General features: G+C 40.8%; 1 protein-coding gene and 1 pseudogene across 2 annotated transcripts; both read right to left on the bottom strand.

Annotated features, from left to right (window-relative positions):
- Positions 1-13,303: 13,303 nt before the first annotated feature.
- Positions 13,304-32,513, bottom strand: LOC102914486 (sterile alpha motif domain-containing protein 9-like). 2 transcript variants are annotated; one of them, XM_006991205.4, is made up of 3 exons: positions 32,357-32,513; positions 29,270-29,418; positions 13,304-18,378 (listed from the first exon to the last, which is right to left on the bottom strand). In XM_006991205.4, the coding sequence occupies exon 3, from the start codon at positions 18,358-18,360 to the stop codon at positions 13,606-13,608; it is 4,755 nt and encodes a 1,584-aa protein (XP_006991267.3). In that variant the 5' UTR covers positions 18,361-18,378; positions 29,270-29,418; positions 32,357-32,513; the 3' UTR covers positions 13,304-13,605. The 2 variants fall into 2 exon arrangements, with proteins under 2 accessions (XP_006991267.3, XP_076422350.1); XM_076566235.1 differs by lacking the exon at positions 29,270-29,418 and having other exon boundaries at positions 32,357-32,505.
- A 6,424-nt stretch (positions 32,514-38,937) lies between these two features.
- LOC102919831 (hsc70-interacting protein pseudogene) lies at positions 38,938-68,664 on the bottom strand (annotated as a pseudogene).
- Positions 68,665-72,089: the final 3,425 nt, after the last annotated feature.

Genomic DNA, 72,089 nt, shown 5'->3' with positions numbered 1-72,089 from the left:
CAGGTCTTCTATGGTATTGAGATTAAAGGCATGTGTCTCCATGCTGGCTGTATCCTTGAACACACAGAGATCTGCCTACCTCTGCCTCTCAAGTGCTGGGATTAAAGGAGTGCACCACCACCACCCAGCTTCTGCTATGGCTTGCTATTAGCTCTGACCCCCAGGCAACTTTATTTATTAACATGCAAATAAAATCACATTTCAGTACAAATAAAATATCACCATATTTTCCCTTTTCTATTTTAATAAAAAGAAAAAAGGAAAAAGGTTATAAGTAACATAAGAAAAACTATATACAAAAGTACAATAACTATATACCATATATACAAGCAATAAATACCTAAAAAATGACTAGACCATTTGTATTTGACAAATTCAGAGAAAATAATTAATTATCTATCCTATTTTGGTAAGTCCAAAATGTACCTAATTCACTTTCTATCCTAACTAATCTTCAACTATAACTAACTAATCTTCAACTCCCTCAGAGACCCAAGAAGAAAATAATATTACCTAATAAAAAATAAAAACAGAAAGTGCATGCAAACAGCCTCCAAAAAAAAATGTGAGTTGACAGAAACAGCCAGCTGCCTGGACAGTCACCCAAGGTTTCTCCACAGCGTTGGGGCATTATTTTCAGCCTATAGGCTTAGAGTATCTGACAGACTCATTTGTGAAGTAGGATGTATGCAAGGTCAATAGCCGACCTCACACTGGGTGAGAGCAGTCCATGTACCAGAAACACATGAATTCCACTAGTATCATGTCATCGTTCAGGATTTTAAATTCTGGAAATTGTTGATGTTTTTTTTAATTCAGCTGTCCATTCTTCTTGGCTGTGTGTGTGTGGCTTCATCTTGGCATCCCATTCTTCTCCACATCCCTCTAGTAATGACAGTCTACTACTGAGAGGTGTGAGCTTAGTTACTCTTCAAGAATAACTGTTTCAGCTGCTGTTCCACTGCATATCAGAAGCCATCAGCCCACTGCCAATTCAGCTGCCTTCGAAGAAAAGGGCACTGTACCTTTTCCGGATAGCAAAGGCCACTTCAGGGATGGTGTCATATTGTCCTGGCCTCAGAAGATACCTTTTGATAAAGCCATAACCACACTTGTTTTGGCAAGAATCAGTGGTCCTTTGTTTCATGTCCTGTCTGTCCATTTTGTCCTGTTGTCAGCAGCTGATTTGAGGATAATTTGTTGTCCAGTGGCTAACTTTTGCCACAATGAAAGTTAACTCCATATGCAGTTTCTTCAATGCCCACTTTCTCTCAGAAGTAGATTGGCACTGCCAGGAGCTGACATATCTCATAGTCATAACAAAAAGAAAAATTTTCTAAGTTATTAAAACATTTTAAATGCCATATTCTGTAGGTCTCTGAAAGGTTTGAAGATGACCTGTCTATCTAAAATATATCTGCTCAATCTTGAAAACATACCTAATGTGACTACAAGTTCTATTATAATGTCTAACTACTAACTTTCATTTCTTTATATCCTAATAGTTGGTAATAATAACATTCAAGGATCAGCAAATTGCATTACATTGCTAAATGAACGGTATAAGTACAATTAGAAATATACATATAACATTTTCTAACAATATCAGTTTCAATATATATAATTTTTATATAATATAAAACAATCCAATCCAATGTAAAGTATTTAAAACAAGTAATTGTCTTTTTCTTTTCTTTTCTTTGCTTTTTAAAAACAAGAACCTTAAATCTAATCTCCTTTGTTTAGCCCCTTTCCTAACCCTTAACAACAACTTGTAACCAACCCTCCTAAACAATGAAAATTATCCCAGACCCAAAACCCATTAAAAGACAAAAAAAAAAAAAAAACCCACCCACCCCACCCTACCTCTTTGGGAATGTGGGGGTGTCATATTCTTAAAATTGCTTCCTGCTGGGTATGGGCAAAGGTATCTTTATTCTGAAAAGAAAAATTTTAGGTTAATTGTCAAATTCTAGGAAAGGTAACTATATCCTTCATTATCCAGTTTGAGCATAATGCCAAAGTTCAGAGTTTATCTCAAGTCCTTATTCAAGTAGCCTCTGAGACTGGATCATCTCAGCTAGCCCTCTCAAAATTGCTCTGAGCAGTTTCTAGTCCAAAGCTGATCTGGAGATGATGTTTGTCAACTTAGTGATATTATTATTGTCCATGTGGAATTGTTGTTGTTGTTGGGCCCCATGTTCTTCCTGGAGACTTCAGTTGATGTTAGGCCTGGCCGAGATTTCCTGTAGAAAACTGATAATAGACTCGAACACAAAGACATATATATATGCAGCTAATTGAATCCTTTTTTTTTCTAGAATTAGTTAGTACTCTATATGACCATTAATATCTTAACAAAGTTTAAAATATATATATGTATATATATATACATATATATCTGTATATACATATATTAATCTTATAAATTTGGTTATAAAATTCATACTTCAAGAAAAGTTTAAAGAATCAGAATAGAATCAAAGAATTGAGATTACTAATAGAATAGTCCCTTAATTAATTTGGTTTTTCTCCTGTCCCATAGCAGAAGATGGCTCTTTTCTTCTGGCATGATACAGGGAGTTTGCATTTTCCTTTTAACAACATGCTTGAGTTTAAAGAAGGAGAGAGCCATTCTCCAACTCCAAAGTCAGTTTTAAATTTTAATTGAACTGGGACTACAAGAAGACCAATAGTGTTAAATTTCTTTAGAGAAAAGCAGATACAAACATTTAGGAAGACTTATAAATTTTTTTAGATGATATACCAATAGGCCATTTTACTCTGTTTCCTGGGATAGATGATTTATCCCCTTTTTCAGTTGTCTCATTTGTCCAGTGTTCTTCAGATTCCTTAGCCTTCAATCTCCTAAAAGACAGCAACAACAACACAACAACAAATCTTTCCCCAAGACTAATTTTGGGGATGTTCCCTTTTGGCAAGTTATCATCTGATTAAATGAAAAGGCATGCGTTAATGGTATAAGTTAGTTTAAATTGGATGTTCATGCTGGTTGATAAACTATCACCTCCTCTAACTAAGAGGTCTTTCTTGTTCAAATCGAACCTTTATCAATTTTGATGGTATCCACAGCTTATCTTCCTCTGTAGAAGCAAAAGCAAAACCTCGTCCCCAGTGTAACACATATCCTGGTTTCCATTCTGAGGTCAGCACATCCTTAAAGTATATAGGCTGATTTAATTCTGTAGTTTTTTCTATTATCCAATGTCTCTCTGCAGCTGTTGTTCCTTTCTTATTAGCTCTGAGAAAATTCAAAGTTAATAGAGCATTATGCAGTCTATTTTTGGTTTTTTTTGTTACCCCTTTCTGTTTATTTAGTATATCCTTTAAAGTTTTGTTTCCTCCATCTTCAGAAAACTCTCAGAGGGGCTTCAGGCAGGCACCCACAGTAAATCCAGTCAAACCTTTTCTGCAGTTGTAGAGGAAGCGCCTACTCAGAGCAATTAAATAACCAAAATGCCTATGGGAATAAATCATGTTGCTCAGGATGATGAAACAGAGAGAATAGAAAATTCAGGAGAAAACATAAAGAAAATTTTTGCAAACTTCTATAAATGAACAAAGACCAAAATTAACAATAAGAATAAATGGTGTTAGCCGGGCAGTGGTGTCGCACGCCCTTAATCCCAGCACTCGGGAGGCAGAAGCAGGAGGATCTCTGTGAGTTAGAGGCCAGCCTGGACTACCAAGTGAGTCCCAGGAGAGGCGCAAAGCTACACAGAGAAACCCTGTCTCGAAAAACCAAAAAAAAAAAAAAAAAAAAAAAAAAAAAAAAAAAAAAAAAAGATTGAATGGTGTTTTGTTGTCTGGTCTGGTAGACACAGGTGCGGACGTTACCATAATTGCACCAGAATTTTGGCATTCAGCTTGGTCTTTTCAGGAGATAAACATTCAACTGTTAGGAAATGGGACATTATCTCAAGTGAAACAGAGTGCAAGATGGCTCAAATGTATAGGTCCAGAAGAACAGAGAGGAAAATTAAAACCATATGTGGTTAACGTAACTATGAACCTATGGGGTCGAGACCTGTTGCAACAATGGAATACTCAGATTAACATCCCCCCAATCTCAGAAACAAATCATAAACTACTACATGTTTCTGAGAGAAATATTAGAAGATATTATTCTAATGAGTGGTCACCAACCATCTATATTATACAAGAACAGGGCACAACAACTGATGATCTCCCAAAGACACCAACAGCTCTACCTTTAAAATGGTTAATAGACAAGCCTGTATGGGTCCAGCAATGGCCTTTAACAACAGAGAAACTCCAGGCTTTAGAAGAGCTGGTACAAGAGCAGTTAAATGCTCAGCATATTGAAGAACCAACCAGCCTTTGGAATTCGCCTGCATTTGTTATTAAAAAGAACTCTGGTAAATGGTGAATGGTAACAGACCTTAGAGCAATTAACAAAGTAATTCAGCCAATGGGCTCTCTACAATATGGAATTCCTTTGCCTACTCTATTACCAAAAGGATGGTCTCACATAGTTATTGATTTAAAAGACTGTTTCTTTTCAATACCCTTACAAGAAAAAGACAGAGAAAGATTTGCTTTCACAGTGCCTACTAATTATAATTCTCAACTGGTTAAAAGATTTCAATGGAGGGTCCTCCCACAGGGAATGTTGAATAGCCCAACACTGTGCCAATATTTTGTACAACAGCCATTGGAAGTGATATGTAAAAAATTTCCTAAATCTATAATTTATCATTATATGGATGATATTTTACTAGCTGACTCAAATGCATGTACTTTAGAAAGACTGTTTGAAGAACTAAAGAAAATTTTGCCTTTCAGGGGATTACAAATTGCTCCTGAAAAGATACAAAGAAGAGATTATATTAATTATTTAGGATATAAAATAGAACTACAAAAAATTAGACCCTAAAAGGTGCAAATTTGGAGAGATCAACTACAGACACTGAATGACTTTCAAAGATTATTTGGAGACATTTCTCATCATTGCATTTTGGTTGTTTTACCCTATAGGCATTCTTATACAGGAATATCAATGCAGAGGGAAGATATTATATTGGAATGGATATTTTTACCAAATAAACCAAATAAAAAATTAAAAACTTATGTGGAAAAAATCTGTGACATGAATTTGAAAGGAAAATTGAGACTTTGTCAATTAGCAGGAATAGACCCAGCAGAAATTGTAGTACCTTTAACTAAAGAGGACATTGAAAAATTATGAACCGAGAGTAAACCTTGGCAAAGAGCTTGCAGTAATTTCTTGACATAAATTAACAGCAAATATTCCAAAAGCGATAGAATTGATCTTATAAAGAGAGCTGATTGGATCTTGTCTCAAATTGTTTGGGAAATCTCAGATCTGGAGTTCATACATTTTATACAGATGCCAACAAACAAGGAAAGGCAGGTTACAAATCAGAAAATTTAAGTAAAGTGGTTCAAATTATATGCTATTCTGTTGGTGTTAATGGATTTTTCAGAACCTCTCAACAAAGTAACTGACTCTCAGTATGCTGAAAGAGTAGTATTACATATTGAGACTGTAGAATTTATCCCTGAAACTTCAGAATTAACTTCACTATTTATTCAATTATAAGATACAATCAGGAAAAGAAGTCATCCTTTATATATAACTCACATCCTATCCCATACTGGCCTGCCGGTCCCTCTAGCACAAAGCAATGATGAGATTGATAAATTATTGATAGGAAATGTGCTGGAGGCCTCAGAATTTCATAAAAACCTCATGTCAATAGTAAAGGTTTAAAAAATGATTTTTCTATAACCTGGCAACAAGCCAAGGAAATAGTAAAGATGTCCTACTTGTTCCTTCTACAGTCAAGCGCCATTACTAGCAGGATGTAACCCAAAGGGTACTCAGAGAAATGAAATCTGGCAGATGGATGTGTTTCACTTTACAGAATTTGGGAAACTGAAGTATGTATACCATAACATCAGTACTTATTCAGGATTTCAATAGGCAACTGCTTTGCATTCTGAAAAAGCTGATTCTGTAATCACTTATTTGCTAGAAGTTATGGCCATCATGGGTATACCTGCACAAATCAAAACTGACAATGCACCATCATATGTCTCTGTTAAAATGAAACAGTTTTTTTGCTTATTATAATATAAAGCATATTACAGCTATACCACATAATCCTATAGGCCAAGCAGTTATAGAAAGATCAAACAGAACTCTAAAGGATATGCTAAATAAACAGAAAAGGGTAACAAAAACCCCCAGAAATAGACTGCATAATGCTCTACTAACTTTGAATTTTCTCAATGCGAATGAGAAAGGAACAATGGCTGCAGAGAGACCATTGGATAATAGAAAAAAATCACAGAATTAAATCAGCCTATATACTTTAAGGATGTGCTGACCTCAGAATGGAAACCAGGATATGTGTTACATTGGGGACGAGGTTTTGCTTTTGCTTCTACAGAGGAAGATAAGCTGTGGATACCATCAAAATTGATAAAGGTTCGATTTGAACAAGAGAGACCTCTTAATTAGAGGAGGTGATAGTTTATCAACCAGCATGAACATCCAATTTAAACTAACTTATACCATTAACGCATGCCTTTTCATTTAATCAGATGATAACTTGCCAAAAGGGAACATCCCCAAAATTAGTCTTGGGGAAAGATTTGTTGTTGTTGTTGCTGTCTTTTAGGAGAATGAAGGCTAAGGAATCTGAAGAACACTGGACAAATGAGACAACTGAAAAAGGGGATAAATCATCTATCCCAGGAAACAGAGTAAAATGGCCTATTGGTATATCATCTAAAAAAATTTATAAGTCTTCCTAAATGTTTGTATCTGCTTTTCTCTAAAGAAATTTAACACTATTGGTCTTCTTGTAGTCCCAGTTCAATTAAAATTTAAAGCTGACTTTGGAGTTGGAGAATGGCTCTCTCCTTCTTTAAACTCAAGCATGTTGTTAAAAGGAAAATGCAAACTCCCTGTATCATGCCAGAAGAAAAGAGCCATCTTCTGCTATGGGTCAGGAGAAAAACCAAATTAATTAAGGGACACTGGACAACAAATTATCCTCAAATCAGCTGCTGACAACAGGACAAAATGGACAGACAGGACATGAAACAAAGGACCACTGATTCTTGCCAAAACAAGTGTGGTTATGGCTTTATCAAAAGGCATCTTCTGAGGCCAGGACAATATGACACCATCCCTGAAGTGGCCTTTGCAATCTGAAAAAGTTACAGTGCCCTTTTCTACGAAGGCATCTGAATAGGCAGTGGGCTGATGGCTTCTGATATGCAGTGGAACAGCAGCTGAAACAGTTATTCTTGAAGAGTAACTAAGCTCACACCTCTCAGTAGTATATGAGATGCTGAGATGAAGCCACATACACACTTAGCTAAGAAGAATGGACAGCTGAATTTAAAAAACATCAACAATTTCCAGAATTTAACATCCTGAATCATGACATGACACTAATGGAATTAAGGTGTTTCTGGTACATGGAATGCTCTCACCCAGGGTGAGGTCAAACTATTGACCTTGTGTACATCCTACTTCACAAATGAGTCTGTCAGATACTCTAAGCCTATAGGCTGAAGATGATGGCCCAACACTGTGGAGAAACCTCAGGTGATTGTCCAGGCAGCTGGCTGTTTCTGTCAACTCACATTTTTTTTTTGGAAGCTGCTTGCATGCACTTTCTGTTTTTATTTTTTATTAGGTAATATTATTTCCATCTTGGGTCTCTGAGGGAGTTGAAGATTAGTTAGTTATAGTTGAAGATTAGTTAGTTATAGTTGAAGATTAGTTAGTTATAGTTGAAGATTAGTTAGGATAGAAAGTGAATTAGGTACATTTTGGACTTACCAAAATAGGATAGATAATGGATTTATTTTCTCTGAATTTGTCAAATACAAATGGTCTAGTCATTTTTTAGGTATTTATTGCTTGTATATATGGTATATAGTTATTGTACTTTTGTATATAGTTTTTCTTATGTTAGTTATAACCTTTTTCCTTTTTTCTTTTTATTAAAATAGAAAAGGGGAAATATGGTGATATTTTATTTGTACTAAAATGTGATTTGTATGTTAATAAATAAAGTCCCCGGGGGTCAGAGCTATTAGAGCCATAGCAAATGCTGGGCGCTGGTGGTATACTCCTTTAATCCCAGCACTTGGGAGGCAGAACTAGATAGATCTCTGTGTGTTCAAGGATACAGCCAGCATTGGAGACACATGCCTTTAATCTCAATACCAACCATAGAAGCCCTGGAGGTATGTACAGACATGCAGTGACGAGGTGGTCATGTGGTTGGGTTTATAATCAATGAGAAGGCAGAACAGAAAGTCTGGATAAAGACAAACACACAGGAAATAGGTCTCTTTCTTGAAGTGATGGGTAAAACTCTTAGCTCTGACCTCTTGGGCTTTCATCTTTGCATTGGCTCTGTGTTTCTTATTTAATAAGACGGTTACTTCTACATTGTCTAATAATTTTTTCTTTCATTTTTCCTTGATAACATAGTGTGAAACAGAATAAGCTGGAATTTAACCCCACTATCATTTTGTAGTTGGAAGCTGAACTTTCCTTTGAAGGAGGACTGCATTTGTTTTTACATCGAACATTTTAATGAGCTCTTAGTTGTTATAGTCCAAAGCAAAAAGTACTCTAAAAGGAGATGCTGAACTTCCCCACACAGTATCCTAAGACCTTGTTAATTGGGGTGGAGTGATATTTCTGTTTATTTCTTTTAAGGGATACCCAGTGAGGCCAGCCCCTAGAACCCATCCCTGGGCCCCAGCTGTTCCCCAGGAACACCTTCCCAACTTGGCCCCAGTTGCTGGCCAGCAGGCAGAGCTCCTGCCGGAGGGCTCCCCCTTCACCAAGACCCCTCAGCGGACCCTGCAATCTACATGCCCTGCCCCCATAACCATCTGCCCGAGACCCCAGCCACTTCCAGAGGCTTGGAAACCAACCCCATTTCTCATCCACAGATAGAGCTCTCATCGGGCCTAGAGAGAGACCTCTCATTGGACAAAGAGCTGTCATTCGACCAAGAGTAACCTCATCAGACAGGGAATCTGCCAGCCTTCATTAGACCAAGAGTGGCTTTCTGAGAAGTAGAATCTGCCACTTCTCATTGGACCAAGAGAGGCTTCCTGAAACACAGAATCTGTCAGCTCTGACTGGACCAAGGGTCCTGATAAGAACAAGAATGGATCTGTGACTCACAAAATCAACTAGCTTGGGTTGACCCAAGAGCAGCAGCCTGAGACACAGAATCTGCCTGCTCTAGTTAGACCAAGAGCTAAGATTAGACCCAGAAGGACCCTCTGAGACACAGACATAAGCACAGAGTGGACCAACTGCAACTCGCTCAGACACAGGCACCTCTTATACCTATTAGACAAGGAGATGGGCAGACCTCAAGGCAGAATTACATACAACAACATAAAGATCAATATAGCATCACCAGAACCTAGCTCTCCTCCAACAGCAAGACCTGAACATCACAAGGTAGAAGAAGCACAAGAAAATGACCTTAAGAATAGCATCATGAAGATGCTAGAGGCCTTTCAAGAAAAAATGAAAAAAGAAATTGAGGAAAAGACAAAAAATAATGTGGAAGAAATCAATAAAGAAATTGAGAAAAAGACAAACAAAAAATTGGAAGAAATCTATAAAGAAATAGAGGAAAAGACAAATAAAAAATTGGAAGAAAGCAGTGAGTCCCTTAAAGAAAACCATGAAAAAGCAATTAAACAGGTGAGGGAAATAGTTCAAGACCTGAAAATGGAAATCAAAACAATAAAGAAGACACAAACAGAGGGAAATAGAAAATCTGAGTAAACGAACAGGAAACACAGATGCAGGCATAACCAACAGAATACAAGAGATGGAAGAGAGAATCTCTGGCATGGAGAATACAATAGAGGAAATGGATTCCTCAGTCAAAGAAAATACCAAAGCCAAAAAAGTCATAACACAAAATGTCCAAGAAATCTGGGACACCATGAAAAGACCAAACCTAAGAATAATAGGGATAGAGGAAGAAAAAGAATACCAACAAAAAGGCACAGAAAATATTTCTTTTAAGGAAAAATATAATAATAATTATAATTATTTCTTGTCATATTTATTGACAAAGTATAAAATTGCTCTCCTTCCAGGGTGGTATGGGCTTTATCACACTTGGAAGATATAAGCAAAGATTAGCCTATCACATAGTTGTTGAAATGGCAGCTGAGGAGAGGCTAGTCCTCTGTGAAACCTCCTGGAGGAGCCATATGACCTCTGAGTGATGGGGAGGTTGGCAGGAAGAGAAGGACAAACAGAACCAGCTACAGCCATCTTCTTCCCAGGCACCATGTGTGACACATGGATTTCAGTAAGTTAGCTTCCTCTGAGACACATGGTGTCGTCAGTGATCGATGAATTCCTGCTAGGTAGAGTTTCCTTTCCTGTTGCTTTGATAATATACTCTGAAAAAAAGCCACTTAAGGCAGACGAGTTGATTAGGCTCCAATTCCAGGTTACAGTTCGCCATGGCTGAGAAGTCACAGTCACAGAGATCTCAGAGAACTGGTCACATGCCATGCACTCTGAGAACAGAGAGCAATGACTGAATGCATGTATGATAATGCTCAGCTTGCTGTGTCTCTTACACCGTCTGCCATCCCTACTCCCTGCCCAGGAAATCAAGACAATCCCTCCAACTATCCCAGAAGCTAACATTATTAAAGCTGTCTTTAATCTAGACAGCCCTTCACAGGTGTGCCCCGAGGCTTGCCTCCTAAGCCTTGAGCTGACTTGAGTAATCATCATAGTTAGGCAGTAAAATTTTTTTAAGGAAGTAGATTTCAAGTACCATAATATAATGTCTCCAAACTGCTTTTATTCCAAGCCTAGCTTTTATTGTGGCCGGATTAAAAAGAAACCAGGGATGGCTTTCTAAGTGATAAAGATCCACTAGCTGCTTTCCACTGATCACATGTTAAAGATCAACCAATGGCAGACTCAATGTCAAAAGTTTAGACTAACTCCAAGGCAACAAACTGGAGGTTAAAGCGACAAACAGCTGCTTTTCTTTCTTAGGTTAGGCACATCTGGCCTTGTAGGCTGCCTGGAGCAACGACTGCAAGGCTGACATAAATAATATGGAGGGTAAATGTTTCCTCATGGTTGTCCTGAAAGGGTGGAGCGCTGCTTTTGTGCCCAAAGCCAGGGTCACTCTGCAAGGAGGGCAGTTTTACCTCCTTCAATAAAAGTTACAAGGAGCAAAGGCCTGGGCAGTGAGCTCTTTGACTTCCCTGGAGGGTCCCCCTCATCTTCCAGGGCTATCCATTTCTTGGACTCTATTTAAGGTGTTAACTTTCTCTCACTTCCCTCCTGCTGTGTCCCTCCTCCTGGCAGTTGCCAAGACTTCTAGCTTCCCTGGCCTGTTCTCTCTGGTTCCCAGTAAACTGTCCAAGAGTGTCCTGAGTCACTCTTGAATTTTTTTTCTTTTTTCTTTTCTTTCTTTTCTTTTTTTTTTAAACAAGACCAAGAACCTGCAGAGAGGTCTTTGTGCCCTAGTGACATAAGGACTGTTGTGGCTCACAGGAACATCTAAAGTTCTTCATCCTTTCTTTTTAAGTCCCCTCTGTAACATGTCTTAGGACGTCTTACTTTAAATGCTACAGCCTAGTCTTAGCAGCCTTGTGAGGAATAAACTACATCTACAGGACATTCAGAGAGCACTGCTGCTTGGAGGATTCTGTTAACAGATGGAGAGGTGGAGTGTAGAGGAAGAAAGCAGTTAGGAACAGAGGCAGAAGTACATGTGGCACCTAGAAACAGGATGTGTTTGTGGACTATGTAAGCACTTTCAGATTCAGTGGAAATACAAACCCTGACAGAGGACAGCCTTCTTGATGACAAGAAGCATGGCATCAGGAGTAGCTAGGTTACATTTAAGAAGATATAGAGACGGAGCATATTTATATGTGTGTATACTGTATATCATTTTCCACTTACCATACATATGCCTTTTTACCATGTCTTTCATTTTATTGGCAACAGGTGGCTTTCAAATTCCAAGGTCTGGAATGCTGTTTGAAGTTACTCTGGCTAACGGATACTTGTGAATGAACTTCTGAGATGCCATTCCTTGTACTAGAAATATGCTATACTGCTATGAGGGAACCACCACAGGCAGGGACTGTGGGTGGCCAGAGAAGAGTTCCAGGTGGAGGTTACTCTGGAGTAGGATTGTGAGGGACAAATCAGAATAGCCATTTGGAGGAGGTTGGGTGAAAATAAGTCTTGGAGGGAGCACAGTAAGTACCCAGAACAGGTTGAGAAGTAGAGTAAAAATGGGGTTAGGAGCAGGGCGGTGGTGGTGCACGCCTTTAATCACAGCACTCGGGAGGCAGAGCCAGGCGGATCTCTGTGAGTTCGAGGCCAGCCTGGGCTACCAAGTGAGTTCCAGGAAAGGCGCAAAGCTACACAGAGAAACCCTATCTCGAAAAAAACCCCCCCCAAAAAATGGGGTTAGGGATTTAGCTCAGTAGTAGAGTGCTTGCCTAACAAGCACAAGGCCCTGGGTTTGATCCTCAGCTCCAAAACGGAAAAAGAAAAAAGAAGGCAATAGAAATGGGATCTAAATCTAGGTGGGGAACAGTGTACCTTCAAGGAAGGCAAGAAGAGACTTTGGAGCATGCTCATTCAGGGCTTAGAATAGGGTGAATTCAAACAAGGACAGTTTGAAGTTTGTTCCTTTCTCCTTTGCATTCCTAAAGTAAAGAGGTGGAGAGAAATTTTGTGTGTGCATCTCTGCAAGCATTGGCTTCAATGGAGAGTGAGGAGCAATGCATTTACTTTCCACAGAAGCTTTTACTAACATCAAGGTGAGATGAGTGTACCTCTGTGGTAGCTTTTAAAGCAGAGAAATCTGCCGCGGCGATGCCTTCACACACACACACACACACACACACACACACACACACACACACACACACACTCTCCCAGAGCACAGATCTTTGAATCTGTTTGATTAAGTTTAATATTTAATTGTGTGTGTAAGAGGAGACAGAGAGAGACAGAGTGTGCATGTGAGCACAGGTGTCGGTGGTGGCCAGAAGATCCCCTCATTCTCAGCTTAGGTGGTTGTGAGCTGACTGATGTGGGTGGTGGGAACTCATCCAGGACCTCGGTAAGAACAGTCAGTGCTCTCCACTGCTGAGCTCTCTCTCCAGCACCACTTTTATGTTCTTCTTCGTTGTATCTCAGGTGTCACGGTGAAGAAATAATTCAGAAAGGTGATTTAGTTTATACAGACTTTATTGACCATCTGGAGTGTGACTCATAGAAACCAACTGAAACATCTCAACGAAATATGTCAATCAGGGAATGCATATTTAGGATATGGAATGAGTGAAGCAGCTTTGGGCCAAGTTCTGTGGTATGGATAATTTCCTGTCCTACAAAGTCTTACATAATGGATTAGCAAAAAAGAAGCAAACTGTGATTATAGTTAAGCCAATAATGTCATGGAAATGCTATGGACTAGAAAGAGTGAGTACAATAATAGTTGTAAATTTACACCTTTGGACTAATGTACCTTATCAGATCACATTTATACCGTATGCCAGAGGGCCCTCAATGGAAAATCCTAGGTAGAAGGACACTCTCTCGATGTTCCTTCCACTTCTGAGTGGACCCGAGTACACAGAAGTCACTGGTATTTTTATTTTTGCCTCTGTTCCATATTCTACAGAGATTAGCTTGCCTTCAGCCTGACCATACTGTAGGCGAAGGAGATCTTTGACTTCCCTCTTTTCCCACACTACTCCACTCTGCCAGAAGGAATTTGAATCTTGTACTTCACCGAAGTACCGCTCGATTTTGGCCTTGTGAACAAGACTGTTCAGCCCCTTCTTCTGCCCCAGGTAGAACAGTGTGCTTGGCTGCTTGGACCTGCACATGCGCTTGTACTGTCTCCTGAAGGATCGATTCAGGGAGGAGACATACTTTTCTATGAGTGTGGAATCTTGATCTAGCTCTTTGTTTTCTGGCCAGAATAGGAGGCAGGCCAGGAAATAAGGATCAGGATATGGATGACTCAGTCCCACGAGTTGCAGGACTTCTCGGAGCTTTGTTTTCAGTGTGTTAAATGGCAGGATAGACTTGGAAGTGGGCTTTAGACAACTGAGAATAATGTTGGCCAAAATGAAATTCTGTGTCTCCTTTGTCAGACCCTTGGTCACACTCTTGGTTAGGCATTCCTGTAATATTAAGGTGTAGTTGTTCACTATGTTTTCCATGTTGTTAGCCTCTTTATGGTTTGGATTAAGATATTCAAGGAGTCCTGAAAATGTGTCTGCTCTCCATGCTTCTATGCGTTTCCTACAGTTCTCCTCTAGGAGTAACAGGTTCTCTTTGCCCTGTAACAAATTGGTGTTCAATTGGCAGAAAAGTTCTACATATTTCTTGAAACACCTGCTGACTTTCTTAATTAGTGAGAGTTCTGTCATTTCTTTTGGGGTGTTCCTTGGCTTTAGAAGACCCATATAATCCAAAAAAAAATCAAAGCATCGTCTCAAATCTGACTGTAAATTCTGTAGGTGGGATGTAAATTTGCTGAGAACAGCATAATATTCATCTTTTGGGTCTGGAGGTATGATCCCCTTTCCAGATAAAAACTGTACCATAGCATCTTTCAACATTTCATTTTCTTTGTGAAAAAGGGGTGTGAGCTGAAGAATCTGGATAGTGTCAAGACCTACTTCTATTTCACCAAAGAACCCTGCTGTGTTGTATGTGTCATATCTTCTTTGGGACTTCTGTGGTGACCAGGCCTCTGTTTCATAGTCTTTACTATCGGTTTGCTGCTGAGACTCTTTGAATGCTTTGGAGGCCTTTTCAGCGATTTCTAGCAAATGTGTTAGATCATCCACACTAATACTTCCACAGGTCTTATTTTCACCCAACCACTGTTTGATCTCACTTTTGTAAACTTGACCAAGTGTATCTGAAATGTAGGAATTCTTAGGTGCTTTCCTTTTGGCCAAATTTGCCCAGACCAGAGCAGTACTAAAGTTCTTCTTTTTGATATAGAAATGTCTCGCTAAAGCTTGACAAATGAATGCATTTTGTGGGAATCGATCACTTCCTGCAGTTAAGATCTTTTCGGTTTCCTCATTCTGCAATTCTTCAATTAATGGAGAAAACAGAGTGTCTGTTTCGGCTCCATGCTCCTTACGTTGTCTTGTAAGCAAGAGAGTTTGCACGTCATGCTTAAATTTGTCTCTTCCTATTCCAGAGTCATAGAATACATTCTCTTCTAGTATATTCAATGTAATTTGACACTTGTCCATTCCATAACTCATTCCCAGTTCTTTTAAACAGTTGATGGCAATTAGAGGGTGAATGAGACGTATACCAGTGTATCTCCCATATTCTGAAACTTCTGTTCTGATTAGAAGTGTGGAATAAGTTCCCATGTTGTCTTCTACGCTTTTAGGTTTCTTATCTTTCCTGGTGAAAGTGATTGTAGTTCCCAAAAATATTTCACACTGTGATACTGAAATGGTAGAATCTGTAACATAAGAGTTGAGTAATGCCAGGTAAGAAATGAGCTGGGCTCTCCTGCTGTGGGTGTCCAGGTCTTTCAGTGTATTCTTCACTACGTTTTCTATATAAGTTTTGTCAAAACTGCCTTTCAAGATCATGAAGGAATAAAAGTTTTCACAGTTCTTATGCTCCTTTTCGATTTCCTGAAGTTTGGCCTCAAATGCTCTTTGTTCTTTGGTAGAAAGTTGGTATTTTAGTGAAATGCTTTCTGCTAATTTTGCACTTTGATCTGGATTCTGAGATCTCATGCAGTTCAGGATGATTACTAATGTTTTTTCATATCTCAGACCCTTTTCTGCTATAAAGGAATTGATGGCATTCTGCAGAATGTAGGTGTTTTCTTGTTCTTCAAAATCATCCACAAGGAGAAGAACAGGAATGTAATCCTGGTGGCTGGTAGCCTTGTAGCTGATCAGCCTGCTTACTTGCTCTCCAATCTCTTCAAAATCGGTTGCTTTGTTTTTCAATACAGCACATCGGAACTTCTGTTTTAAGTCCCAGAGAACATTCATAGCCAACGTAGTGCCTCCACAGCCTGGGTGATGGTACAGGTTGATGACTTTGGCAAATACAGGTTTCGGGGAGTCAGCACACTGTTGTATTAAAATAGTAAGTTCTTCATAACTATCCCTTTTCACAAAAGCTGAGGAATAGTGTTCAGAAGAAAAATAGAAGTTCCACCAGGATACTCTGCCTCCTCGATAAAAGTGTTCTTCTCTCGATTTCTTAAATTTTAGGAATTTAGATTCATCTTTCTCTATGTCTGTGTCTCTACACTCATTTTCACAGAGGATTTCTAGTGCAGATAGGATATCTTCCTCCATTTTCTCCAGGATAACTGAGGAGGAGCCACAGGAGGGCAAGAATCTTCTTGAAGACTGAATCACTGATTTCAGTTTAAGGATGGTATTGTTGACCAGTTCTACATTTAAAGTGGAAATGCTATGTTCTGCTAAATCCTCTTTGATTTCCAGTCTTACTTGTAGCAGATCACTCCACCGTTGGTAGATATGTGAGTTGACACAGATACACAACATATTGTCCATTCCATTGAAAACTTGATAGAAAGCACAGAAAGTCTCAATGAGTGGGTCTTTCGGGTCTTCTACTGGAGAAAGTAAGAGAAACACCACCAAAACCTTCCCTCTTACCATTACATTTTCATCCGTGAGAAATGAGATCAGTCTCCTGACCCCAGAAGCTCTTTCTCTCTGCCATAAATGTGGCTCTAGAGGTTGACATGAGTCATTCTGCAAGTCTAATCTGCCATTGCAGAATATCCAGCTGGGCTGCTCATAAAGTTTCAGAGTAGCAATTTTTTCTTCCATGCCAGTTTTTTCTTCATACTGACTGGGTAGGTGGAGGTTTGCGATTCGGCTTTCTCTGTAAGCTTTGGCCACTCCCTTCATCTGAGAGCAAGGATCAAAATCCAGCACAGCAAACAATTTAATTTCCTTTAGGAAATCTAAGTGTTCTATTTGATTTGGGGCACAGTTATTTGTTACAAGAATGTACCAGTCATAGTAAGAGTTATCCAGGGAGCCTTGGTGTCTGGTCAAAAGTTTACCTAGCTTTAGCCCCTCACTCTCCTTCTTAGTCACCATCCTGTCTTCCTCTTCAGCCTCTTTTCTAGATGCTGTCCAAGTCTTTAAGTTCTCTAGAAACTTTCTGAACTCTCTATCCCGTTGCTTGGGATTGGCAAGAATATTCTTAGAGCTAGCCCCTTCCCTCACAAACAGTGAATTCTCTTTGCTTTGTTTCCATGTTTTATCTGTGTAACTTTGCATCATAATGTAGAAATACTTTTCTTTACATATAGAATGTTTGGGAATAACATCTACTTCAATGACAAATCTATCAGATGATGTATTGTTCTGTAGTAGGACTTCCACAAACCTTGGTTCCCGAATACATGCCCTGGCCTCTTTGATGTCACTGTCTTCAAAATACTTGGTGATCATTACATTGAAGTGATTAACGAAGACATCTTTACTGGTGACTTTCACACCGACAATTTGTCCATGTGGTTTGTCCTCAACTCCAAAATGGATAGTGCCATTGGTGCGTGAATTCATACAAGCTGATGCAAACCGGAAGACTTCGTTGCTAAATTTCATCTTAATGTCCTCTTCTGTGGCTGTTTCTGTGTTTGTGAGGGCTTTGAATTCATGTACTGGGTCTATGAGATTGAGTGGCCCTGTTTCAGGAACTTGGAGAACAGAATGTTCTATGTAGCATTTGTCATCATGGAAAGAATCAAAAAGATGCGGCATGCAAGACATCTGTTCTGCTTTGGGTTTATCACCTTCTGTGTCTTTAGTCACTATGTCACTTAACACATTTTCTCTCAGAAGACTTGCGTATTGATCTTTGTTCTTTCCCATGTCTCTGAGATCTTGATCAGTATTCAGTGAAATTGATTTCTCTTCCTCATTTTTGGTCTTTTTTTGGTGTTCTTTTATTGAGAGTTTTGTATTACTTAATTGTCTGGAATCTTGATTTTCACATTCAGGGGAATTATTCAATTTGTTATACATACGTCTTATCAGAAGTGCTGGACCCCGTGGCAACCCCATTTCTCTAAGATCCTTTTCAGTTAATTCCTGAAGAACCATGCCTGTCACCTCTTCATTGAGCAGGATTTGAGCATATTTCTCATCAATGTTAAGGTCTTCAGTTATCCATTTTTTCACATCTTCTTTGGTCCAGTCTTTGATCAATTTAGGTTGAGTTACTTGTTCATTCATGTCAAAGCTTCAATGTTCCTTGAAAATAGTAATACAATAATATTTTAGCATTATATTTTGTCATTGAAATACCATAGCCAATTATTACCTTATACAAATTATATATAGAAAGATGATAGTTTTCTAGAATAACTTAAAACTCCTTGGTAGTCATTTCCAATTATTGTCCATTTCACTGGCACTTGTAATTGTTATTCTGGAATAAGCAGTAGCTGCTAGCTTGGTGACAACCCTTTTTGTCTGTGATAACTTTCCTTTTCAGACTTCCCTGTGTGGAAGCTGGGATTCTGTAATTTAAAACTAGTGTCTCCAGGAAGAGAATCACTTTTCATAGAATATTTTAGTTAAACTTTATATTAACAGCCACAAAAATCCTGTACTCAAATTGATCAGCAAATAAGATAATGACCTGAATAGGCCAAAGCAACTCTAAGCATACAGAACAATGTGGTGGTACTGTAATACCTGATCTCAAGTTGTACTTCAGAGCCATAGAGACAAAAGCAACATGGATTTATCACAAGAACAGACTCCTAAACCATTGGAATAGCCCAGAGGTTCCAGAAATAAGTCCTACAGCCACGGTAACCTAAATTTCCACCTAAGTGAGAAAAGGATATGTTGGAAGAAGACAACCTCTCCAACAAATGCCTCTGGGAAAACTGGACATTCACATGAAGAAGGTGAATATTTCTAACTCAGCACAAAATCCAATTGAAAATGAGTCAAAAGCTTTAATGGAAGATCTGAAACTGACTAAGGAAAACATACCTAAGATACTGCAAGATTTAGGCATGGAACAAGTTTGAAATGAAGGTATTTTAAAGAGATACCCATGTCTCTCAATTTTACTGTTGAACTATTGGAACATAGGACCCCAAAGAAATGAGAATTTCCCCCCAGGAATCTCATGCTGGGAGAAGGAAAAGGCCCCAGCCAGAGAGAGAACACGCCTCCAAGAAAGAAAGTCACATAATTCCAAAAACTTGTCAGAACACCTTACAGGATGAGACTCAAGCCCAGAGAGTTATGGGTCAGTGGTGGAAGAGGTCTGAGACTCAAGCCCAGTAATGGGTCAGTGGTGGGCGGGGTCTGAGACTCAAGCTCTGACAGTGATGGGTCAGTGGTGGAAGGGGTCTGAGTCTCAATCCCAGTGATGGGTGATTGGTGGTCCAGGACTAAGACTCAAGCTCTGACAGTGATGGGTCAGTGGTGGAAGGAGTCTGAGACTCAAACCCAGTGATGGGTCAGTGGTGGGCGGGGTCTAAGACTCAAGCTCTGACAGTGATGGGTCAGTGGTGGGCGGGGTCTGAGACTCAAGCCCAGTGATGGGTCAGTGTTGGGCGGGGTCTAAGACTCAAGCTCTGACAGTGATGGGTCAGTGGTGGGCGGGGTCTAAGACTCAAGCTCTGACAGTGATGGGTCAGTGGTGGGCGGGGTCTAAGACTCAAGCTCTGACAGTGATGGGTCAGTGGTGGGTGGGGTCTGAGACTCAAGCACAGTGATCGGTCGGTGGTGGGTGGGACCACACTGTGACTGCTTACAGGTGTAAATCCTTGGCCCTCTCTCTTAACTTTAACCTCACTTTAGGACTCTGACAAAGAATAATGAGGCTACATTGAATAAATGCTATTTTCTGCTTTCTACTTTTTTTGGCTCTTCTAATTGGTTTATTAAGGACCTGACTTGGGGCACAGGCTGTGACCCCCAAGTTTGATAACAGGCATAATCAATACCTTTCTCTGAAAAGGACTCCAGTAATACACACACACACACACACACACACACACACACACACACACACACACTCCTAGGGATTGACAGATGGAATGATAAGAAATTTAAAATCTTCTGCATATTTAAGGAAACAATCAATTGAGGGAAGAGACGGTTGTTAGCAACTATATATCAGACATGGGATTGATATCTAGAATACATGAACAACTTTAAAATACCAAAACAAATCATCAAGCCTATAAGTGGGCTAATGAACTGAATAGACAATTTTCAAAAGAAGAGATACAAGATACAAGTGACCAAAAATATTTGAAAAATAATTGCCAGCATCCTTGGGCACCAGGGCATTACAAATTTAAGCTTCTTTGAGATTCCATCTCACCCCATTCAGAATGGCTATCATTGAAAAAAGAAATGACACAGATACCAGACAGGGCGGAGGGAGAGAGGAGCCCTTCTTTATTGCTGGAGGTGGGAGTGGGGGAATGGAAACTGGTATAGCCACTGTGGAAATCAGTTTATCAAAAAACTAAAAACAGAGTTGCCATTATGACCCAGTTCTATGATCCCTAGGTAATTGTAAGACTCTAAGTCTCACAGAGGTATTTGGACATCTTTGTTTATTGTTACACTACAACAATAGCTAAGAAATGGAGCCAGCCTAAGTGTACATCCATAAATGAACAGACTTAAAATACTGTGGTGCACATATACAAATGAATTTTATTTAGTGGTAAAGAAAAAAAATCATTACATTTACAGGAAAATGGATGGAACTTTGAGTGAAGTCACCTAGGTTCAGAAAGACACATGCCACATTTTCTTTCATGTGAGGAACTTAGATTTTTATTTTTATAAAGTGTGTGTATGTGTGTGTGTAACTAGAAAGGGAAACACGAGAAGGAAAGGAGATATTGACAGAGGAGAAGGGAACACAGTGGGGAGGTGACAGAACACATGTGACAGGAAGTGGAGAGAGGGCTACCAGGGGGTCTGAGAAAGCCAGCAGCAGAGGACAAGGAGGATCAGGCAGACCGCTGGGGAGGGGAATCAACGTAAACTAAGTATATGAAAATGCCGTCATGAAACAAATCACTTTGTGTGCTGATTCAACAAAACTAATTTTCAAGATATTTAAGGAAGGTCTGTTTAAATTATTAATGTATGAACCACTAGTTATAAGGTCTAACAGAATATCAATTTAGCGTCACCATGTTTGACATTTCTTGCAAAGACTCACCCAGAGTCTCTCTCTTCTCAAAGCCTCACAAGGAAACAAGAGAAGAACTGAGGCTTGAGAGTACAGGCCTGGGATAGTCCAAAGGAGGAAATACACTATCGATGGGTAGAATATTTATCAGAATGATTGGCATAGGCTGTAGCCTTCCAGCCCCCGAGGAGCTTCCATTGACTTTGTTAAATTTCTCCCTGGTTGTTTTAGTGCCTTGAATTCTCTTATTTTTGGCTTCAATCTGAGGTCATTACCAGTCCCAAGCTAACCAGAATTATGAGCAATAGGCACAGCAATCCCTATAAATGTATTTCAGATGATCAACTCTGGTCCTTTGGAATGCAGTTGGGTATGGTCTCAGAAGTTCCACAAAACACAGTGTATGTATTGTACTCAGAGATCAGTGCTTTTCTCCTCTTATTCACTCAGTAAGAAGTTTGTATCTATTATGTATGAGGCATGATGTTCAAGAAAATTAGTGGTAACCCAAATAGATGTGAAGTTCTTTCATGATACTCATACTCCATTTAAAATGATTAAAGATATAAATGATACACATTACCCAAGCATACGCAAAAATGTTCACAGTAATAAGCTGTGGTAGGTGCAAGACACCAGAAGGGACATCGGACTGGGATATGTAAGGAGGGTGATCTATGAGTAGGAGAAAGTGTGAGCCTGGCTTATGCGCAGTTAAAGGTGGGAGGGAGGAGGGAAACAAGCCTTGGAGGCTGATGGAAGGAGCTGAGTGATGGTCTATCTAGGCTCCCACGGGTCTGCTTGGTAGTTCTAGGAACATGGCATGTGTGCTCTAGCAGTGGACAGTCTCCTCTGAACCAGGGGTCAAGGCATTGGATTGCTCTGGCGTTGTGTAGGACAAAGAAACGCAGACCAGTAGCTGACTCTTTAGCCTGGAGACTGAGGGGCCCACCCCTGACTCTCCTACTTCTCTATATACATCCACAGTGCCCATGTTCTGGTTTGCATCTAGTGTTTCAAATATTTGAGAGGACTGGGAAACTGTTACGGGATGGGAGTGGGCTGATTTGGCAGAAGTAGGTCACCATGAACAGGCCCTTGAAGTTTAATTCTGGCCCCTAGTTCCTGCTTTCATCTCTGCCTCCTGGTCCACCATGGTACAAAGAGCTCCTCTTTGTTGTAGACTCCTACTGCCACAAGGTCCTGCCTAAGAACATGAATCCAAATAAACCTCTGAAACTGTGAGCCAAAATACACATTCCTTTAAACTGTTTCTGTTAGGATTTTGTTAGAACAGCACAAAAACAGCCAATTCAGTCATTTTTGGTAATACTGGGGAAAGGGGCCTTGTTATACCCATTATCAGCACTAGATAGCACTGATAGTATAGGCAGTTATACAACGTCTTCTTAAAGGTTTTACCGAAGTCACTTTAGAAAAGAGGCTAATTTTAAAAATCACTCTTCTTTATATGGGATGTTGAACATATAAATCTCATATTATTTTAAACTTTAGTCTGTTATGGGGCTGGAGAGATGGATTAGTAGGGAAAGGGTCCTGGTAACAAAAAAAAAAAAAAAAAAAAAAAGTTGGGCTCTCATGTGCAATCCAAGCACTAGGTTAGTGGAGACAGGAGAATCCTGTTGGTCAGACCATCTAGTTTAATGGATGAGCCTCAGGTTCAGGGAGAGGCCCTGTCTCAGAAGCCAAGACTGGCGAGTGACTTGATGTCAACTTCTGATGTCAACACGCAGGTGCATACATATGGGCATGCACACATACACCAACTTGTACACACGATAATTTACTAAATAATAGCAAGTCTATATGTAGCTGGGATGGACTGAAACTTGAGAACCTCCTGCCTCAACCTCCTGACTGCCAGAGATTTAGGTATTCCACCAGGCTCAGCTGTTTTTTGTGTTTATATATATATATCAGACAGTTCAAGAGGACTTGCATGCTCACAAGTGCTATTTTTTATCATAATTATTGGTAGTTTGACAGACAGAATTAATCCATCTAATCTTTTGGCCTATCAGCTTTCTAACTCCTTGTTTAATGGTTTCAGCCTCAACTCACTTCCACTCCTATGTTCATACACTTGATCTTGCCATTGTTATTATGGACTTATGGACCAAACTCTGTCCTCTGCACACAAGTTCCTGTGCTCAGAATCTAGCTTCTCTTGCCTAAGAATATGATCTTACTGGAGTACCAAGTTGTTTTATATGCCATTATTTAACCCGAGAGGTCAAAAAGACAAAGCCTAATCCATTATAATTGGTATCATTGCCAAAGAGGGGTACATTTCTGTCGTTGAAAAAACAACTCAATTTTTGATACTTTGTTAACAGCAGCACAAAAAACAGAGTAAAATTATTGTGGTGGTATTGTGTTCCCCAAAATATTGTGCACCCTAATAAACTTATCTGGGATCAGAGACAGAACAGCCACTAGATACAAAGGCTAGAAAATGGTGGCACTCACACCTCTAATCCTAGCACTCCAGAGGTAGAAATCTCTCTGGATCTCTGTGAGTTCAAGGCCACATTGGAAACATGGCTTTAATCCCAGAAAGCAAGCCTTTAATCCCAGGGAGTGGTAGAAAACAGAAAGATATATAAGGCTTGACGACCAGAAACTAGAAGCATTTGGCTGGTTAAACTTTCAAGCTTTCGAGCAGCAGTTCAGCTGAGATCCATTCTGGTGAGGACTCAGAGGCTTCCAGTCTGAGGAAACAGGATATAGTGAGGAGTTGGCAAGGTGAAGTTGGCTGTGGCTCATTCTGCTTTTCTGATCTCTCAGTTTTCACCTCAATATCTGACTATGGGTTTTCTATTAATAAGACCTTTTAAAATTCGTGTTAGAGGGAGGAACTGAGACTGTAGGGACACATGGGATTATTAAACCAGTCCCAGGAACTTAAGACATGCTGGACCAGGGGAAGGGTGTAACTCTGACCTGGCTCCAATAAAAGAGCAAAAGTAGACATACATAGAGTAAACTTGAGAACAATTTGACATGTAGGGATGCAGTTAGGAAGGAAAGAGCAGAGGGAATTGAGGAGGAGGACCAGACACCTTGCACTGAAGTGGTAATGACCCCATGCCAACATATCATCTGATACCCGACGAGTGAGTGGATCAGGGCTAACAGGCAGAGAATGCCTGTTGTGGGCTGTTTTTCTGTACAGTGTGGATATATGTCATTCTCCTTCATTAATAAATAAGCTGCATTGGCCTATGGCAAGGCAGCTTAGACGCAGGTGGTAAATCCAAGGAGAGAGACAGGAAAGAGAAAGGCAGAGTCTGGAGATACTTGAGCCACCCGCTGAAGGAACAACATGCAATGGGATGCAGGTAAAGCCACAGAACACGTGGTGATACATAGATTAATAGTTATGGGTTGAGTTAACTTATGAGAGCTAGATAACAAGAAGCCTGTCATAGGCCATGCAGTTGGTAAGTAATATAAGCCTCTGTGTGTTTACTTGGGTCTGAGCAGCTGCGGGACCATGGGCGAGAGAGTTTTGTTTGGACTGCAGGGGACTGAGAAACTTCTGGCTACAGATGCCCACTATCCTAGCGCTGCAGCTCTTCTCAATCCCCCACTGCTGGGGCAGCTGCCTTGTGACTTTCTCCTGCTGTCTCCCATTGCCATGGGGACCGGAACCCATCATTTTCTGTTCTAGTCCAGCTTTGTCTTTGCAGCTAACTACAGCTTTGCTCTCAATTCTTCCTCCCCTGAAGCCTGTTCTCCATAGCAGCAGATTCTCATCAATGCAGAATCTACTTGTATTTTTCTCAGCCCACTTCTGAATCTTCCTGAACTGTGCTGTACTCTACTTAACTAGTATTCAATCTGTAAACTGCATGCATGCACACTGAGAGCTAAATTTGCTGTGTGATATGGCAGTAATTATTAGTCATTAAGATTGGGATAAAAGAGCTTGCACCTGCCTCAGCCAGATTACTGAGGTAGGGAGGGCTATCTGGCAAAGTGATGCCATTGGAGCCACTGAACCTTGTGAATTTATTGTAATTCAATTTGACACCATGGAAAGGCACAAATATTTTAGTCTATATTTCTTGCACTAGGTGCTCATGACAGTACCTCTGGCTGCTTTCACAACTCATATTTCTTGTGTTAGGTAATACTTGCAGCCTCAGCGCCCTGGTGCATCCTCTTTTCACCATTTTCTCACAACCCATTGATATCACTCTGGTCTAAGCCACATGTTTTTGCTTTGAATAGTCTAACCAGTTGTACAGTAATTTATTTTTATTTTCTGGTTTTGTCCAACTCCCTGACTTATTCTATTGTCAGCATAGTAATTAACACGATTCTGTTTACTGTAAGAGGAGTCACTAGACTGCTCAAAACCTCCCGATGACCTCTCATTTCACTTGAGGTAAAAGCTGAAGTCTCAGTGTTCAAATGCTCTGTCCAGTGCAGCCGCTGGCTTGCCTTGCTGCTCTTTACACACACCCGCCTGCTGCAGAACAGGTCGTACTGGCTATTTCCTCAGACTTAGAGCGCTTAGACTGCTCTCTTCCCAGTGCTTACATTGCTCCTATCTTCACCCTTCAGCCTTTTACTCACACTCACTGAGGCCACTGTTGGTGCCTTTGTCAACACTTAACATTAAATAAGACTCTCTTCTTCCTCCAGCACTCTCATCCATTCTTGCCTGTTCCAATTTTTCTTTCTGAGATCTACACACAATATGTTCTACAATCAGTCTTTCTCATCCTGTTCCAGAAACTAAGATATAACATGTAGAAAGTAAACAGTTTTTATTTCTCATTCATGGGTGAATCACTAGGGTCCAGTAGTTGTTGAATGAAGAAACTGAGATTTTCCTGAATAGCAAAACAATTATATTTCAGTTTTGAAAATTCATGGTTTAGCAATATCTGTGCAGCAAAGGACTGGAAGATCTCTTCATTTATTACCCAGAGACTGGACCTAACTGCAGTTTCTAAGTTAACTATTCACTATGACTAAGAGAAGAATATTTATTTTTTGAAAAGGAAGTTAATAAAAATATATCCTTCAGGGACCTGAAGCCCAGCCATGAACCCTAATTTCTTTTTTTTTTTTTTTTTTTTTTTTTTTGGTTTTTCGAGACAGGGTTTCTCTGTGTAGCTTTGCGCCTTTCCTGGAGCTCACTTGGTAGCCCAGGCTGGCCTCGAACTCACAGAGATCCGCCTGGCTCTGCCTCCCGAGTGCTGGGATTAAAGGCGTGCGCCACCAACGCCCGGCGAACCCTAATTTCTTTATCATCTGTGGTTGCCTTGATTATTGCTCCTGAATGGGCATGTTTATCACTTGGGCTTTTCTTTGGAGGGGGTCTCTTTCTATCCAAGATTCTCAGCTCCCTACAATTCCAAGGACCCTTGCGGTTCTAGGAAAATGGACCCTCCTCTGAAGATGCTCCTGTCATGCTTGATATACTGGCCCTGGTGTGTCTTAAGTGGTATCTTCTCTTGGCCAGAAACCTTTCCCAGCAACTTAATGCACCAACTACTTCCTTATAATATCACAAAGATTGTAAGAACAAGCTCTGAGCTTCCTCTTTTTTATCGGCCAGTAATTACAGCTATTTTTTAAGGTTTACTTGTTTATTTAAAGGCTTTTTTTTTTCATTTTATATATCACCCACTGTTCCCCCTCCCTCCCCTTCTCCCGCTGCTCCCCCATTCCACCCCTACCTACTCCTCATAGGGGGTAAGGCCTTCCTTGGGTATTCAACATAGGCAGGCATACCAAGTTGGGGCAGGCCCAAGCTCCTCCTTCCTGCATCAAGGCTGAGTAAGGCATGGCACCACAGTGAATGGGCTCTAAAAACGCCAGTTCATGTACTCAGGATGAGTCCTGGTCCCACTGTCAGGGGACTCACAAACGGATCAAGCCACACATCTGTCACCTTCATTCAAGGGGCCTAGGGCAGTCCCATGCAGGCTCCCCAGCAGCTACAGCTATTTTTATACACCCTAGCCACCTATAAGGGCAACACATTAGGATGTCCTGCTTACTGGCTACTGTATACCTAGGGACTGCTGTGTATGTTTGCATACATGGGGTATGTGTTTCTGTGGTGTATGTGTGAGGTGAGGGGGCTGGTGGGACCTTTGTCTTTGTTTCACCTCACACAATGGCAGCTTCCCCTCATTGTGTCTCTGCTGTTTGAATTACAGGGAACTAGAAGCATCCTTCTCAAAGATAGCGACGGCCACCTGTTCTCCCCAAGCCTGCTATCATGTTATCTCTTCCTTATTACAGAAGTCTCCTCATTGTTCAAGGGTGAAGATCTGGGCAACTTAGTGATACTCTCACTAAAATTAAAACATTTTTCAAAAGTGGTGGGGTATAGTTCCATGGAAGAGTCCTTGACTAGCATGTGCAAGGTTCTGATTCAACTCCCAGTACTGAGAAAAGAAAGATGTAACCCCTTATAACATTGAAAAGCAATGCAATATTTTGTATGATACCCTCCTTCCTCATATTCTCTCTCTCCCTCTCCCCCTTCTCTCTGTGTCTCTTCCTCCCTCCTTCCCTCTCCCCCCCTCCCTCTCTGTCACTCTGGCCATAGGGCCACATGGTAGACACACACTCTACACTGAGCTACATTCTAATCCCGCAGCTACTGTATTTGTGACACTTGCACTCGACTTGCCCTCTGTCAGTCTGAAGAACATCTTATATGTCTGTGCAACACAAACGGAAGCTATGCATTTAGTTTAGGGTGACAATCGGTTTGGTAAAGAAGTGTTACTAATACCTCGACATAATTCCTTGGCTCTTTTTACGATTTCAACTTTAAATCCAGGGCTGCAGGCATATTTTCAAATATACGGGCCTTTGATGCTGAGCAGAAAGCCACATTGTGGGAATATGGGGGAAGGAGTGTGATCAGGAAAACTGCTCGATCGATGGTCACAGTCCTTCTCTTGCCAGCCAGGCTGTTTCATAGTAGGGGACAATAGGAGGAAAACCGGTGTTGTTTTCCTTCACCTGCTGCAGAGGAAATGCACAGGAAACCTCTGTGTTCACATGGGACAGGGATGCCGGCTGTAGCTTGGAGAATCTTCCACCTATCCTTAGGTGGACCGAGCAATTCTGGGGTTCAGTTTTCTTATTAGTACTCAGTTCTCAAAGAATTTCACTTTGTTATCTGCCTGGTTCAGCCGAGTAAGAGAAGCATGTTGTCATGGCTGCTGACTTCAAGGTGTCTAGGCCTGAGCAGCAGCCCAGGCCTCCTTGTCTTCAGCCTGGCTGGAGCCCAACAGGGCACACCCTGCTCTCACATTTGGAGGAAATGAAACCACAGAGCAGTCAGTTTCATTTTCCTGAAGGGTTATTACAGCAGTGGTTTTTTTTTTTTTTTTCCTAGTCACTACATGCTGGCTGCAAAAGAAAGACTTGACTGCAATAGTGATTCAACTTTTCAACTTTGCAAGTTTCTCTTGGGTTAGATGTAATGTTTGACATATTGTATAATGTGTAGTTTGTAGTTGGTTATACTGTTCTACATGGTTTGCTATGCTCAGATTCTTGACTGTGCCTAGACTTCCACCCCCAGAATATTGTGCATGCTCACTCACCAGGGTATCTGCAGTCAGCACCAGCCCCATCTAATAGTACATGCATGAAAAAGTGATATGATACTTCTTTTTCCTTCTAGAATATTTAATAAGAAATAGCATATGCGTTTGGGAGCATATGCATTTTTGAAGATATGCTTTAGTTTTCAGAATTGGGTTTTGTTTGTTTGAGATAGGGTCTCATATAACTTAGGATGGAACACAGACTCACTATGTAGCTGGGGCTGCCTTCAAACTCCTGATTCTCCTGCTTCAGTCTCCCAGATGCTGGCGTTACGACTGGCACTATAGACTAGCTTTTAAAGGTAGATGTTAAAGAGAGGAAAGGAGCCTTCAAGGATTAGAAACTTACCAGGGCTTTTCTGGAATCTTCTTTTTATATTAGAACTTGAGGTATGTGTTCTTGGAGCTATTTGATCTGGAATGTGGAAGAGTCAAGTTCTGTGACTCACCAGGAAGCAGATATATACGCAGGGCAGAGCTGGTCCTTATGCAGTTTTCCTAAAAGTGTATTTGTTGAGAACACATTACTTCAAACAAACAAAAGCACCAGCAAAATTAACATTACAGTAAATTAAAATGCAACCAAATAGGTTACTGCTTAGGAAGTGTTTATGGTGTGCATTTCCTCTAAATGTTCTATCCCAAGCATTTTTAAACACATACTTTATAGAATAAAATGAAAGGAATTCTTTTTCCCCAGATGGCATCTTTTCCCATGCTTAAACCATTTTAATAAAAATAAACACCCAAAAGCATGTTGCAAGTTTGTTCTTCTCCTCTCTCACATGCTACTTGCACTATGAGGTAAATTTTCAGCTGGTGAACGAACGTCCGGCATCACCAGCCGCCTCTCCCTCTGGGACCAAGCTCCCACTCTGGTCTCTCCCAAACTGCAGGAAGAGCTCAACAACTCCCTTACAGATTTCCATCTCGTTGCTTTCAGTGCTTTCAGAGACTTTTTAAATCGCCCTGGAGGGCCTGGCTTACCAATGCTAATAACATCACACTGGTGATGTTCATCCTCCGCAGTGGCTTCCATCCATTGACAGCGTAAGGCCTTACACGCCCAGGCATGCTCCTCCGGCTCTGCTCCTGTGCTTCCTTCCTTCCCACCCCTCCACACCTCATCTGGCTGCCGGGCCCTCTTCTTGCAGACAGTGCAAGCTCCTGTCAGGGCTCCTCCTCTCCCTGGAATCCCCTGGGATACCCATAGTTCTTGGTTCCATACCTTCTTGGGGTCTTCTTTTTTCTTTCAAATATCAGCCTCCCATGGGGCACTGCTTGGCTGGCTTACTGGTCCCATTTCCCAGTATTTCCTACTCCTTTTCTAGAATTATTTTTTATTTATTGAGGACTTATCACAAACAAATACTTTATACATTTTAACTTATTTATCTTGTTTAATTTGTCTCACCCATTATTCTATGTACTACATGAGACATTATTTGTCCACCATCTATTGATATATATATATATAGTCACCATAAAATATACTGGCTTCCTAAAAATCTTTAAAAACTTTTAAAAAAAAATGGAATACATTCTTACAGTGAAAATATGCATTTCTGAAAGCCTTCTGTGGGTCAAAGGATTTTTCCTCCTTTTACCAGGTAATTACTGAACTTGGCTAGCATGGGATCTAGCTATCTGGGATGTCTTTAGTGTTCCACTCATTAGACTAGAACAGCCTCCAGATTCTATCAACTGGTCACACAAAAAGGAAGTCTGAGGAAAAAGTAAGACGATGAATCAACATGTTTTTTTTCCTGAAGTGCCTACAAGCCAGCGTCTAGTTTCACAATACACTTTCATAGCTTCCTGTTGGGGCCCTCTTGGGGTACTTAGTCCCAGAGGGAGGCCACTATTCCTCCAAGGTAGCCCTGGAAGAGGCCCCTTGGTGTTCCAGGCCTCAGTGCCCTCTGCCTACTTCACCTCCCTGCCAGGGACTTGCCCACAGGCTCACCCAGGCAGGGTCAAAAGCAGTGTCCCTTTCCTGTCAAGAACACTCGGTTAAATATTTAACTATTTACTCCCTCTCTGCTTATCTTGAAGGTTGGGGACAGATTTCCTTTTCGGGTTTAGCCAAACGTGGAAACAAATTTCAACAAGACTCAGTATTCTAGAAAGTACTGCACATCAGGGATTTCCCTCTGCAGCCCATCCCTTCTATCTGGCAGTGAGTGCTGCTGGAAAAAAACTGCTGCTGCTTTTGCCCACTCAAAACCCGTCTGCAGTAGACACCAAAGGGATAGACATATTCTCAGATAGGAGACATGTCGACTCCCTGAATCTCAATCCTGTTAAGTGGAACACCTTGCCTCAATATGATATGAAAATGTCAAAAATTCCCTCAGCATTCTAGCAGTTCAGAATGTAAGACTCAAATCTCTGATATTCAGCAAAGCTTTTAAAATCCGTTGCACTTGACGAATTTTAAGAGCATCTGGACGTGTAGTGTTGGAGTGAAGCAAAATTAAATTGCTATGAGTGGTCTGAACAACTTTTGAGAATGTCAAGTCGTAAATCTTTGCTGCTTAGAGCCCCTTGGCTTCCTGTTGTGAAGAGTGAACACAAATATTATTATTAACCATGTTAATTATTCAAAGCAGCTACAGGAGGCCGGCTCCGGAGAACTTGGCCTTTTTCACTCTCTGGTGCTGAGCAAGACAGACAGGCATGCCTTCACCTCAGGGGTCCTGGGCAGCACCCTTGATCTCCAAGCCTGGAGGAGGAGCTCACTTGCTCTTTAGGACCAGAAAAGAAACTTCCCAATCATAGCTGAAGCCCCGGAGGGCTACACACTTTTTGATGGTCCAAGGAACTGCAGCTAAACACAGACCAAGTTAGTTTTGTTTTTCTAACAAAACAAAACAACAGCAACAAAGACCCCACCAGTTCCTCAGCTCTGCAGCTGCCTGAAATAGACATGAACTGAGAGTTTAAATGGCTAGCTCAGGAGGGCGTTGCCTTTGATGGAGTGCAAGCAAAACTTTAAACAACATCTTACATTATGTAGAAGGTAGAAACTGACATAATCACACTGGACTGTGGGTTCCACTACAACTTTTTTTTTGTTTATTGTTTAATTTCCTGACTCCCTTTGAGTTATTTCTCTGTTTCTTAACTGCCCATTTGACACAATGAGAAACCCACACATTACCCCGACCAGTGCTCATCATCATAACTGTACTTAACGGAGCATTTCCATCCAGAAAGCACTTACAAATTAGTGTCAGTTAAATGTACTCCATTCAGTTACATATAAATATATATGTAATGTGCTGCGGTTATGAATTAACTTAATATTTTGTACATAATAGTTCATTTATAAGACTGTATTGATATAAAAAGTACAGCTAGGATTTTAAGAAATAGCTTATAGCTTTCCCATCATAGGCATAAAAATGAGGAAAGATTTAATAATTGAGAAACTTACCAGAATTTCCCTGAAAGCTTTTTTATTCCAGAAACTTGGAACCGGTCACTCTAAGCTGTATTTTCTTATCTTTTATTCAGATACAATTCTAAGGAAAAGACCGGAGCTGTTCAGCTGCTCTGCCTTCCAAGCCCTGCCTCTGACGCCTCTGGAGCAGAATCAGAATGAGGAAGTAGTTTCAGTTTTGTTTTAATGCACAATCTTGAAGAGAGTTCTTTGTAGGGCTGTAGCCCCGTGGTAGAACACTAACTTAGCATGCATGAGACTCTGCGTTTGGTACCCAGTACTTTAATAGATAAACAAATAAATAAATACGTTACAAAAATCTATCAGTAAATATGAACCATGGAGAGCAATTATTCCCCAGGCTACATTTTTAAGTCACAAGAGCTAAAGTAATAGGAGAGAACACGAATACAAAGAAAACAGAAATTCCAGGAACAAAACACAATCTTGGTGTGAGCTGAGCACCAGTTATGGCTTGAGTCCTACCTCCCCCAAATTCGCATCCCAAAGTTCTGACTCTAAGAACATGGCTGTATTTGGATGTAAAGTTTATTTTTCTTTTTAAAAAAGTTTGGACAACAAATGGAAATTACATTATTGATAATCTTTTAGGGCTGATTTATGGACAAAGCTGAATCTGAAACAATGCAGATGCCTTTACTGTGGGTTTTCTTCTTGAGTTTATAATTTAATTGCATTTCTCCCTTCACCTTCAAATCTCCCCTTACATTGCTCTCTGCTGTCTTTCAAATTCATGGCCTATTTTTTCCTGTATTTTTTATTGCATGTATATGCATATACATATGTATTCCTAAATATAACCTGTCCAGTCCATAATAATGCTACCTGTATGTGTGTTTTCAGGGGTGACATTTGTCACTGGACATCAGTTGGTGTGCTCTTCCCTGGGGAAGGCCATTTTTCTCATTCCCAGACTTCCTCAGTTGCCTATACTTCTGTGAGCTTTAGATTCAGGAGTTTTGTGGATGTGTCCATTGGGAAGGGAGAGCTCTTTAGGGATGGTGGCAATAGCAGGATACAAGTGATCTAATAGGAGAAATGGGGAAAGAGAGACTCCTTAGGGAGGGCAATGCAGGTAAATAGAAGAAACAGAAGAAGGTGGGAGGGAGTTATGAAAGGGACTAGCAGGATAGAGTTGATCTGAGAGAGAAAATGGGAAAAGAGAAGACTTTTGAGGAAAGGGGAAGAGAGGTAAATGTAGAAGAAGGAAAGAGGTGGGTAATATAACAAGGAGAATGTCTGAAAAGTCACAAGGAATTATACTAGCAAAGGGCTTTTGGACCTCTCTGGTTCAGCCAGTCACAACACACAGCTCATCTCATAGGCTCAGGCTGTCTCTACTGCATCAGCTGCTGCTGTCCTTGGTGTCTTGGAATCTCCAATGTCTTGAGATCACTACTGCAACTGTGGCCTCACCTTCACCAACAAACCCCTGAACTCTCTTCAGGGACACTAATACTGTCACATGGTGCCAATTCTCAGCTTCTCTCCATGACTTTCTCAATCTTGTGCTTTCCAATGCAACTGAGGCTGTATCTTCACTAGTGGCCTTGTCTGGCCTTTTATGGTGTCAAACCTCAGCTTCTTTCCATGACCCCACCAAATCCTGTGCGTTTCATGCAGCCAAAACTAAGTACTACATCTAACACTCTTACACATTACCAAGGTCAGCTACTAGCTTGAGATGCAACCTTGACTCTCTCTGGACCACAGTTTCTGTGTGCTAATCCTGAGGAAACACTTCCAAAAAGATTTCAGCTCAATGATAATTGGTCTCTTCTTAATAGGGCTGACCCCAGCTTCAGTTGTCCCAGTAAAGTAAAGACTTTGCTTATGTAGGCCGGTAGCTTATTCATCATACACTATTCTTCAGTCCCAGGTGACCGTAAAGCACAGGAACTTAACTGAAATACGTCATGTGAACAAACCTGATGATAGAGTCTGTACTTCCCTCTGAAACTCCACAAGTCAGGCCTCCATCATCTACATACATCTGGCTCTCAACTTCCAGGCTCCTACAGAATAGCCCACTAAGCTTTGAACATTGATGGATTTTTTTTTTACTCCAAAGTTCCAAACATTTCTACAGTCCTCCCCCAAACACCATAGGTAGGTGTGCCACATGAATAGCCTGCTCTTTGCTACTAATTTCTTTCCTAATTGGCTTTCTATTGCGTAATACAGTGGTGAGCAAATACAGCTTGTTGGCTTATATGTCCTGATCACCTTGAGTCCAGCACTGAGGGAAGTGAAGGCAGGAACTGAAGCAGTGACTTTGGGAAGTTTTCTCTTTCCAGTTGACTCCGGTTTGTGTCAACTTGACAAAAACAACCCTCATAAGCACACCTCCCTTAAGGATATGAAAATAACTGTAGAAGAACTCAGACAATGACTGGAATTTGCTATAAATTCTCTAAAAATGTCAAATGAAACAAGCTCTTACTAGCTAAATCTAAGAAAATTAGAACACCAAAACTAACTGTAGAAATATACTGTAACCCTTTGGATGACATAGAAACCGTACAAGTATAAATAAATCAGGAAGTGCAAAGATCGGTGAGAAATACTGTATGTATTTCATAACATTTCCAATTTTCATCTTCACAAAATACTTTCTAATGACAAAAAGAAGAAAAGCCAGCATTACTGAGGGGAAGCCTAGCCAGAAAGCCGTTTCCACTGGAACTTTCAACTCATCAAAATGAATATCATCTGTCAATGATAACCATGCATCATCTAGTTTGGTGGTCCACTTCTTCATCAGCCATCATGTGAGGAGTGAGGATACTCACAGCACCCTCCAGAGTATTGGGAGCCTTGTCATACTCCTCAGCTATGATGGTCTTACACTTTTTTTTCCACTTCTACCTTTGAATTTTGGATCTGGGAATCTTGGCTAGCAGAGTAACAATACCATATGTTGGACACTGATTCAGAGCACATATGACCTTCTGGAGAAACTTGCCCCAATCTTCCAATATAGTGCCACCTCATATGTGTTATAGCCAAGTCCTAAAAGGTTACTGCTGTTCTATCAATCCAGCTGCTTCTGAATGTTAGGAGGTAAGACCATGGTTTCCATGAACAGCACCCACTGCTTTATTTCCCCTGCCTCTATGAAGTGTGTTTCCTGCCATGGTATCTTTTTCTGGAAAACCATGAATGAATTTCTTCTTTTTTTTTCTTTTTTTAAATTTTAACTTTGGTTGATTCTCAGTGGCTTTCATATCATGCATTCTGATCCTATTTACCTCCCAATCCCCTCACATCTGCCCTCTGCCCTTGCAACCTCCCCCAAAAACAAAACCAAATTTAAAAGAAAAACCAACAAAACAAGAGAGAGAGAGAGAGAGAGAGAGAGAGAGAGAGAGAGAATCTTGTTGTAGAAGTTATAGTGTGGCCTGTTGAGTCACACAGTTCACCAGACATGCCAGACTAAGGAAAGAATATCTATTCCTTCATCTGGATTCTATAAAGTGATAGATGTCTATCATGGGGATGACACAGTCCCACACCAATCTGTTAAATTTCCAACTCTGGACATAGGCTGAGGTGCCTGTTTAACATGTCAAAGGAGACCTGGCTGCCAGGTTCTCCCAGCATCCCTCAGTCCCTACCAGTTACAGGGTATGACTTTCAAACCCTACCTTCTACCCTGAACTCTCCAGCCCAGGGGTTGGGCTGCCCTTCCCCCAGAGGCTCTTCCCTATAATCCAGATAATACATTTGTACCTTTGGCATCCTGGCTGCTGCACCTGATTCCCCCTCTCCCCTCTCCCCACATGGCCCAGCTCAACCTGGTCATGCCCACTCTGGACTCTCCCAGATGTCCCTGCCTCTGGCTACGCTCTCCCACATATCTATAATAAACCTTCTCCTCCACCATACCTAGGAGCGGTCATGTCCTTTTCCCTTCTTCTTTCCCTCCCCTCCCCTCCCCTGCCCTCCCCTGCCCTCCCCTGCCCTCCCCTCTCTTTTTCCTTACCCTTTCCCTCCCTTCCCCTTCCCCCTCCCCTCCCCCCTCCCCTTCCCCCTCCCCTCCCCTCTCCCTTCCCCTCCCCTCCCCCTCTCTCCCCTCCCCTCCCCTCCCCTCCCCCTCCCCTTCCCTCCTCTCCTCCCATCCCCTTCCCACCTCACCTCCCCTCCTCCCTCCCCTTCCCCCTCCCCTCCCCTTCCCACCTCACCTCCCCTCTCCCCTCCCCTCCTCCCATCCCCTTCCCCCTCCCCTCCCCTTCCCTCCCCCTTCCTTTCTCTCCCCTTCTCCCTCCCCTTCCCTTCCCATTTCTTTTTTTCATTCACAATCCACCATCTAATGCCTGTGTTTGCATCAAAGAGCTACAAGCAGGGACTCCTGGGCTGTCCCTGGATTTTCAGCTTGGCTTGATCTCCCACTAGTTGCATGGCCTACTTGACTGTCTGCCAGTCTTCCTGTTTTCCAGCCTGGACATTAAACCCTCATTTCCTTTACTCCAGCAACTCCAGCAGCAATTCTCTCCTGGCACTGGTCTGGTTCAGTAGTTTACCAATAAAGACTCTCTCCTGAATAACTCCTGAATCCTCTAGAACTCTGCTGCAGTCTCTTTAAGATGTATTCACTCTTACCCTGTATATATGCAAATAGATATATTTATTGCGTGCTGTGAGAGTTAATATTTGTAACTGATAACTGTGCTCATCTTGGCTAGGCTAACAAGGTTAGCAATATTTTTGTTTGTTTGTTTGTTTTTGCTTTCTTGAGACAGGGTTTCTCTGTGTAGTTTTGGTGCCTGTCCTGGATCTCACTCTGTAGACCAGGCTGGCCTCGAACTCACTGAGATCTGCCTGCCTCTGCCTCCTGAGTGCTAGGATTAAAGGTGTATGCCACCACCGCCTGGCAGTCAGCAATGTCAAGCAACAGATTTCTGTCATTGAAACCAATAAACCCTATGAATTTATTGTTATCTGGTAAATTCTGACTTTGAGAAAGACGTGTAATAGTTCATGTTTCTGGCATAGTGCTCTTACAGCAGGCTTTTTAGCATGGATTTAACTTATGCTCTCTTTTCCTGTTGGTTCACAACAGTACCTCCATCTCATCTTCTTTTATACAGTTTAACTTCCAGGTCAGAGGTTAACATGGAGGATGCTAGTTGCATATTCCTTTCCCTTTGCAATCCCCCCTTCCACAAGCCAGTTCCTGCTGAGTGGGCGGGCAGCATCTTGGCCTCGGTACACACTTTCATCTTTGGGTACCCACAGCAGTGGCCACACCTCTGCAGTAGCCTGCTGACACTCTCCTCCTTTCTCTTGCTACTGGTGGGCAGGAGACCATCAGTGTTATGCAGTAAACACTTGAACAGACTGAAAGTACCAAGGCAAGGCAAGCTCTTTTTGAAAAACGGGGGAACTATGACCCAAACCAGGCGAGCAAGCACACCAGGCCAGGAAGTTCACTTGATTTGATTTTAAAGCACCTAGTAACTATGTCTTTTCCACATTCGCCAGAACCCAGCCTCATAGTTTTTCATGGTTGGCTGGTTTTAAAAGAATTGGCACGAAGGAAATAAAGCAAGGTGGGTGGAATGCAACAGGACCTTTGCATAAGCAGTTGTAGTAGGTAGGGAAGCTGAAAAGAATTGCATAAAAGTTTTACAGTGTGGGGGAAATTTATAAAATATTGACCATTTTTTATTAAAAAATAATAATAGTTTCTCATTATCTAGAATCAGGACCATACAATTGCTCTCCCACAAATTCATCTTTGGTTCTTCTGTGCCCCCACTGTATTAGAACAAGGGCCTGCAACTTCAGGCCATAGACCAAATCCCCTTATTGGGGACAGAGTTTAAGAAGCCATCTATGCGATGACTCAAAAGCTCTCAATTTTTGTTATCTGGCTCCTCCATGCTCCTTGTACATATACCAAGCTGAACCAAACATAGGATATGGAACTTCCTTCCACTCCTAAAATGTTTTAGAAAATCAGTTTCTCCTTTGTTCTGGAATTGTTCTCAGACTCCTTGGGAGACTGCTTGGGAGACTGCTCCAAAGGCTGCTCTCTGAGGAGACTCCTCTGCCTTCTCTAGCAACCCTAGCACAGAGGCTTCTCCTGTCTCCCTTCCTACCCATCTACCCCTCTTATTCTTACTCTTTTTTTTTCCCCAACTCAATCAACTTAAATGGGTTTTATTTGCTTCCCACTAACAAATCTTTATTTCCATTCATGAGAGCTGTAAGTCGACCATATTCAGCTTCCTTGCCCAGTAATTCAAAGGAAAACCCCAAAAAGATTAGTAAAGAAAAATGTAGGAATTAACACCCCCTAAAGTTTTAAAAAATATGTTTAAGGTTGAAAAGTGTTTTAGGTTTGTACTTCCTAGTAGGAAAACATTATCTGAATGAAGACCCTAACGGCAAACCTCTGTAAAATGCTTCAGCCGCAGTTGATGCAGCAGGGCAGGGAGAATCTTCTCAGCGCCCCAGCTCTCCCGATGAGGTCAGAGGTGCACTGGTTTGTATCATTGCAACATCCAGTAAGTGAGCTGCTCTTCATTCAGCAAGGGCTCTGTTCGGCATTACACTTGACCTCCAAACTTGGCTGACAGTTTACTGATGAGATTCATAACCTTTGGGTTGCACTAATATTTCGATGTATTTGCTGGGTTCTGGGCCACATCCTGGGAAGCCACCATGACTTCTGGATCCTGCATGGCTGCAAGAACCGATGGATCACTGAGGATTTCACTGAGTCCAGGCATTCCTGCCATTCCAGGCATGCCCCCCTCCCATTCCGGACATTACTCCAGGGAAATTACCAGGCATTCCTCCAGGAGCACCACCTGGAAAAGAGCCATGTTGAGTTCCGGACTGTCTTCTGGTTTCTTCTTCCCTCTGGGCTCTCTCTTCTCGAGCCTTCTTCACCCTTTCTAGCCTTCCTTTTATCTCCCACTCTTCACGCTTTCGCTCATAATTTTCTCTGATGTTCAGCAATTTTTTGAGCCCAAGGTTGAACCTCTTTCAGCATTGCACTGGCATCCTGGTCGTCATCCAGTTTACAGGCAAGGGTAAGATCGTGAGCTGCTTCTTCGGAGGGACCCAGGAGTCTGTGTGCTTTCCCTCCCCATTTGTATGGCTGGGCGGCATCAGGGTTTATTTCGATGGCTCTGTCACAGTCTCAGATGGCAGCATTTGGCTTCTGTAACTTGGCGAACACACTGGATCTCTTGGCATATAAATTGCTAAGCGAGGATTTAGCTTGACGGCATCAGTGAACAAGTCAATGGCTTTCTGCAGCTCACCGTCGTTTAGGGCTCCAGTGGCCGCCCCCTTCTTTCCATTTGCTTGATCCATCATCTCCTCAGTGATCTCTGCATTTTCCTCTCCCATCTCTCAAGGGGCATACGTGTCTGGCTCAATTACACCCTCACTGTCAATTTCCAGATCACTCTCCTCACTCATCTGTCTTTATGTTTTCCTCTGTCTTATTATCTCTTTTTTCTTCCTCGGTATTTTCTTCTGACTTAGTTTTATGAGTAGCAGGTGGTACTTTACCCTCCCCTCCCCCGCTGCCGCCCCTGCCTTCCATGCTCTCCACCCAATCCCCCAGGAAACACATTTTCTTGGTGTGCAGGACACTTGGATCCTGCTTACACATCTTCATGAAGGCCCGAAGCTCGCGCTGACTTTGCGGGGATTCATGGTTGGAAGGCAGGAGGCTGGAGGCGGTGGGCAGTGGTGGAGACCCGAGGCCAGGCCCCGGGCGCGGCTCAACATGACCGAGTAGAAGGGCTTATTCTTCTTCTCAATGAAGCTCCTCTCTAAGCTTGAGGGGATGCCTCTCCTTCCTTTTACAGCCCTGTTACATTTAGATCTCCATGTACTATATTGTTTCTCTCCAATGTTCCCCCATGCACCTTGAAGTCGAACCATGACTCTGAGGCCCCTAGTGGTGGTTTGAATATTGGCACACAGAGGCTCATATATTTGAATGTTTAGTCACCAAGGAGTGGCACTATTTGAAAGGATTAGGATTAGGGAATGTGGCCTTGTTGGAGGAAGTATGTCACACTGGGTGGGCTTTGAGGTTTCAAAAGGCCATGCCAAGCCCAGAGTCTCCCTCTCTTGGTCTGCAGATCAGGATGCAGCTACTTTTCCAGCATCAGGATGCAGATCAGGATGCAGCTCTCAACTACTGTCCCAGCACCATTCATGCTGCCATGCTCCTCACCATAATGACAAAGGACTCACTTTCTGAAACTGTAAGCAAGTCCCCAATTAAATGCTTTTTTTTTTTTGAGTTTTCTTGGTCATTGTGTCTTTTCATAGCAATAGAACACTGACTGAGAAACCCTTTCAGTTTTGATAAACCTCATACCTGAAGATACTTGTACACTGTGTGAAGATGTATTGCTGTGATTGGTGTAATAAAAATCTGAAAGTCCAATAGCTAGACAGGAGGTATAGGCAGGACTTTAGGTCAGAGAGAACTCTGGGAAGAAGAAAGGCAGAGTCACCAGCCAGACACAGAGGAAACAGGATGGGAAGTATGGTAATGAGGTAATGAGCCATGTGCCAGAATGAAGATTAAAAGATACGGGTTAATTTGTTATAAGAGCTAGTTGAGAATAAGCTTAAGCTAAGGCCAAGTTTTCATAACTAATAATAAGTCTCCATATCATTATTTGAGGGTTGGCCGCCCTGACAAAAAAGTACAACCATAGAATTAGGGATTATGTTTCGGCTTCCTTTCTTGACTAACCAGTGTTGTTAGCAATCATCTTTTGTCATATTTAACACACTGATGAAAACAGGATACAGAAATTGAGCAAGTATGGCAGGGACCCCGAAACAACAGTTTTGTGAATGACCTTGCTAGAGGGCAGGAGTGCCAGAAGAGGGGTCTTGTTTCTTTGTTATCTCCTCAATGAGCACTCCCCCACTGAAAGTCTATATATGCCCATGTGACTAAAGCTGAGAGGATTCACCTGGACACCTTGTTAGGCCAATTGGACTGACCAGCCCATCCCCTCCCTATATTTTACCCTAGTTTCTGCAACAAGTCCTTTTAAAGACTCCTAGAGTAGTGGTTCAATGGAACCCTTTTTTCTGGGACCTCTCACACCCCTGCTATACATGAGCTCTGTTTTCTCTCACCTTCTCTCTTAAGTGCCCGTCTATGAATCCACAACAAACTTCTCCCTAAAATTCACCCTCTATGTGTTAGCTAGCACTCAGGCATTCCCACCAGCATGCCATTAGGGACCAAGAGACAGCAGGACAGGTCATCATCAGCCACTAAAGATGCGACATTGTCGCCAGGATTCACACACTCTCCCTAAGTGCATGCGCTAGAAAAGGCAAGTATCTTCTCTCCCCACTCTTTTCACTTTCACTCTTGCTCAGGGGCAGCCTCTGCACTACACACTGCAATAAACCTCTCTAGTGAGATCTGTTGCATGGTGTGACTTGGTGGTACCCCTTGGCTCCAACCCACCTAGGCACCTTCAGCAGCTAAATCATTACACCATGGCTCTGTGAATTTCATGATTTAAATTCATAAAACAAGAACCTGAAAATCATTAGCTTTGGGAGACTTAGATGGGTGTTTAATTTCTGAAACACTAGCTTCTCAGGAAATGCCCCTTTATTCTTAAAGACACCCTGGTATTTATGTATTACCATGTTTGGGCACTTATTTCTGTATCAATTTTTTCTAGGGAGATGCAAACAAATACTAAATCACTACAGATAGACACCAATGGTAGACCAAAGTATGATTTCACCGATGTTCAATTTAGTGAGACCAGAGTATTTTGAGCTTGCTTATAGGGCATGCGTGAATCGTTACCTACAGGAGCATGGGTAACCCCTAAACAACTACATCACCATAAAGCCCCACCCCATTATGTATAACAATGTCATGGAAACTAACTGATGACCAGTTAGTTTTTGACCAATCTTCCACTTCCTAGCACTTTTTACTTGGAGCCAGGGGAGGGAGAATCTCAGGTATAAGACTCCTGAGCACTTCCACCCTTTATCCACTTCCTGGGCAATGTCAGTAACTCTGTTGCCATTACAATAGACTTGGCTAGTGTAATAGTCTCTAGTTGTGAAGTATAGCAGAGGAAAATCCCCAATGGGGTCATATTACCTCTGGAGAAAAAAAATGCTGCCACACAACAGTTTCTTGATTAAAAATACTTGGTACCCAGTTGGAACTGTTTGGGAAGGATTAGGAGGAGGTGAAGCCTTGTTGGAGAAGGTGTGTCACTGGAGGAGGGCTTTGAGATTCCATGGCATTCCCTGTATGCTTCCTTCTCGTGGGCGGAGATGTGAGCTCTCAACTATTACTCTAGTACCAGGCATACCTGCCTGCTGTCCTCCCCACCATGATGGTGTTAGGCTCTTAACCCTTGGAAGCAAGTCCAAGGTAAACTCTTCTATAAGTTACCTTCATCACGAAGTCTTACCACAGCAGTATAAAAATAACTAATGCATCACCAAATTTTTCTTTCCTTCTTTCTTTTTCTTTTTAAAACTGATTTTCCAATCACATTCCTTCCAAGTTCTAATATCCAGTTAAGCCATTGTTCACAGCTCAGGAATAGGTATACAACTACATATCCAGAAATTTCTCATCCCAAGCATAGTTAAAAACCAGGTGTGTTACTCAAATGTTCTGCCTACAGGGAAGATTTTCCTTCACAGCTGTTTAGAATGGGACTGTCATGCTACAACTGTCCACTTTTGGGTGATGCCTTCACACAGAGCAGAACCATTTATAGATCAGACCCAAATATTTGATTTTTTTTAGTTGATTGTAAAGAACTTTATATAAGGCCACCTGTGATGCCTAGGAGAGAGAAGGCAGGCTGCCGAGAATATGAATAACATTTTGAATAGTTGTGCTGTTAGGGTTTTCTTGGATTGCATTGCCCTTTTTTGTTTGTTTAACAACCTCAATTTAATGATAGAGTATTGTCACACATACCCAAACTTTTATCTTCTTAAGTCAAATGACATGCAGTTCATGCTGGGCAATTCAAGTCTTATGATAACTTAGTGGCACATGATTAAGCATTTAGTCTCTGTAAATATCCAATAGTAAGTTAAAAGTTAGTTCTCAAAAGTAGAGTAGTTACTTTTGAAGGCTATCCGGGCTTTGCTCCAAAATCTAGAAGACTTGCACTGTTATTCACCTGCATGTGTCTGCTAAAGATGGAACAGTGTCTATATCAGCCACTGTCAAGCAACTTTGGATCTGCTGGATTATACTGCCTAAGTGGCAGGACAATTTGCACAGTAAGTCTGGATCAGTTACAGAACCATCTATGATCTGTGCCCACTGAAAAATAGGAGACTTTCAGGGTAGTGAATGCATGGACTTTAGTTACACACCCAGATGAGAAGTCCATTCACAGGACACTGTGCCTCTTTTATGACCGGCTCTAATACTGTGTCCTTTAGTTTAGAAAAGTTAACTTGATATGATATAAACTTTTGGACTCCTATCAATTTCTTTAGAATAAAAGACCTCTAAATTTTTGTTGTATTTATTTTCTACTCTCTGGTATCATTGTAGTGGACCAGTGTAATACTTTGTGTTGATTAAACTATGACATAAGACTGGAGAGCACACATATTCCTGAGGTCAGAAAGTGAAGCTATATTGTTAGCCCTGACAACTGAATGCAAACTGCCTCATTGGAATGTAGGGTCAGGTACAGAGAAAGCATTGTTCGTCATATCAAAAGCTTCATACAGGATACCAGGAGATGTGTTAATTTGTTTAAGCTATGAAGCCATATGCAGTATAGTGGCTACACCTGGAATGTGCTGGTTTGGATGAGAATGGCCCCCAAGGCTCATATATTTGAATGCTTAGTCATCAGGGAGTGGCACTATTTGAGAATAATTGGTAGGTATGGCCTTGATGGAGTAGCTGTGGCCTTGTAGGAGCAAGTGTGTCACTAGAGTTGGGCTTTGAGATTTCAAAAGCCCATGTCAGCCCAGTATCTCTGTCTCTACCTGAGGATTAGGACATAATTCTACTTTTCCAGTACTATGCTTCTGCCATGATGATAATGGACTAAGACTTTGAAACTGTTAAGTAAGCCTCAATTCAATGCTTTTCTCTTATAAGAGTTGCCATGGTCATGGTGTCTCTTCACAGTAATAGAACATTAATTAGGACAGAACTTGGTACCAGTGACTGAGGTGTACTGCTGTGGCAGACCTGACCACGCTGTTTGTTGGACGAATACGGAAGATTTTTGGAAATTTGGACTAGAAAAGTGGTTGGATGCTTTAAGCAGGGTTTAATGAGCCATCCTAGTAGGAGCATGGGAGACAATGGTTGAGGGCAATTTGAAATGTAGGGCCCTAGCTCAAGAAGTTTCCAAGGGGAAGAAGTAAGCGGCCTAGAGACCTGTTCTTTCGATATTTTGGCAAAGAATGTGGCTGCTTTTTTGCCTGTTTCCTAAAAAGCTACTTGAGGCTAAATTTAAGAGTTTTGTATTAATGGCATTGGGAGAGAATATTTTAAGACAGCCTAGTATTGACTGCATCCTCTGATTATTAGCAATCACTCTTATATAGCTCTGTAATGAAAAAGATCAAACTGAGCAAAGAAAAATATAAAATGTACAGTTTGAGGAAAAAAGGGAGCACCAGGAAGTGTAATGGAGCAAAGTCTAGTGCTCAGGAAGACAAAAATATAAAGAAAAGCCTGATGCTTAATGAAATAAAGTGGGTAGTGACCTCAAGGCAAAGTCAACTCAATTAAGTTTCCAACTTATGAAGAAGAATTAAAGAAAATATCAACAGTGAAGGAAGCTATAAAGAGCAGAAAATAATTATAAATATAATTGAACAAGATCCAGCCCCATCAAGCAGCAGAAGTTGACAGCCTTGGCTATGTGGTTCTGGCTTTAGAGTCAAAAATATAAGAAAAGAGTTGTGGAATCTTCCTCTGTGGGCAAGGAAAACTAGTGAGGTCAAATGTGTGTCAGGGGTGTCCCTGCATGGAGGCCCATAGAAGCATATGAAGTTCTATGAAGGGGAAGACAGGATTGTGTAGGAGACCCCAAGATGTTGGAGATGCCAGAATCCTGGAGTACCTGCCAAGAAGAGATACAGACCAGAGGAGGAGCCCAAGAAATAAAAATGTGTTGAAGTCAACAAAGCTGAAAGAAGTTGGAGATCTGAAGAATACTTTGACATCAGACATAGAGATACAGAACTTGGAGTTAGCCCTGCTGGTTTTTGGCCTTACTTTGGCTCATTATTTCTTTACTATGCTTTCTTCCCCCCTTTAGAATGGTAATGTATATTCTGTGCCATTGTATGTTGGAAGTATGTGATCTGCTTTTTGATTTTTATTTTACAGGGGTGACAGTTAAGAGGTTACCTTAAGTCTCAGAAGAGACTGTATTTTTAAAGTGTTGAGACTTTAAAATGAAAGATTATGGGAACTTTTGAAGTTGGACTAAATTCATTTTATATTATGATATGGCTATAAGTCTATGGGGGCCAGGGAGTAGAATGTGGTTTGAATGAGAATGAACCCATAGGTTCCTATGTTTGAATGTTTAGCCATTGGGGAATGGCACTATTTGAGAAGGATTAGAAGGATTAGATGTAGCCCTGTTGTAGTAGTTGTAGCCTTGTATGAAGAAGTGTGTCACTGAGGGTGGGCTTTGAGGTTTCATAATCCTATGCCAGGCCCAGCCTCCTTTGTGCCTGAGGATTAGGATGCAGCTCTCAGGTCCTGCTCCATTTCCATGCTCACTGCCAGGATGAAAATGAACTATCTCTGAAACTGTAAGCAAGCACCCAATTCAGTGCTTTCTTGTATAAGAATTGCCATTGTTTTGGTGTCTTTTTACAGTGATAAAACAGTGACAAAAACAATTACCAAGTCAAAACTATAACAATCCATTAGACCTCAATCTTCTTATGCCACCTGTCTTCTTCACAGGGGGATGAGCTGAGGCAAATGGGGAATTGGGAGACACCACCACTCATATCCCTCAAGAACTTGGGAGCACCAGTCTTAGCACTTATTCTAGGTATGATATGTTGGCTTCATTTTACTATTTTTCTAGACAATTATAGTGGCTTTTACTCAGAATATGGAGAGCTATAATAACCCTCACTCATCAGGTCAACCTCAACTATGGTTGTTTCAATTATGCAATACTGAACTAGGATAATCACCAAGGTTGAGTTTGTAGAACCACTGACTCCTTATGAACCAGAAGTTAGTTACAATTTCATTGATCTCTTGACTTTGTTTTCTTTTTTAAAATATTTATTTATTTTATGTGTGTTGGTTGCCTGCATGTATGTCTGTGTGAGGGTGCCAGATTCTCTGGAACTGGAGTTACAAACAGTTGTGAACTGCCATGTGGGTGCTGGAAATTGAACCTCAGTCCTCTGGAAGAGCAGCAATGCTCTTAACCACTAGGCCATCTCTCTAGCCTCACTTGTTTGACTATCATAAGTGTCTTTTTTTCTGGCTGCAAGGCCACAGTGATGTGATAGAAATTAATGTAAGTTGAGAGTCACTGTGCAGCAGTCCTCCAAATGTCTGTTTTTCTTTTTCTGATACACTCTGATAAAAGGCTCTAAGTTTCTTTGGCTAATGATGGGATGAAGAGTAAGAGTACAGAGATAGGCCCAGTGGCGGCGGCCAGCAGAGACAGACAGGCCCGGCCCAGTGGCGGCCCACAGAGGCAGGTAGGCCTGGCGGCAGTCCGAAGAAGTAGACAGGCCCGGCAGAGGCAGGCAGGCCCGGTAGAGGCAGACAAGCCCTGTGTGGAGGCAGGCAGGCCCAGCAGGCGTCGGCTAAAACACAGTTGCAATAAAGACCAGAAACTGAGCTATTACCCGCTGAAGAGCTATTGAAAACAAGTTCTTAATCAAGAGCTTGGAACAGGGACACCTTTAACCCCAACACCCGGGGAGGAAGCTATCTCCATGGGACAGAAACAGAATGAATCTGAACACTCTGTCTGAGGACAACCCAGGGCCCAGCTGCTGATCCTGCGAAACCCAACAACTTGGAGGTGTTGGTGAGACTACCCTGCTCAACTGAAATCCATCCGGGAGAGGATTCAGATCCTTACAGTTTGAAGTCTGAAGAAACAAGATCAGCTGAGGAGTTGATGAAGGAACAAAACATGACCTGGGAACACAGAAGAAGGCACTGCCCAGCCACCAAACCAGATTACCAGAATCATAAGTATATACTTCACCGACTGAGATCAGCTGCTCCTGAAGAAACAGCCCAATAGCACCAATTTAATCAAGAACTCCTAGTGAACCAAGAATAAAAATTAGAACAAGAGAGGCACTCTCAGACACAGACACCACCTGCACCAAGCAGAGGAAGAGATGAGTAGACGCCAGTGCAAAAATACAGGCAACAACATAAAGACCTATATGGCAACATCAGAACCTAGTGATTCTACACCTGCAAGACCTGAACATACCAAGACAGAAGAAACAGAAGAAATCAATCCTAAAAATGGCTTTAAGAAGATGATAGAGGCCCTTAAAGAAGAAATAAAATATTCCCTTAAAGAGGAAATGAAAAACTCCATTAAAGAGGAAATGAAAAACTCCCTTAACGAAATGGAAGAAAAAACTAACAAAAATGGTAAGAAATCAAAGAAAGCCAAGAAAAAGCAATTAAACAGATGAAAGAAACATTCCAAGATCTGAAAAATGAATTTGAGACAATAAAAAAAACACATGCTGAGGGAATGCTGGAAATAGAAATCCTGACTAAATGAACAGGAACTACAGAAACAAGCATAACCAGCCGATTGCAAGAGATGGAACAGAGAATCTCTGACACTGAAGAAACTATAGAGAAAATAGATTCATCAGTTGAAGAAAACACTAAAGACAAAAAAGTCGTAACACAAAATGTCCAAGAAATTTGGGACACCATGTAAAGACCAAACCTAAGAATAATAGGGATAGAAGAAGGAGAAGAATACCAACTCAAAGGCACAGAAAATATATTCAACAAAATCATAGAAGAAAACTTTCCTAACCTAAAGAAAGAAATACCTATGAAGATACAAGAAGCTTACAGAACACCAAATAGGCTGGATCCAAAAAAAAAGTTCCCTTGCCTCATAATAATCAAAACACTAAACACACAGAACAAAGAAAAAATATTAAGAGCTGCAAAGGAAAAAGACCAAGTAACATATAAAGGCAAACCCATCAGAATAACACCAGACTTCTCAATAGAGACTATGAAAGCTAGAAGGTCATGGACAAATTTTATGCAGACACTAAGAGACCATGGATGCCAACCCAGACTGTTATACCCAGCAAAACTCTCAATCACCATACGCGGAGTAAACAAAATATTTCAGGATAAAACCAGATTTAATCAATACCTTTCCACAAAACCAGCCCTACAGAAAGCACTAGAAGGGAAAATCCAACCCAAAGAAGCTAAACACATCCATGAAAAATCAAGCAATAGATAATCCTACACCAACATACACCAAAGAAGGACAACACAACACAACCACAAAAAATAACAGGAATTAACAATCACTGGTCATTAATATCCATCAATATCAATGGTCTCAACTCACCTATAAAAAGACACAGGCTAACAGAATGGATAAGACAATAGGACCCATCCATCTGCTGCATACAAGAAACACACCTTAACTTCAAAGACAGACACTACCTCCAAGTAAATGGCTGGGAAAAAGCTTTCCAAGCAAATGGACCTAAGAAACAAGCTGGTATACCTATCCTAATATCTAATAAAATAGACTTCAAACTAAAATCAATCAAAAGAGATCAGGATGGACATTACATATTTATCACAGGAAAAATCCACCAATCGAAGTCTCGATTCTAAACATTTATGCTCCAAATACAAAAGCACCCACATTCATAAAGGAAACACTACTAAAGTTTAAAACGCACATCAAACCCCACACATTAGTAGTGGGAGATTTTAACACACCACTCTCACCAAAAGATAGATCTACCAGATTGAAACTTAACAAAGAAATAAAGGACCTAACAGATGTTATGACTCAAATGGACTTAATAGATATCTACAGAACATTCCATCCTAACACAAAAGAATATACCTTCTTCTCAGCACCCCATGGAACCTTCTCAAAAACTGACCACATACTTGGCCACAAAACAAATCTCAACAGATACAAAAAAATTGGAATAACCTCCTGTATCTTATCAGACCACCATGCCTTAAACTTAGACCTCAACAACAACAAAAATTATAGAAAACACACAAACTCATGGAAACTGAATAATGCCCACCTGAAACATCAATGGGTCAAGGAAGAATAAAGAAATTAAAGATTTCCTAGAATTCAATGAAAATGAAAGTACAGCATACCCAAACTTATGGGACACTATGAAAGCAGTGCTAAGAGGAAAATTCATAGCTCTAAATGCACACATGAAGAAGATGGAGCAATCCCATACTAATGAATTAACAGCACAACTGAAAGCTCTAGAACAAAAAGAAACAAACTCACCTAGGAGAAATAGACGCCAGGAAATAATCAAATTGAGGGCTGAAATCACCGAAATAGAAAACAAGAGAACAATACAAAAAATCAATGAAACAAAGAGTTGGTTCTTTGAAAAAATCAACAAGATAGACAAACCCCTAGCCAAATTAACCAAAAGGCAAAGAGAGAGTACCCAAATTAACAAAATCAGAAATGAAAAGGGAGACATAACAACAGACAACGAGGAAATCCAGAGAATCATCAGATCATACTTCAAAAACCTGTACTCCACAAAAATGGAAAACCAGGAAGAAATGGACAATTTTCTGGATAAATACCACATACCAAAATTAAATCAAGACCAGACAAGCCATTTAAATAGACCAATAACCCCTAAAGAAATAGAAACAGTCATCAAAAGTCTCCCAACCAAAAAAAGCCCAGGACCAGATGGTTTCAGTGCAGAATTCTACCAGACTTTCAAAGAAGAACTAATACCAATACTCTTCAAAGTGTTCCACACAATAGAAACAGAAGGAACACTACCAAACTCTTTTTATGAGGCTACAATTACCCTGATACCCAAACCACACAAAGATGCAACAAAGAAAGAGAACTACAGACCAATCTCCCTCATGAACATTGATGCAAAAATACTCAACAAAATATTGGCAAATTGAATCCAAGAATACATCAAAATAATTATCCATCACGACCAAGTAGGATTCATCCCAGGGATGCAAGGATAGTTCAACATATAAAAATCAGTCAATGTAATACAGCATATAAACAAACTGAAAGAAAAAAAACACATGATCATTTCATTAGATGCTGAAAAAGCTTTTGACAAAATCCAACACCCATTCATGATAAAGGTCTTAGAAAGATCAGGAATACATGGAATATTTCTAAACATAATAAAAGCAATTTATAGCAAGTCAACAGCAAACATCAAATTAAATGGAGAGAAACTCAAAGAGATACCACTAAATTCAGAAACAAGACAAGGCTGTCCACTCTCCCCATATTTATTCAATATAGTACTTGAAGTTCTAGCTAGAGCAATAAGACAACAAAAGGAGATCAAAGGGATACAAATTGGAAAGGAAGAAGTCAAACTTTCACTATTTGCAGATGATATGATAGTATACATAAGTGACCCCAAAAACTCTACCAGGGAACTCCTATAGCTGATAAACTCCTTCAGTAAAGTGGCAGGATACAAGATCAACTCAGAAAAATCAGTAGTCCTCATATACACAAATGATAAAAGGGCTGAGAAAGAAGTCAGAGAAACATTACCCTTTACAATAGCCTCAAATAATATAAAATACTTTGGGATAACACTAACTAAACAAGTGAAGGACCTTTTTGATAAGAACTTTAAATCTCTAAAGAAAGAAATTGAAGAAGATATCAGAAAATGGAAGGATCTCCCATGCTCATGGATAGGTAGGATTAACATAGTAAAAATGTCAATCTTACCAAAAGCAATCTACAGATTCAATGAAATCCCCATCAAAATCCCAACACAATTCTTCACAGACTTGGAAAGAAAAATACTCAACTTCAGACCCAGGATAGCTTAAAGAATCCTATACAATAAAGCAACCTTTGGAGGCATCACCATCCCTAACCTCAAACTCTACTATAGAGCTATAGTAATAAAAACAGCTTGGTACTGGCATAAAACCGGACATATGGACCAATGGAATCGAATTGAAGACCTGACATTAATCCACGCACATATAAACACCTGATTTTTGACAAAGAAACCAAAACTATACAATGGAAAAAAAGAAAGTATCTTCAGCAAATGGTGCTGGCATAACTGGATGTCAATATGTAAAAGGTTACAAATAGATCCATATCTGTCATCATGCACAAAACTCAAGTCCAAGTGAATCAAAGACCTGATCATAAATCCAGTTACACTAAACTTAATAGAAAAGAAAGTAGGAAGCACTCTTGAACATATTGGCACCGGAGACCATTTCCTAAATATAATACCAACAGCACAGACCCTGAGCACAACAATTAATAAATGGGACCTCTCAAAATTGAGAAGCTTTTGCATGGCAAAAGACACAGTCAATAAGACAAAAAGACAGCCAACAGAATGGGAAAAGATCTTCACCAACCCCACATCTGACAGAGGATTGATCTCCACAGTATATAAAGAACTCAAGAAAATAGACATCAAAATACTGAACAGTCCAATTAAAAAATGGGCTAAAGAGCTAAACAGAGAATTCACAAAACAAGAATCACAAATGGCTGAAATACATTTAAAGAAATGCTCAACATCCTTAATCATGAGAGAAATGCAAATCAAAACGACTCTGAGATACCACCTTACACCTGTCAGAATGGCTACGATCAAATCACCAATGACAGTCAATGTTGGAGAGGATGTGGAGCAAAGGGAACACTCCTCCACTGTTGGTGGGAATGTAAGCTTGTACAACCACTATGGAAATCAGTATGGCAGTTTCTCAGAAAATTAGGAATCGAACTACCTCAAGACCTAGCCATCCCACTTTGGGCATATACCCAAGGAATGCTGATTCATACCATAAAGATACATGCTCAGCTATGTTCATAGCAGCACTATTTGTAATAGCCAGAACCTGGAACAACCTAGATGCCCATCAACTGAAGAATGGATGAAAAATGTGGTACATATACACAATGGAGTACTACTCAGCAGAGAAAAACAATGAAAGCATGAAATTTGCAGGCAAATGGATGGAACTAGAAAAAATCATCCTGAGTGAGGTAACCCAAACCCAGAAAGACAGTCATGGTATGTACTCACTCATAAGTGGATTCTAGATATAAAATAAAGAACAATCAGACTACAACCCACAGAACCATGGAGGCTATATATATAGCATGGAGGTCCCTAGGACGACTGTGGCTTATAATACATTTCGGTTTACTCAATTACTGAGCAAGCCTCAATGAAACATCTCACTATTAAGATAAGAATACATACTCTATCAAGATGATAATAGAAAAGTAAATAAATTAATTTTAAACAATAAAAAATAAATAAAATAGAAAAATCTGAAATATTAAACAAACAAACATTTTACTAAAGTTAAAAACAGGGAGAACTAGGGACTCACTATTCCTCTCCACATTCTACTCTTTCCCTTGTTTTATGTATTTTAAATTTTTTTTATCAGTGGATTCTGCTGGAGTTTATCAGTGGATTCTGCTGGAGGATCCGATGCAGATAAGCACTGGAGGGCTCCTGTTGCAAATCACCTTCTGGAGCAATGGAAGGATCTTTCTACTAGCACGTGGAGGAGACCTGATCTAGTGTTGGTGTGGCCCCGGAGTTTGGTTTATGTCTTTCCTCAGGACAATGAGGTTCCTCTTTGGATTCCTGAGCACTGAACGCACCCTGTGGCTGCTGCTGAAGCCCAACATGACAGAGACCTAATGGGTCATCATGAAAAAATCTACCCTTCTGATGCCAATGGAGATTGAGAGCCCAATATGGCCAGCTTTGGCAAGCATTAATGTAAGCCTAGGAACTGTAGCCATGAGATTGGATTCTCCAGAAGAGCTGCCAGCCAAAGTCATGCTCGGATCACGAAAAACGGGCCTTGGCAGTTTGTGTTCCTGGAGTTGTATCCATGTCAGTGGATGTCCACACAATCCAGAAGAGAATTTGACATTGCTGCTGCCACTGTTGCTGTTATAACAATGGTGCACACCACTGCTACTGTTTCTGGGATTACCATTTCATAATTGCTTACTACAGCTAGCACAATGGAGACCCTGGCAACAAAAGTATCTACTACAGTTAGTTCATCTTTCATTCTATTGGGCATGATAAATTTAATTCAGTAGTGATATACATCTCGATTGGCTTTGAAAATTATAAATTTATAAACTCAAGTTCCAGTTGCTTTTGGGATACTATCTTACAAGAACTCCAGCGTATAGTATGGCTCGATAAGGAAGGGAATGGCTCAGTTGCCTTTAGCCTACTGGCTATGGGTGAGATAGGACCTCTGTAGGTCTTTTCTGTATTGAACACACAGATTGCAAGCCCAGTGCCACTTTGAGATCTTTGGCAGCAATTAAGCATGCAGCTCACACACGATTGAGCCAATATCATAATGGTATTCAGAGACGGGTAATGCCTGGGGGGGGCACTCAACAACCTAAGGCAGAGCACCTGTGTGGCCTGGGCAGGCATCTCCATGACAGGTAAGGTGACCTGCTGATGTCCCATGCAACCCAAGTCAGAAGCTCATTTTTATTTTATTTTATTTTTTTTAAATTTTATTTATTTTACAATACTATTCAGTTCTACATAATAGCCACAGATTCCCTTGTTCTCTCCCTTCCTGCCCCCCTCCCCTTGCCCCCTGACCATCCCGCATTCCTACCTCCTCCAGATCAAGGTCTCCCCCGAGGACTGGGATCGACTTAATAGACTCAGTCCAGGCAGGTCCAGTCCCCTCCTCCCAGATTGAGCCAAGTGTCCCTGCAGAAGCTCATTTTTTAATAAAAGGGGGACCTGCAGGGCTCTGGCCCCCGTTTTGGGTAACTGTTGCCTTGCTTGTGGACCTTGACCTTGATATCCTCCCAACGCTAATTCCCTGCCAGGTTCCACCCTCCTGAATGCCTAAGGGAAGCTCCTTGTCTGTGTATCCTGAATAATGGGCATTAACAGCTTAGATGCAAGATTGTAAAACATCAGTAGCGAACTTCTGCCCTCCGGGGTCCTCCCATTGTGCTGTAAGCCTGTAATTAAGACCTCCTACCCCCTTCAAGAAATGACGTTTGACATTTAAAATTATATATATTATATATATATATAAAATTATATATATATATAATTATATATATATATATATATATATATATATATATATTTGAATGAATACTGCGAGTGTAATCTATGAATACCACAAATGTGATTAATACCATGAGTGTAATTTAAAAAATAAAAATAAAAGAGTAAGAGTACAAAATTTGGTAGTGGATTATTGTCTTTCTTTGAGGAGACCTACCCTCTGCTTCACCCAAGAGATTCTGGTTTGGTTTGGTTTGGTTTTAAACTGACTCAAGTACATAAACTGATTGAGAGGCCATGGCTTTGTGTTTATAATTCAGACTTGGTTCACACAATCTAGAGATTTTCTGTCTACAGAGATCAAATATGAAGTTAGTAGGTTCCCTGTTTCATTTCTAAGAACACCATATTAGACTCGGTCTGGGTAACTACACTTACTTTATCTTTGGCCATTTTTAATATCACTATTTGGCTCTGTCACTCTGGGATTCAAGTAATTCATTTTATTCAGATTTCCCAAATCAATGTTAGCTGTTCTGACTCTGAGGTCTATTCTACAGATAAGGCTTTCACAGAGTTTTTCAAGTGCATCTCTCTAAACTTATTGCTTTTAGTAATTAGTGAAAGCTATGTGTTCTCATTCTCATAATGTGAGTGGTCACTCCCAGGCTAACACACTGTTTCCCTTAGACCTTTAACCTTCCTGTTGCAATGTAGGCCTGCACCTTTAGGCCAGATCTCATATCAGGCCATGCCTCTCTGCCATTTTCCTTGGAACTGAGAGTCGAGAAGCCCTCTGTGCTGTGATAACAGCAGTCCTAAAATTATGATCCTAACCCGTATCTGGATCCACCATGCTCTTTGTCATATATGCTATGTTGAACAAAATTGAAACATTGTAGAGGGTGAACAAGCCCTTGTGCACACAGATAAGCAATGGAGAAGCCAGTCATCATTCAAAACAAAGAGCTGTTTAACCTGTTCTCCTTCTAAATCCTGGGACTGGATGTAGTTTACAACTTGATGATTCATTGCTCTCTGATGAGCCAGGCTCCACCGTATCTTCCAGAATGCATGCTTTACTTACACTAGACCCTTCTCCCCTAAAACCTTGAGCATTACTTCTAGGCTGTAGAACTCATCCCTGTGAGAGATGTCATTTGTACTTGACAACAGCCTAATTGACTTCTATGTCATCTTAGGGCCAGGCCAAATCCTGACTTCCACAGGGATTGTGTTTACTCCAGTCATTCTCCCTAGACCCTTATCTTGATCATTGTTTCTGAGTCAAGAACCCATCTTATGGATGTAGTCACGTAGACTTTGTAAGAAGCTTCAATGTAAACGTGTCTTGAGCTTTGCTGTACTCACAGGGCTGAGTTAATTGTTATCAGAAATCTCCCCCTCCCCAATTGTGCTGTACTTTAAATATGGCAAAACTATGCAAACTGATGTTAGACTCTAGAAGTCCTGGCCCAGCACTGGTGCTAAAATCAGGCTTAATCAAGTTTCATTCTTGTCTTTTCTTGGCTCATTTCTCTGCCATCTGTAAAGCCTGCAGAGAGCCTCCACACTTTTTGCCATTCCTAAAAGGTTTTTAAAAGTCAGATTTCTCCTTTGTTTCAGAGAGTGGCATGAGACCTCAAGAGGACTGCTGGAGAGTGTCTGAAGGCTGCTTTCTGAATGAGACTCCTCTTGCCTCCTCCCACCATCTCTCTTACTCCTTTCTTCCTCTCTCTCTTTCACACTTTCTGTACCCTATTCTTACTCTTAATGAAGCTCCTGTCCATGCTTTGAAGGGAAGCTGCTCCATCCCTTTAAAGGCCCATCATGTTTAAATCTCCATACATTGTATTACTTCTGTCTAATTCACCCCCTCACCTGAAGACCCAGTTACAGGCTTGAAGTTCTTTCATAATAATAAACCTCATGCATCAATGAAATTATGAGTTATGTATCAGCTTTCATTCTGAACTGACCACTGCTGTTATTTTCCACTATATTTATCACTTTTATTTATGCTACATCCTGGCATGCCCAGCCTTGCCAAGCCATTCACAAAGTTTAAAAAAATTTAAATTATTATTTTATTTTATGAGTATGGGTGTTCTGCTTGTACGTATGTTTTTGTACTACATGCATGCCTGGTGTCAGCAGATGTCAGAAAAGAGTTTCAGATCCCCTGGAACTAGAGTTACAGGAAGTTGTGAGCCCCCATATGGGTTCTGGAAATCAAACCGTGGTCTTCTGGAAGAGCAGCCACTGCTGTTAACCACTGAGCAATCCCTCCAGTTCCTAGTGACTCACAAATTTTTGCCAAGTAAAAACCATGATGATGATGATGATGATGATGATCACTATTTAATAACACTAGCAAACCTCAAAAAACCATTAGACATATTACTGATTCTGCCCACTGCCACATTGTAGTATCTCTTTTCAGAGAATCCATGTCAATAAATTCATCTCAAACCAAACTCTATCTTTCTGTCACCATTTCTCCTATTATCCACTCCTAGGTATGTCCCAGAGCTTTCTGTCTTCGTAAAATCTATTTAAAGGTATGTACTCACTCCTAAGTGAATATGAGTTGTAAAGGAGAACCATGCTACAACCCACAGACCCAGAGAGGCTAAGTAACAAAGAGGACTCAAGGCAGGGCCCTTGAGTGTTCTTTAATTCATGAATTTCACTGAGGGGAAGTAGAATAGGCATTGCCAGTGCATGGGGGAAGGGCCTGGGAGAGGGAATGGGGAAGGGAACAGGGAGATCAGGTGTGGGGAGAATGGAGGGAGAGAGAGTACTGGGAGAGACAACTGGAATCAGGGGCATCTCTGAGATGAGCTAGAAACCTAGAGCAATGAAAACTCCCAGGAATCTACAAGGGTGACTCTAGCTAAGACTCCTAAAGATGGGGGATATGGAGCCTGAACTGACCATCTCCTGTAACCAGTCAAGACTTCCAGTGAAGGGACTGGGACCCCAATCCAGCCACATAACCTTTGACCTATAATTTGTACAGCTTACAAGATGTGCTGGGGTAAAGACATCACAGAAATTGTGGGAGTGACCAACTAATGACTGGCAGAATTGGAGACCCATACCCTGAGAGGGAGTTCACCCCTGAAGGCTGGGACCCAGATGCAGAACACCCCAGAGACCTAGGACAAAACCAAACAGGACTGGCAAAAAAATCAGTGAAATGATTCCTAATGATATTCTGCTATATATATAGATTGGTGCTTAACCCAACTGTCACCAGAGAGGCTTCATTTGGCAACTGGTGGAAACATGCAGAGACCCACAGCCAAACATTAGGCAATGCTAGGGGAATCCTGCAAAAGAGGGGAAGGAAGGATTGTAGGAGCCAGTGAGGTCAAGGGAATTACAAGAAAAACTCACAAAACAAAACAAACAAACAAACAAAAAAAACAAAACCCAAAAACAGAACAAAACAAAAGAACCCACTAACCTGGGCTCATAGGAGCTCACAGAGATTGATCTGACAACTAGGGGAGCCTGCATGGGACTGGTCTAAGCCCTCTACATATATGCTACAGTCATGTAACTTGGTCTTCATGTGAGACCCCTAATAGTGAGAGCAGGGGCTGTCTCTGACTCGGTTACCAGGTTTTGAGACCCAATTCCCCTACTGAATTGCCTCATCCAGCCTTAATAAAAGAGGAGTATCCTAGTCTCACTGCAACTTGATATACCATGCTGGCTGATATCCATGGGAGGCCTGTCTGTATCTGAAGAGAAACAGTGGATGGGAAGTGGATGGAGTATGAGACGGGGAAGGGGAGAGGGGAGAAACTGGGAAGAGGGGAGGGAGGGGAAACTTTGATTGGGATGTAAAAACAACAATAAAAATCTATTAAAAGACATTGGACTGTGGTGTGAAAAAAATCACAGAATGTAAACCCAAACAAGATAAATTCATTGCCAAGGAAACATTCTTTCATGATTCTAGATTTAATGCCCTGGCCCAGATATAACATCTCAAAATATGTCAAGATTATGGAGCTGCCTTAGAAGAATATTTAAAAAGTGATCACAAGACTTAGAGAGGAGAATAATTTATAATAGACATATTTTATCCCCCCGGAAATTCCACTACTGACTTATTTTTCCTGACAACTCCTCAGAGGATATTCTACAGCAATTTAAGAAGCTCAGGAATGGCTGTTTGGTGAAGGCCAATGTCAGTTGTAGGAGATACAGGCATAGAACTAGGCTAGGTAGGGCTAATAGTGTTTTAGAATGGCAGTGTCCAAAGGACAGCATTTAAATGAGAAAGCTGTGTAGAACAAGAGTGAATCACAAGAGCAGACTGACTAGGACAAGCTTGTGGTTGTCTAGGGTTCTAGTGTGTTTCTAGAAATAAGATGCATACAAATCTATAACTATACAAAATATATACAATACAAAAAATATAGCCTGACCCACTTGGTTAAAAAGATTAAAAGTAAGATAGAAGTCATTGGACAGTAATAATGCTATAACTATTGTCAAAATCTAAACTAGTTAATAGATCCAGATTCCATGCCCCAGCAAATAAATATGATTAGTCTTAGGGCCATAGGAGAGGGAGGGTAGTGGAGCGCCAGTGTCAGTCCATCTTACAGTCAAGATCAATTCACAAACTCACATTGGTTATTTCTCCTGTTCTTAAGCAATTGTGACAGGCTCACAATATTCTTACTTGATTTCACCACTTATGGGACCAGAGCCACTAGTAGATAGGACTGAGTAGAAGTTTCTGGAAGCTGAGTAGATGTGTTATAACCAGTATTGCCAATGCAATAAATAAGAAGTAATTCTCCTTTCTGAAGAGATGCAGAAGTTAGGATTCCTTTCAAAAACTCTGAGGAAGAATAAGTTGTTATGCTTAAAGTATTTCCATTCAAACCACCTGCACAGCTACTTCAAAAATAGATGAGTCAATCATGTGGTAGTGGGCTACTGTCACCTTAATGAAATGGCAGTCTTAGTCACAGCTGCTGTGCCAGATTTGGTATTGGCACTGAAACGGCTAAAGCATTTAGTTAAACTTCTATCACTAATGACAACCCAAACCAGTTTACTTTAATACTGGGGTGAGATCATAAAAGCCCACAGAGGTTTTTATGCATTATAATTAAGAGATTCATTATATCTCTTAATACAGTCTAAAAGGATCTAGATCATGTTAATATTCCACAGGACATCGTATTTGTCAACTCTTTGGTTTACTTACTAAGTTAGATACATGCCAACGTGCTAGATGATATATAACACAAATCCAACCTCACATCAGTGGAGCGTTTAGAAACCTTATGACCTGTGAAATCCAGGATTTAAAGAGCTCTGTAGAGCCAAACAATCTGCTTTGCTACTGGAGCAGACCTCATGATACACATGGTGGATGCAAATGCTGTGTATGTTCCCAGAAATGAGGCATGTTGACAATTTTTCGGGATTCTGGAGTAGGAACAGGACTTTTGTACAAAAAACTACTTGTTTGATAAAGACTAGAACAGAAGAAACCTAGGTGCCTAACCATGCGGAGTGAGTGATAATATGTTTAGAGTGTCCTAACACAGACAAGATGGTCCCTATTTTAGTATGTGTGCTGTTAGAGAAAGCACAGGGCAGAATATTATCAGACCCAATGAGTCATGAGAACAATCAGATGAAATGGCAGTCTGTAAAATAATGCGATGATGTGTCCACATCACATCTGAACAAGTCCAGAGGTCACAAGCAATGTCAATAATGGGTGGCATGGAGTTCCACATAGCCTAGTTCAGTTGCATTGTTGCTTTTCTCTCAAAGTATTTTTATGGCATCACAGATATTCTTTATGACTAAATGAGACATGAGATTGTAACTCAGACTAGGTTCATAAATGAGTCAACTCAGTATGTTGACATTAACAGAAAACAAACACTTACTGTAGAAGAGCCATACTTAACAATAATCTTGACAAAAATGATGAAGAAAAATCTTTCCAGTGATAGAGTACTGACACTAATCATTCATTCATATGTAGGACTAAGTTGTTCAAAATATGAATATTCATAAGACCTTGAGCCATAGTCTTTGGTGGGGGCGCAAAATGGAAATACTGGAAACAAAGACATTTAGGGAAAATGCATACACAGAGAGTTTTGGGAATGATTTCCTACTGTGAGGATCCCTTTACCTTGTGTTATATATGTCACGGAACATCTCCTAAGAAAAGGTGTGGAAACTGGGGAGATGGTCTAGCCTGGAAAGTGTCTGCCAAGGAAGAGTGAGGACCTTAGCTCTGAGCCCCAGCATACACACACAAAAGCTGGACGCAGCAGCATGCTTTGATTCAACATTGGCCTGGATTTCTTACAAGGTCATTTAGATGAGAAGGTATGTAGGTTGGGAAATTAAAAGTAGAATTATTAACATGATTCAAACTAATATGATTGTTGAGAGATAATAGTGATCCAGATCAGTGTGGTGGTGGAGATGCAGAGAAGCTGCATCTGAGAGGTGAAAAGCAAAACCAACAGTGTTGGAGGATGAATGCAGGGGTCACATGAAGACAAAGGAGTCTTAGACTTTTCATATTTGGGTTGTATAGTTTGATGCCTGGTGAGGTCATTTATAGAACTGGAAAGGAACACTGAAAGAATACATTTGGAAGGGAAATAAGTTAACATGTGGCTTCAGAGACTGAGATGCCTTAAAGAAGTGAAGTCTTTAGTACAGTGTGTGTGTGTGTGTGTGTGTGTGTGTGTGTGTGTGTGTGTGTGTGTGTGTGTGTGTGTTGCAGGGTGTTTTCCTGGAACCCAGAGAAATGCACTGGGTATGAGATTAGAGTTTAAGGTTTATTTGCAAATAGTAACTGAAAGCATTTATATGGAGAAGTTACCTAGAAAAAGATTAAAGCACTAAGGGGTCTAAAGAGATGGCTCATCAGTTCAGAGCACTTGTTCCTCTTGCAGAAGACCTATGTTTGGTCCCCAGCACTGACATGGTAGCTAACAATAATCTCTAACTCCAGTTACAGAGGATACAGTGCTATCTTCTGGGTTTTGTGGGCACTATGTAAGCATGTGGTACACTTACATACATGTACACAAACCACCCATACATATAATATCAAATAAATAGATCTTAAAACAAAGGAAAAGAAGAGTGCCTGAGACTTAGCTGAATATTTTATGGCCAATGAGAGGAAGGTGAACAAAGGTAGAGCTGAGAACAGACAGGAGGGGCACGGCTGTGAGTGTTGACTGCTTCTGAGGTCTGATCAATACTGGACATCAGCCCATAAATTTTGTTCATTTAGCTTTTAATATACTCATGTTATTTGTGGATTTCTGAGACAGAGTGTGGAGCTGAGACTGAAGCTGAACTTCGGATGCCCCTGCCTTCACCTCCGAGTGTTGGGATTCTAAGTGTATGCCACCACACTCAGCTTATCTGGTTGGTGGGGATTAAACCCAGGATATTCATGCTAGGTGTGCTAGCTAGTTTTATGTCAACGTGACACAAGCTAGAGTCATCAGAAGAAGGAGCCTCAGTTGAGGAAATGCCTCCATGAGATCCAGCTGTAAGGCATTTTTTCATTTAGTGATCAATGGGAGTGGGCCCAGACCATGGTGGATGGTGACATCCCTGGGCTGGTGGTCCTGGTTTCTATAAGGAGCAGGCTGAACAAGTCATGAGGAGCAAGCCAGTAAGCAGCACCCCTCCATGGCCTCTGCATCAGCTCCTGCCTTCAGGTTCCTGCCCTGCTTGAGTTCCTGCCCTCACTGCTTTTGAAGATGAACTATTAAATGGGACTGTGAGTGACATAAACCCTTTCCTCCCCAAGTTGTCTTTGGTCATGTTGTTTCATTACAGCAATTGTAACCCTAACTAAGGATTACACTAGGCAAGCATTATACCAACTAAACCACACACCTGACCAGCCCATATATTTATCAACATGGAGATTGACTGTGACTGTCCAGAAAGCTGTGTTGATAGAGTGATGGAGCCATGTTCCACACAAGAATGAATCTAAGGTTGAGTAGAAGGTGTGAAAATTGTGGCATTAAATAGAGAAGACTAAGATGTTCAACCATGATATAAGCTGTAATAGGATTATAGTTTGCCAGAAGTGTGGGAGATGGAGATTTGAATGAGGAACTCTTTATATTTTATTTAAAATACCATCCACTACAGTTTGTTTTGAAGGCAATGGCAAACTGTGAGTTGAGAGGAGAGGTTACTTATACAACAAGAAGAAAAGGAATTATGGGTAGTGAAAAGTTCTTGTTAGGTAACAGGGCAGAATTCAAAGCTGAGGTACAGCCATCAGTCCCATCTATGACAATGCAAGAGACAATAATCAGAAATGAGATACAAAGCACAATGTTTTATTTGAAGAAAATGGAATTTCTATCTGGGGGTTTGTGTTTTCCTTTTCTTTTTTCTATTTTTTATTATTTAAACAATTTTAAATGTAAATATATTTTGATTGTATTCTTTCCCTCCCTCAAGTTTTTCCAGATGCTCTCCTCCTACCCACCCAAGTTTAAATTCTTTCTGAAAAAATAAACCAAAACAAAAACTCAATACAACAACAAAAATCCCTAAAACCTAGAAAATAAAATACAATCCCCCCAAAAGACCAAACTGTAACCAAATAAACACACACACACACACACACACACACACACACACACACACACACTCACACAACTCTGGAGTTCATTATTTGTTGGTCAACTATTGAACATGAAGCCTGTCCTGGAGTGGTTGATATACTCATTGTTATTCTGTTGGAGAAAACTGATATTCCCCACTTCCAGTAGGTATAAATGACAGTTTAGTTGTTAGTATTTACCTTAGTGGCTAGGTTTTCATTATTCATTAATTCATTTTATTTTAAATATAACAAAATAAAATATAGTAAGATGAAAAAAAAAGCTATCACATCGAAATTGAAGAAAGACAAACCAAGAGAAGGGAAAGAGCCCAATAGAAGACACAAGAATCACAGACCCACTTGTTCACATGCTCAGGAATCCCATAAAAACACTGAAGTGGAAGCCATACTATAAACACAGCGGACCTGGTGCAGAGCCACGCGGACCCTGTCTGCCTCAGCCTCTGTGAGTTCATATGAACTCTGCTCAGTTGATTTAGAGGGCTTGTTCTTCTGGTGTTCCCCATTCCCACTGGTTCTTACACTCTCTCTGCCTTCTTTTCTATAGGGTTCCCTGAGTTCTGAGGGGAGTAAGTTGATGGAGACATCCCATTTAGGGCTGAGTGTTACAAGGTCAATCATTCTCTGCATAGTATCTGGCTGTGGGTCTCTGTGTTTTTACCCTTTTGCTGCAGGAGGAAGCTTCTCTGAAGATGGCTGAGCAAGGCACCTGACCTATGAGTACAGCAGAAAGTCATTAGGAGCCATTTTATCCCTACATCTTTTCCTTTTTCTTCTTTTTTTCCATTCCTTTTTCTCTTTTCCTTCTTCCCTCCCTCTCTCCCTCCTTCCTTCTCCTTTTCTCTCTTCCTTCTTTTTTCTTTCTTCCTTTTTTTTTTTAAAAAGAACATTTATGTTTGTCTGCACTATCTAGTTTCAAGTTCTTCATTGCCCAAACAAAGTTGGGTATGGGTTCCATCTTGTGCAGTTGGCCTTAAGTCAAATCAGTTATTGGTTGGTTACTCCCACAAACATCTTACAGGTAGTACACTGTTTTAGACAAAGGGTTTGTGGCTGGCTTGGTGTCCCCATTTCTCTTCTGATAATATGCAGAGTACATTTCTCTAACAAAGACACTGGAACACAAAAGTGAAGACTCGATACAGAAATCAGCCACATTCAATGGGTTGAGTAGGATCTTTCTTTGCAATGGGGCTTTGTGGTCAGTTTGTGGAGAGCAACATATACTCTTGGCAACTGCTTGGATTGTTTGGGGATTCCTGTGGGGCACCTTTGGTCAATAATTCTGTCAGATGAAACCCAAACTTGTTACTGGAAGCTTCATTTGGTGACAAGAGATGGCCAGCTGGGACTCTGTCTCCCCCTTTATTTGGTGATTTCATTTAAATGGCCTTCATGTATATACACATATATATTTTAGGAGGTGCTGTGGGATGTTCTGTATGTTAAATGTGTTGCTCTGATTGATTAATAAATAAAACACTGATTGGCCAGTAGCAGGAAGTATAGGCAGGACAAGGAGAGAGGAGAATTCGGGGAAGTGGAAGGCTGAGGCAGAGAGACATTGCCAGCCACAGTCATGAGAAGATGCTAAGATACCAGTAAGCCACAAGCCACGTGGCAACTTATAGATTAATAGAAATGGGTTAATTTAAGATATAAGAACTAGATAACAAGAAGTCTGCCATGGCCATACAGTTTGTAAGCAATATAAGTCTCTGTGTGTTTACTTGGTTGGGTCTGAGCGACTGGGGGACTGGCGGGTGAGAGAGATTTGTCCTGACCATGGGCCAGGCAGGGCCAGGAAAACTCTAGCTACAAGGAGGTTTCTACTGTATTTCGTTCCCATACTAATCATAAAATGCTCCTTAATTTTAGCTGTATCTCCCCATCGTTGCTGCTCTCTTCGTAATCTTCAGAAACTGGAAACAAGCTGTTGGAAGGCTCTGTTGCTTAAGGTTGCAGTTCACCATGTCCAGATAGCTTTCTGAGCTCAACATAATACAGAGGACCCCCTTTGCAGCAGGGCTCTCTCCTGACCCTATTTGGATAGTGTCTCTAGGCCCCGGCGGCCTATTTGGAAGCTGTCCCTGAGCCTGGATGCCAGATGTAAGTGTGACCTTTGACACGGTTCCCTACAAATGCCTCCCCTCTGCTGTGCATATGATAATTAGGCATGTACTCCAGCTGTATGGCAGGACCACACTGCCAAATGTAAATTAGGTGGTGCCCCAGACACTGTCCCCATCTGTTACTGGGGGGTTGGGGCCCTTTTGGGGAGGGTCACCACTCAGCTCCCAAATAAATCACCCACAGAGGCTTATTCTTACTTACGAATGCCCGGCCTTACCTTGGCTTGTTTCTAGCCAGCTTTACTTAAATTATCCCATCTCTCTTTTGCCTCTGGGCTTTTTCAAGTCTCTTAACTCTGTAAATCTTATTCTTACTTGGTGGCTTGCTGTGTAGCTGGGTGGCTGGCCCCTGGAGTCCTCCTCCTTCTCTGGTTCCTTGTTGATCTCCCCTCCCAGATTTCTCCTTCTGTATATTCTCTCTGCCTGCCAGCCCCACCTATCCTTTCTCCTGCCTTGCTATTGGCAGTTCAGATCTTTATTAAATCATCAGGTGTTTTAGACAGGCACAGTGACACAGCTTCACAGAGTTAAACAAATGCAACATAAACAGAAGTAACACATCTTAAAATAATATTCTATAACACCCCTCCTATATATGCCCATTACTCTGAAATAGAGCTGCACTGTAATACTGAGGCAGACTCCTGGAAGGCTATTTCCATTGTACTCACAGGCTGTACAAAGCCCTGCAAGCTGCCTCTGCTTCCTTTGTTCTCTTGGATTGGTAGCCAATGGACCACAAAGAAAAGGGAGACCCCACAACAATGTGGATGTATCTCAACAGAAGAATGGATAAAGAAAACATGGTACATTTACACAATGGAATATTACTCAGATATTTAAAAAAAATGACACCATAAAATATGCAGGCAAATGAACAGAACTAGAAAAAACGATATCCTGAATGAGATATCCCAGACCCAAAAAGACAAATATAGTATGTATTCACTTACATGTGGATATTAGCATTTGAATCAATGATAACCAAGCTGTAGTCCATAGAAACACAGAGGTTGGTATAGAGTAAGGAACTAGAAGGCACAGGTGGGTCTTGTTAGGAACTGGAAAGAGAATAGATTGTTATGGGTGGATGCGGGGCAGTCTGGAATGGGAGGGTCAAGTGAGGAGAGGTTAGGGAGAAGGTGTTGGGGGAGGGAATATGGGGCAAGGTTTGTGTTTCTTTGTAAAGGACTTTATATCATTTATCTTGGCTGGAAAATGTGTCAAGCACTACAGTCTCTCCAAGTACATCCAGAGAGTCTACTTTCTAGGTTCGCATTCATGTAGTTTTGAGGGTTATGAATCATATTATTTTGAGGTGCTATTGTGTGTTGTAGAATTATATGGTGATTTTGGCTTTGGAAGTTTATGAAAGACCTAACATCTTTCTATAAGGAGAAAAATTAGAGATTTCAACTGAATGGATTTTCTTTCTTATAATAAATTTCAAGGAGGTTATGTCATGTTTCATAATTAGTCATTTGTTCTAAATAATACTGTACTAAATGTTTTTATACCTTCATCATTTTCTAGACATTCAATAACTGGGACAAAGAGTCTAAATATCTTCAGATTTTGTACCATCAAATTACCTTCCTGAATTTTGTCCAGATCATGGAATTAAAGCCAAAAGGCAAAATATAATCAAGTGATGAAGTCATTAATTTTACACCAGGAGACATCACAATATTTATAATTGGCCTCACACAGACACTTTCCAAATTGGGACCCTAGGTGGCACTAAAAGATTAAGGAATATGAGCATTTGGCACTCAGGTTTAAAAAGTATTTAAAAGTATGTCTCAGACACTCTTTTAAAGTAGGTAAGCCATCAGCTGTAATAGAGAAAGATGTTTTTAACATTATATCTAATCTTGGTTATACTGTAGCTCTTTTCAAGAAAGAAGCACATGGGTCATGAGTCAGAAAGGTAAGCCACTCCCATCTGGTCATAAAGCTTAGCACTATGACACTGGCCATGAATTTCTGTGACATACTTAACTTGGAAAATTGCTCTGATTTAGCTTGAAATGAAAATTGGAGAATAGCTTCCATTTTGTAACCTTTTTCAACAATAATACCAGAAAAAAAATAAACTTTAATTGACACTGAAGTATACTTTTTTTTTTTTTTTTTTTTTTTGGTTTTTCGAGACAAGGTTTCTCTGTGTAGTTTTGTGCCTTTCCTGGAACTCGCTTTGGAGACCAGGCTGGCCTCGAACTCACAGAGATCCACCTGCCTCTGCCTCCCAAGTGCTGGGATTAAAGGCGTGCACCACCACTGCCCAGCTGAAGTATACATTTTTATGGGCAGAGTATAATAACATTATGTGTATGTAATACATAATGATCAAGTCAGGGAAATTAGCATATCCATCTTAGAGTGCTATCATTTCCCTGTACTGGGGATTTTTGAACTCTGCATAAAATTGTCACAAATTAACTAAAAATCATAAAATGTGAATCTTGAGTACTTGCCACTTACAGTAAAGTTTTTTGGTTTTGTCTTTGTGTTTTTTAGATGCAGAAGTCAAAGGAGTTGGGTATACTCATTAAAACTGGTTTACACTAGTTTAAACAAATTCCATTGCTTCAGAAACCCTTCAGACCTTGCCCCCTACCACCACACACACACTTCTTCTGGGCCTTCAAATATAAATAAATCCCCATCATTAATATTATTGAAACAGTTCTGTATTAGAGACAGGAGCTGAGTGAAATCCTGCCTGTTCAATTCTAGAAATGGAAAGACCACCTTACCTTACCTTTGTCTGCAGAAGAGAAGTTTCTGATTTGCTTCACAGCCATAAAAATATCATGGGAATGTAATAAAAATGTGTGTAAATGTTGATACAAATGAACAAATGCATGTATGTATGTGCACAGAATTAAATACGTGCCAGCAGAGACATACATACTCTTTCACAAAAGCATAATTCTGGAAAAGTCCATCACTTTTGTTTCTTTTCATACAGTAGAAGTCTTTGGACCCTCAGACAAATTAGCACTTGATATAAATCTAGATAGCTGAGAAGCTCTGGGGACCTCTGTCAGTAAACTTACTGCTCCAGAAGATGCAACTATAACTACGTAAAACAGCGCATTCTGGAAACGGCTGGCAGGAGCTGAGAGTGGAGCACACATTGTTCACTAGTTGATGACACCCTATGGTTCCCTGGCCTCCAAGAACCTCAGTTCTTCATTTATAAGTAGGGACAATTCTACAAACCATTATAAGGCTTAAAAGAGAAGACATTTTCAGTACTTGGCAGAGTTTGTTCGATATTGCCCACCAAATTGCAACAATAAGTCAATTAAATACATTCATGAAAAGTCTTTGTGTTTTGTGTTCCACTCAGTGTAGTTCAAGACTGTTCAGTGCAATTTCAAGTCATAAGACACAAGACTCCCCAATACTTTATACTGTTCACCAACCCCTTTGAAACCCTGGAATTGCTACAGTATCTCAAGCCTAGTTTTTCTTATGGAAGCCTTTTCATTCCAAGTTTCTCTTTTCCTTTCTACAGCCCAGTGGGACAGATAGCTACTGCATTAAAGCCAACTGTATACACTTTGGCGAAGATCAAATATTCTGGATTTCAGCTGAGAGCTTTGTTTTAAATGTCTATGATCAGCTACTGAATCTTCCTGGTTACACAGCTCAGAATTCTTTTTGAGATCCTTCAGATTTGAGGATCACTGACCCTGACCTGTGCCTGACTCTGAGTCACCACTCAATGCAAATGCCACCCATTTACACTCTTAGACTTTCACCTTTCAAGGACTCAGCTTAGATCACAGAGAAAAAAAAATGAAAACACTATGTAAGCCAGGAGAAATGAAACCAGGACAAAGGGAAGAGAAGGAGGAATGAGATAAGAAAAATGTAGAGACAACAAAAAGAATGTAGATGAAGAGGAACACACACACACACACACACACACACACACACACACACACACACACACACATACGCGCGCGCGCGCGGTGTGTGCTTTATAATGCCAAATATTCATTTTACACTTTAATTTATATATTCATAACAAAGCGCTTTAAAATTGATTTATTCTTTGGTGATTTCATATAGGAATAAAATGTATTTGGATAATATCCGCTTTTCTCCCACCTCCAACTCCTTCCAGACTCTGCTTCCACACCCCCTCCAAATCTCATGTCTCCCTGCCACTCTGCCTCACTTCCCTCCCTTCTCTTCCCCCGTTATAACCCACTGTGTCCAATTACTCCTGTCCATATGTGCATGGGTGTTCAGCACCACCCACTGGAGTGTAGTCCTATCACAGACTACATCACTTGAGAAAACTGGCTCCTCTTAGCACCCATCAGCTGCCCATAACACCTCAGTTGGGGTGGGGGCTTGTGAAGTCCTCCCCTCTCCATTCTGGAGTGTTTAGCGTCAGCACAATTTTCTGTAAAATCAAACTGAAAAGTGGTTAAGCTTCCTCCCTGTGGCTCCTTTATTATTCCTAGTGTTAGTTATGGAATATTTTCTGTGTATATAGAAATAAAAGTTTTAATTCACACATGGACTCAACATAAAACTGATCCATGGCATTGTTTTTTTTTTCCCCACATTTTTATAATCAAATTTGTCTCTTACCTTTTACTAGCTGGAGTTACTTGGCTTTATTTAATTAGACTAAATTAAATTAAATCCCCAGTTGATATCACTTTGCTTTGGTCTCTAATTTCCTTCCTTTAAACATATATGTTTGAGAATGAGAAAATTATTGGGAGAAGTGTTTAGTAGAGGATATCTGGCAGTGGTTATTTATGTGTAACGATCTGATGGTGTTTACAGTGACTGGTGCTGTCTAGTGATGAGGAGGGTCCCAGGTTCTGTGTTAGCTCTTCTATGAGAAAGCAAACCCTTTACATCCAGTTCCTGATTCAGCTCCTGAAGCAGAGGCTGTAATTTGGGTAGAAGATTTGAACCATGCAGCATCTGCTTGCTGAGAAGACACTGATAGTTTTAAAAAAGAAATGTAGTCACAGGCTACGGGACTTTGAGGAATCCCAGAGCATGTGTGGTCTGCTCATATTTCCCAATCAAATTAGATAAGCACCAAAAAGTATGTGGGTTTACATGTACATTTATGCTGTGATGAGGATAATATAATTTATAGGTTTGTAATCTTACAACTGATACATTGTTTTTAAATAACTTTATATATTGTAAAATAGGGAGAAATAGACATGTGACTATGACTCCAAGGAAGCGTTGTAGCTTCAATATGATGACACGTTGTCTTGGACGTTTCTGGAGAAGCTGCACAGCAAAGGTAGATAGTCTCAAAGAATGAACAGGCTTTTCCAGATGGAAAAGGAGACAAAAGAGACTTTCTCATGTACGGTCATGATACAATTTATCACTCAAATTGGAACCCTTCTGGTAGTGGAGGTTTGAAGTGCAGGTGCGTTAAGCTTCTCTGTTGGAGCAGCAGGAGGATGATAGGCAATTTCCTCCACAGTGTGGGAAACTAGGCTAAGGTCAGAGGTTATTTGATGGACAAGGCTTCAAGCAAAAATGTTTGTGAGCATCCATTTCTGATTGCCTGGCAGGTCAGCCTCTATTACCATGGGCTTTTTTTGTTTTGTTTTTGTTTTGAAATAGAGAATCAGGATTTCTAACTGTCAATATTTCTCAATGTGGAAAAATAATAGTCACAACGAAAGCAATTATATAATATACATATATTCATTAGACTAATAAAATTTCACTAAAAAAAGAATTGTCTGAGAAAGTGGCTTTGGGAGGCCAGCAAAAACACAGGGACCTTATTTTCCCTAATTACTTGTGGCTACGCATTACCAGAATCTGTATCCCTCCCTGATCTCACTCCACGTTTCCTTCCAAGCTTCTCTCCTGCTCATTTAACTATGACTTCTTAACCTATCCTCATTCACTTTGATTCCTGTAGTTCATTTTTTTCAAGGGCCCTTAGTGCTTCCTTATAACTTGGTTTCCACCTCATCTTCTGATGTGTTTATTCCCTTTCCTTGTTTCCATAAAGGCCTCCATTTTATCTATTGTTCTCCCCCCAACCCTGGCCATGTGCTCCTGGGGATGTTGGCTTTCTCTTCATCTCCAAGGACTAAATTCTGAGTGTTATTTTAAGCAAATTTGTCCCATTCCTTTGCCAACAGTTGCTTTGGGGAAAGACATGTAACTAGTTTGGTCAAGAAAACAAATACTGAGCTGGGTGGTGGTGGCGGCGCACGCCTTTAATCTCAGCACTCAGGAGGCAGAGACAGGTGGATCTCTGTGAGTTTGAGGCCAGCCTGGTCTACAAAGTAAGTTCCAGGACAGGCTCCAAAGCTACACAGAGAAACCCTGTCTCAAAAAATAACAACAAAAAACAAACAAACAAAAAACCAACAACAACAACAAAAAAACCAAATACTGAAATTCCAGCAGAGGCTGCAGGGAACAGTTTCCTCATACCCAAGAAAATAACACAGAGAAAGGCTTAGCATGCCAGTGCCATTGTAATGAGTGTTTAGGGCAATTACAGGATATTAGTTTCTTCTCATTGGTCCTTGCCTTGACT

Source organism: Peromyscus maniculatus, chromosome 3, assembly GCF_049852395.1.
Source record: "Peromyscus maniculatus bairdii isolate BWxNUB_F1_BW_parent chromosome 3, HU_Pman_BW_mat_3.1, whole genome shotgun sequence".
NCBI lineage: Eukaryota > Metazoa > Chordata > Mammalia > Rodentia > Cricetidae > Peromyscus > Peromyscus maniculatus.
This window is presented reverse-complemented; position numbering and strand designations above follow the sequence as displayed.

Excerpts from the sequence above, each read along its gene's own strand:
- LOC102914486 (XM_006991205.4), bottom strand. The coding sequence starts at position 18,360 with ATGAATGAACAAGTAACTCAACCTAAATTGATCAAAGACTGGACCAAA.